This window comes from Fundulus heteroclitus, unplaced genomic scaffold (assembly GCF_011125445.2).
Source record: "Fundulus heteroclitus isolate FHET01 unplaced genomic scaffold, MU-UCD_Fhet_4.1 scaffold_523, whole genome shotgun sequence".
Lineage (NCBI taxonomy): Eukaryota > Metazoa > Chordata > Actinopteri > Cyprinodontiformes > Fundulidae > Fundulus > Fundulus heteroclitus.
Window position 1 is genome coordinate 802 of NW_023396949.1, and position 72,089 is coordinate 72,890.

Here is a 72,089-nt window from a genome sequence, read left to right on the forward strand (position 1 = left end):
ATGTAGCACACACACACTATAAAAATGTAGCAATCAATTCAAATTACTGTCTCCCCTCCTCCTTTTCTTTGTTCTCTGCTTTTGAGCACATCTGTGCTATATACAGACATTCTGGCTCTCTTAGCACAACAACAGATTTCACTAAATAATCCAACCAATACCTATTTGTACAGACTGTGTAAAGGCGTGCACTTCCTTTTTTTTATCTAGATGGTAAATTATATAAAACAATTCAAAACTAAGATTTTCACTAGTTTTTTTGTTTTCTTTCTCACTAACTTGATATGATATAAAAGATGTTGCTTCTCTTTTCTCTCTTTTAAAAACAGCAAAAAACAATGGTAGCAAGGCCCTCCTTTAATGATCCGATTCGACTGCTAACCTAGTTAAAACGAGGAACTGTAACGGCTCATGGTAACTAATGTTGAGCAAGGTGGTGGCACCAAAGAGGTGCATAATAAACTGAAAAACACATGATGTGTTAATAAAAAATATTTATTAGAAAAAAAGTAAATTCAAATTTTATTATTATTGTGCTGTTAGCCGGAGGGCTGCCAATGTGTAAACTCATGATAAAAAAAAACATGTTTTTGAAAAAAAAATTGTTTTTCTTTTTATAAGGAAATTCTTACTTAATTATAAACACTTTTTATGTTTATAAATTAAGCAGAAAAACAAACTAAATTGGAACTTTTTGTAAATAACATCCACGTTGCAACCTATCCATCTCACTCCAGTTAAAAGGTGGTAAATAGCTTTGAAGTTAGCATGCCTGACGACTGGGTTTGCTGGAGTGTGGCTGAGTGTCTCTAATATAACATTTGCTTAGTCCGAGCACTCCTCTGAGATACATATGTTGCATGATGCGTGTCATTGTGCCTGAAGGAGGAGAGCAGTTCTGTCAAGTGGCCCCATTTAGCCTTGCCTCGCTGTTGTTTGGTCAGCCCACTGTGCAACAATGATGCCTGCAGGTTATGTCACAGAGAAAGTGAAGACGGAAAGAAGGAGAGTGGACTGAAAATAAACTCTCAGGGTCACCTTAAAAGCTCAGACGAAGACAAGACGTGCCCTCTCAGGAGTGCTCTGTGCAGAGCGATTGGTGCGTTTCAAACAGAAGGGAAGGAAAAGAGTGTCCGCAAAGATGCAAATAAAGCTTGCAAAAACACAGACTGGTTCCTAAAATGACTCACAACTGCGTGTGTGAAAATATTTCACACCATATTAGATGAAAACGTTACATTGCCTTTAAAAAAAGTACCTTTCTGCATTTTGTCACATTACAACCACCAACTTTATTGTACTGTGTTTGTATTGGGGATTTTTAGCCGTACACTAAAATACAGTGCATAATTGGAAAGGAGAATAAGTAACTGTTTTTTTAACCTGTTTTTTTTTTTTATAAAAATCTTTACAGCCTCTCCAGACTTTGTGAAATTATCTTTCACTGTAGTTGGTTAAAGGTCTTTTGGGGATGTCTTTACCAACTTTATACACCTAGACATGGCAATTATTGCCCTTTTTTTTGATAATTGGTTCTCAATCCGATTTAGTGGAGAGTGTTTGTGAACAGGAATTTCCAAATGTTGCTATCTTTTTAGGGGAATTAGGTCTGTACTTGGGCATTCTGACACATTAAAACGTTTTAGCTTTCTGCAACACATCACATCACGCAAACCAAAACCTTAAATTCTGGCATAATTTGACAAAAACTCATTTGCTGTATCCGCCTACCTGGCTTGCAGAGAACTGCATGTTTCTTATGGTTTTCTTTTAACTGTGCCTTTCTTTTTCTAACAGTTGCCATTTTGACAGGTCTTCCTACCTGACCTGTGTCTCCCCGCAGCTCTTCAGTCGTTATTTCTTGGTTGGTTTCTTGATTAATGCTCTCCCTGCCCATCCTGTCAGTTTTGGTGGCTGGGCATATGTTTGCAGGTTCCATTTTCAGACTAAAGACTAACATGTGCCACGTTCAAAGCCTTATAACCAAAAACTACTTTAAACCTCTCTAAGCTTTCAACCTGACACTGCTGTGTTCATCTGTCTTCATGATGCTATTGTTCACTGCTCTTCTCTAACAAACCTCTGAGGCCTTCACAGAACAGTTTTTATTTATACTCGGATTGAATTACAGCCCGGTGGACTCTTCAGTAACGTCCAAAGTGATCTGAAGGCAACTGGTTCTAATGGATTTTATTAAGTGGATTTAGATAAAGAGGGATGAACACAAATCTGAAAAGAATTCTGACAACCATTTTACTTCCACATCACAATTACGTGGGAAAGTGAAAATAGGGTTTGAGTTGTTTTACAAGGCACTGTTACGTAAGCCACCTTTGCAATCAAATGTCCAGCACAGTATTGTGTTGATGTTTAGGGATGAGATTGGCTCTCCAAATTCTGAGAGCCTACACAGTACGAAGCGAGTAACAACAATTGATGGATAGCAGTTACTTTATTATACTATACAAATAGCTGCCCATTTGAAACTGAGCCCCATAGCAACACAGATTTACAGTTAAAGAGCAGTCATTTCTACACTTTGCTAAATTTTGTCCATGTGCATCATTGGTCTGTTGTTTTGACAAAAAAGCCAAAAAATTTCAGCAACATGAAGTTCTTTAATCCTTAACTTTGATACCATCAGTTAACATCAGTCTACACCCCATGATGCTGAAACACACCGGTTGAAAGTGTTGCTTTTTAAGACCTTTTGTGTCACACTGTAGAAGACCAACTTCCTCTTCAAAGGTGTGTCCATCAGGTGAGGGTCTATCTGGTCAACCATTGTGTATGACTTTGATTTTGTCTTTATGCTCTGCAAACAGCCCATACGTACTCATTCACAAGCTCACCGAGCTGCATGTCTCACAGAACTGTAGGCTTTTACCTTCAGAGGGCAAGAGGAAAATCAATGTTGCCTGCCCTTTAAAACAATTCTCGGCTGTGGAGTTTCTCAGGGGGCTGGAAGGAGCTTTCCCGCTCCCACTTCTTATGTCTTACAGCACAGAGTTCTGCAGTATCAATTAGCCCGCTGTCTCAAATTCATTGAGACCCCGATTTAGCAAAGACGTCTTCCTGCACCTGCATACGAATATATTTCACTTTAAAAAAAAAAAAAAGACATTTTCTGCACTGGATGTTTATGGCAGCTCATTATAAGGTAGCACACTCTAGTTAGGCTTCCACACTTCAGTCTATATATATATATACACTATGAGATGCATCAGATTGCTTGGTAGTTCACACCAAAGTTTAGACTAAAAATATGAACTAGGTCTTTTTCAGTTCCGAGTATACAGGCAGAGATGCAGCATCATTGCAGCCAATCAGCATTACAGTTTGACTCAGACTGACATTTACACAATCACACATTGCTCTTTGCTCAACACCGTTTCACCAACAGCCGTCTGTGGCCAGCTTCAAGTACGATCAGAGCTCCAACTTGGGTTTCATTGGAAAATTACAGCACTCTCTAATACTTGCAAGAGCATATCTTGGGAAAGGGAGCCGGAGGAAAAGAAGTAGGGGATTATGGAAGGATTACCTGTGTTCTGACTCGTGGATGGAGAATATGACTCCTGATGTGGAGGACTTCTGTTGGATGGTGGCCAAGAAGGTGAATTCGCTTTTACTCCTGAAAAGTTGCACCACTTTCTCTGTGATGTGTGGCGGGGCGTGAACTGCCCTCCCAACATCTAAAAGGAATAAAATAAAATGAAGGTTAAACTCTTTTCACAGCCAGTGCACTGTCTTGGCCCCACTATGTGCCCCTGTCACCACTATAAGAAACATATTACTAGTCTTACATGGCAAAATACAAAGTGGCATTTTTGCTCTTGCACAGTACTTCTGCAATATCACGCCAGGTTTGTCTGATGTACTGTAAAAAATATGTCTATTTGATTGTGTCATTCTTCAATCACCCATTTAGAAACATGTTTATAATTATTTATTAGAACTGAACAATTGTACACTAAATATACAATTTTGTATCCTATATGAGATGGAGGAATGTCACTCTTAGTGGAGAAAAGTGCTTTGGCTACGTATCTGATAAGCTAACTAACTAAAGATGAACCAAACTGCAAAAAAAAATCAGTAGGCAAGAAAATCAAAAGCAAGTGTATATATTAGACAGAAACAGAACCAAACTAAAAAGCACTTCTAAGCAGGGTACCAAGAGAACCAAAGTCAGTTTCTGTCCAGGGAGAAAAGTCTTTAACAAACCAGTAAGGAATATTAATTATTTCACAGCCCTGTACCTGGAACCAAAACAACAGCTTTGCAAGGCTTTGTAATAAAAAAGGCATGCTAAATGGGTCCAAATAGGAAGAAATGAAGGAGATTTTATGGAACAAGAATAGCACGTGTGAATTTCGATCAAGGGTGTGGGCTAAAAGCATTGTGAAGCATCAGTCTTGGAGGACTACTTTTGCCATGATGTTGTGTCTTTTGTTATCTCTTATCATATTAGAATCAGCTAACAGTCTGTGAATGAGGTTTGAACGCTCTGGTCTGGCCTCAGTGCTCTAGGCGGTTAGGGTTAGGCGTCTCATAACCTTTATTGAGCAATTTCTTTATGGACAACCCTTACATGTACAAGCACACTCTCACATACACCCACAGATGCTTACAGATACACTTCTATACAGATAAACCCTATAGCTCAGGGTAGACCTTGTATTAAATAATACTGTGCATTTTTCAGAGACGTTATCATAGGCGTTAGTTGTTAGTACCTGTGATACTTCTGTGTCTGTGTCTTGTTATTCTTTATATCTCTCTTTCTCTGCATGTGTAGAAGCAGACTGTGAAGATGTTATCTTGTGTTCTCTATTTTTATCACCTCTCCTTTTTTAACGTTCTGCCTCACCTTTCTCCCTTCCTTTCGTTCTCTCTTACCTTTCCATTTCCGTGTCCACTGAATTTGAAATAATCCCAAAATGATGTCCAATAAAGTTTTTGGCATGCGTATAAAGTGGGGGCACTATAGCGAAAGCGGTAATGCTCTATTTGTGAAAGTAAAACTGTTGGGCTCACTTTGGTACAATTTGGTACAATTTGGTACAAAGAAAACCATTCTGATGATAGTAGGTCATTCTGTCAGTTTTACTTTGAGCTTTAGACATACAGAAAGTCAACGTAAGTGAAGCGTTTTGATACCGTAGTGGGAGATTTTGTTGTATCGTTAATATAAATACAATATGATTACTGTGATAATTAAGGTGGATGTGCATCAACTGTGTAGCAGCAGCACTCATGCATAGCATACATGACATGAGATTTTTAAACAAGACCAAAAATATCATCGGCAGCCTTGCTTAGCCTTGATTAAGTTATTTTTGCTACAGTGCCAAACGCTCAGTTAGGCAATGCTAGAGTGCTGCTTTCCCCTAGCATTGTGTTCTTCTGCTCCATTTTAACAAAAGGCAGACCAACAATAGTGTTGGAGGGTATACAAAACTATAAGGCTCCATATGTTCTGAATTACTCATATGTCTGTTAATATATCTACTTTAAACTTTCTTTAAGGCATGGACTGATATCTGATACGTCTAATTTTATATGAATACCACATAGGAAGGTGTGGAATACATTAGCTGGTTTGCGCAGGAGAAGTGGTTCTGCATTAAAACCTATAAGCATGCTAGGTGAATCAGGCCAGGAGGATGAGCTGCTTGTGTGAAACAAGTCAGATCAAAAATGCCCCTAAAAATGATCATGGTCACATGTGATTCACAGGACCTGCTGCATAATCATTAGCGCCAGATAACAATTTCATTAGCCTGTTTCCAAACCATGCAGAAGCCCAACAACAATATTAGGGAGGACTTGTGTGCGCGCAGAGTCCCTGGTACAAGTGCCTGAGCCACCAGAGCTGCAACTCAGGAGCTTCCACAATGCAAGCTTTACATGACAGACAGTCCAGTAGAGAGAAGCCTGTAGTTGTCTCAAGCAAAGGGCTTTTAAATCTCCCCTGGGTGACAGCAGCCTGCCTGCCCTCACACTCAGCCTCCCCACTGTCACAGCCCAGTTGATGGAGAGTCACTTCCCTCAGCCCCCGACTTTTTCAACATGCAGGCTCTCTGACCAGAGTCAGACATTAGATCATCCACTTTAATCCACAGGGACACAGGCCCTGTTCTAACGGTGCAAGAATACAGTCAGACCTTAGATTTCTTAACCCTTACCCAACTGACAAAAAAAAAAGCACCGCAGTCAAACTTCAAGGGCAACAATTATTTATATTTATATTATTATTTCAGTTCAATGCCTCTTCACAGCCATAATCGATACCAGCAAATTGAGGAAATAAGTTATATCCAAAAAAATTTAGTGCATTAGGACAAGCTGCATTCTTTGCAAATTACTTCAGGAAATCAACTGTTTAACTTCAGTGATTACCATTAAGGATCGTGTGAAACAAACAACAGCTCAACATGCACTACAGCTTTTGTAACATTTTCTTTGTAACATCAATTGCAGATAATATAATGATATACCTAAGATTTTAAATACAACCATCAAAAATAGAGAACATTGAAGTTTCGGACAAAAAGTTTGAAAGCTTAATAAACTGACAATTCAATCTATTTTACATATAATTAAAAAAAAATTGTGATATTAGAAGCTAAAATAAATAAATACAGGCACCTCAATAATATTTGTTAGCTTGTGCTGTTAAACCCAAAAGTTATTTGAGTAACTATGACATTAGGGGCCTTGTTTACATGCAGCACAACTGACTGAAGCACAGCTCAGCTTATATCCAGAGTAATACCTCATACAGTATATCTGGTGATTTGAATAGATGTAAGACATGTAAGGTAACACAAAAGAGCAGAGAAAAAACTAATTTAAGCTTCCTGCAGTAATTAGCTTCTTTGGTTTCTTCAGTCACTTATTAAGACTGGTTCAAAAGGTTGCTGTCGCTCGCTGAAACATTCACAATGACCATGTCCCTATATATATATATATATATATATATATATATATATATATATATACACACACACACACACATACATACACACACACTTGTATTTCATCTTTTTGTTCCACAGTTACTGTACTTGTCTACAAGGCCAAGGTCTATTGATCACTGGTAATCAGTATATTGCATTTCAGGAGAAAGAGGAATTCATAATGTCAAAAACCATTAAAGTATTTCAGGGAAAGCTGTTTTAATTAAGGAATGATATATTTATATCAGCAAGTCCAGACGATTTAATGCAACATCATTTGAATTTTTATTTCTCAGCAGCCCCCAGTTCTGGGGGAGGAATTGAACCTTTTTTTCCCCTATGTTCATTACAGTAAGTTGCTTCTGGGTCTGACTCAGGGTCAAAGATATATGTACCATTGTGCATCGGCTGGCAGCCATTTTCACATGTATGAAGTGTGAATGATTTTGTGCAAAAAAAAAAAAAACAATGAACATGTTTGGTATAGCCCACTGACCTATCCTTAATGTTTAAAGAAGGCACAATAGCGCACCTTCAGTATTTCACTTAAAATATAGTTCTTTGCTGTGATACAATAAACTGAGATAGTTCTATTAAACTTCAGTTTTCTAGTGCAATAAAAGCCCAAATTTGGAGGGAAAAAAAGGCTAAAACCAGAGCATTTATTTTTCTTTGAATCTCCATCACTGCACTGATGATGAGGAAGGATAAAAATGGGGGAATTCTAACAGCTTGTGCTGCATACATTACTCCTGGGTTCTTGTCGACATCAACAAAACCATTTACAGTGACAGGAGGAACAGGTAGAGTGGGATGGTTTGTCAACCAGCAGTCAGGTTGAAGTTTAGCATAGCAGGCAGCAGGCAGCTGTCGCCCCCCCCCCCCCCTCCGTCTCGATTTTACAGCTCATCACTTTAATCAGAAGCCTGGCGGGTCCTCCCCCAGCCTGGCAAACTCTCACAAATGTCGCCTTTAAGTGGCAGCGAGGAAGAGGAGCTCAGCGGAAGTCCAGAGAGCCTTCACTCACCAAAGATGAAGCTAGTCAAGTCTACAGTGACTTCAGTCTGGTTTGATATAGAAAAGTTGTGTGACCATGTCTCTACCAGATAAGCACATCACCACATAATGCTCCAGTCTTTGCCACAGGCACCAAGCAGATAAAGGCTGAGTTTTCTACAGCAGTCCAAAGTTCACCATCCAGGTAGCTGGCAAGGAAATGTTTCATTCTGCAGCTCATCCCGGAGAAACAGATGCCTGGAGAAACTTACCTTGCCTAGTGGATGGGCATAATGAGCAGTGACATCAGCAGACCTGTGACATATCCTCCAGTCTCTGCTGTGGAGCCCAGCATCACCTTTAGGCAGTGGTGGGAAGTAACGAAGTACAAGTACTTTGTTACTGTACTTAAGTACAATTTCCGTGTATCTGTACTTTACTTAAGTAGATTTAATAATGGATACTTTCTACTTTTACTCCACTACATTTAACAGTAAGTATCTGTACTTTCTACTTCACTACATTTCTATACAGCGTTTCGTTACTCGTTACATCCAAGACGCATTTAGGTTTTTTGATTTGTTCGTTAGTTTGAAAGTATCCAATGGCGAGAGCAGAATCAGTCCGCTGAACCAATCCAAAGCGGGAAATAACCATTAGGCCCTCCCTCAAGAAGAGCAGCACAGTACGCAGGACCTGCAGAATCATTAACTCCCAGAATGGAGTCCAAGGTCATCCTCCAGAAGACCTGCCCCACCCATGGCCTTATTTAAAACGCTTCCTGGAGATTCCAATGCCGCCTTTGCCTTACCCGAAAGCATGAAATTCTATCTTTCAAAAATTCACCATCAAATTTGAAAAAACATATTGAGGTAAGTTAAGTTGCTAAACGCTATCGATGTTAAATTAATTTGTGTTAGTGAAGTTTTATGTAATCTTAGCAAGCTTTTTGTTGAACTCGACTGCAGTAAATAAATACGATTACTGTATATTGTTATAAGCTAGCATGAACTACCAAGTAACAGTGATTACTGCGGTCGTGATCACGTCTCCCGCCATGAATGTTACATATAAGTTGACGCTAAACTCCTTCACGTCCTGGTTATTAAATAAATGTTAGCGCCATTAAAATAATCTCCATGTAACAGTTACAGTCATATTCATTAAATTAGAATATGGCAGTGTTTCCCGCAGGAATTTGCTTAGGCGAAGCGGCGAGGAGTTGTCGCCCGTATGGCAAGCCGATTAGGCATATTATCGTCCGTACAATAACGCGCAGTTCCAACCCGTATTTTACGCGAGCGCGCGTTTTTTACGTCATCGCGCGTTCTGGTTGGAAACGCGCCGTGACGTAAAAAACGCGCGCTCTCTCATTTTGCATTTTTACATGTAACCCTGCAGGTCATCCCTGGAATTCTGATGCATAGAATAAAATATCTAAATCTAAACTGTCACAGGGGGTAAACACAACAAAAACATGCTTTATCTGCAGCATTGCTCATTAAAATGGTACATTACTGATTTATTAAAACTAAATACGATAGGTACACTTAATGACATTATATAAGCCGTTAGGTATTATGGTTGGCAAGTACTTTTACTTTTAATACTTAAGTAGTTTTAAAAGCTTGTACTTTCTTACTTTTACTTAAGTAAAATCATAATGTGGTACTTTGACTTTTACTTGAGTAAATTTTTGTCTGTGTATTTGTACTTTTACTTAAGTACATTGTATGAGTACTTTCTCCACCACTGCCTTTAGGGCTACCTTCGGTCTCTTTCTGCTGCCTCTCTGATTAATGTCCTACTGGCCCAGTCTGAGTTTTTGCCGGGTGGCCCACAATCTGTAGGTTTATTGTAGCACCATGTGCTTTCCATTTGAAGATGATGGATTTGATGGTGCTCCAGGGTAACATCGAAGTTTTGGATATTTATATATCCCCACCTTGACTTTTACTACTTAACAGCTTTGTCCCTGACTTGTTTGGCCAACTCCTTGGTCTTCATGGTCTGATGCATAATGTTGCTGCAGCCCCTGGGGTCTTTCACAAAAGGTGTGTTTATGTTGACAAACATATGGCACTTAAATTGCACACAGGTGGACTTCATTTCACTAATTTTGTTTTCTTTTGAAGGTAACTGGTTGCACCAGAAGTTTCCAGGGATTTCACAGCAAAGTAAGTGAATACATATTACTTGGTAGAATAAAAGGATACTAATGTGAAGCTTACAGAGAATTAATGTCCAGTCAAAGCAACATGTAAACCTTTCCAGAAGTGGAGTTTGGACATACTCATTGTCTTTTCAAGATCCTGCAAAGGTGCTTCTGTGTTTGATAGATAACACTCTTCCTTTGGGTGAAGCTGACCATTAGAGATAATTCTACTTAATGGTTTCTGGGAAACACATCTGGAAAGCGCAAGAAAAACAATTATTTGAGCGTAAGATTGCCGGGAATACGGACTGATCTATGATTTGTCAAAATGTTTTGCATACCCAACTATTGCTTGGAATATGCCCTTTCTTGCATTCCAATCTTTCAGATTGTAAACGCCGTTTGTGGTGTGCGGTCCTGTATGCCAATAAAGCTCTCTACCGCTACCTCAACAAGGTCTGGGGTTTTGCCTGAGTCGTCTTTGATAATAATTTTGTTTTGAAACGAGGTTTTTGTCTGCACTAATTCCTTTCCTCTAGGATGTGCATGCCAGTTTTCTGTTTTGAAGGATTTCAGATGTGATTATTTTGTGCAGATCCATCATGTAAAATAGAATTAAAAGACATTTACATTATAGGTTGGGATGTAACAAAACAAGTTAAAAGCCAAGGGGAGGGGGGTCACAGCACTGTAGCCACTGGCTGAGCTTTTACTGCAGGTGACTGTATGTGCTCTCCTTCAACCGATACACTTGAATACCGGCTGAGAGATTATCAGCGTTTCTTTCCTAGATAAAGCCACTAAAGGAGCTACTGTTGCCATTAATTATTACTTTTCTTGATCATAGAAATTACTGCTGGATCAGTGCCTTTGTGTTTATGTTGTCTGTATGCTCTGTCTTCTCAAACCCCCAGTTGGCTGTGACAGATGGCCGCTCACACTGAGCCTGGTTCTGCTGGAGGTTTATTTGTATACCAGAGGAGATTTTCTTTCTGCTTTCGCTATATGCATGTTTGGTATGAGGGATCGACGCAAGGGCAATGGCCTTGCAAACAACTGTCCACTGTGGCCCTGAGCGTAACATGGCACCCCCCCCCCCCCCCCCCACACACACTTTTTGAATGTGTGCCCTTTGTCCACCCCCCGCTTTTTCCATAATTTACATGTGGTAACATACATTTACGAGCCGTCTTTAAATGCACCGTGAGCGAACTCTCAATCCTGCTAAATCGGTGGATCACAGACGGGGACGTGCTGCTGAGCAGTGTGCGTGTCAGGATGTTCAGCAAACCAGCCAGAGCAAAAGGCAGAAAACTTTAAAAAAAAAAATTTCCCAAAGAAAACACAAGTTAAATGATGACTCGTTAATACATGCCAGTAAATCAGTTAGTTGAAAAGAATACCATTGTTACCTATGGGTTGCATCCCTTGCTGGTTTGTTCATGGTGAGAATAACCTGAAACCTCTTTGATTTCTGTGTAGGACCTGTGCTCGTTGTGGCTTTCCACATATTTAAAATAAAACCTTTATTGCCACAATAGAAAAAGCAAATGCAAGGAGAGCAGAAGCCACCAGCAGTGGCTGATGATGCTGGGTCTTCACAGGTAAGGAGAGGTTACAACTTACTGAGTAAAATTTATTTATCTGCAAGGAGAGACCAAGCAGTTATCAGGAGAGGGTTTTCACAGATGTTTCACAGTAACTCTCATTCACACTCTAAAATATGTTTTATCTGTATAGCCCAGGGAGAACGCCATGTGTCAGGCCAGAGGCCAGGCCGCAGCAGTGGCAGAGAGTGACAGAGCAGGAGACGGAGCTTTGTTTGATTTATTTGTATTTTCAGATATTATGTGACTTCGACATTATTTGCGTTCTTGAAGGAAGCAGAAATATGTCATGCCAGTCTTCTTTATTTTGATTAATTCTGCACATCTGTTACTATTGACTACAATGTGGATTTGTTTAGTGTTGGGTGACTTTATATGTTCATGCCAATAAATTAAATTATGTGGCTCATAACCCTGTTACCTTGTCACTCCTATTCCATATCATGTGATAAGTAATAATTTGCTTATGGGAAGGTTGTTTTTACTAAACATCTCATGTTCAGTTTTCATCTGGCACCTCATGATCTGGCTACTTGCCTTGTAGATGTCAGAGGGTCATAGTGTCAACTCAACCAGAGTTTGGCAGTTAAAAGTTTAGATTTTCTTAACTTAGGGAACTAAAGTCGATCCCCCGGTGCTGTGATGTGGTAGGGGTGTAAATCACCAGCTTTATCACAATATGATTTTACATTGATTTGTTTAGATGACGATACGATATTTGCCGATATCAAAAAGTGTTTTATGATTTCTTACCGATGCAATCGATTTGATGCGATATCATCTGCCCATCTAATTTTTTAATATTTACATTGATATTGACTCACCAAAAACCCAACAATGATGTTTTGAACATTTACGATGAACATTGTATTTCTAAGCAGGCATTTAAATCAAAAACAATATTATTTTAATTTTAAAATAATAATAATAATAATAATAATAATAATAATAATAATAATAATAGATCACTTGTTCACTGTCAGGTTCAAACACCTAAAACATTCATTAACAACACAAGAAGGAGAGACAACAATGAGATTGATTTTCAAATAAGCTTGCAAGGAGATCGAACGGAGATGCTTAATACAGATGTCCAAATCCGATCTGAAGCAAATCCGTCGCCCCCTCTCTATTTATTAGGAAAGGGAATCCCTGGTTCCATTTTGAATCTAAGGGGTAGGGATAAGCAAAATAACTGTGACCTTCCAGATAAAACCAAGCAGTTCACACAGTACAGCCCTCCAGATGGCTGAATAGAGTTCATAAAAACACTTATCATAGTCACAACATATTTCTCTGCTTTCTGCAGGCCTTCTGCAACTATAAGAGAGAGATCTAAACCTTAGAACTTCTTAGTAGTAAAGAGTAAATATATATGATAAATACAATGAAAATACTAAATAACATAAAATATATTGACATAGTAATAATAATTCTATCATTCACTTAAGTCTCATTCCTTGTACATTTCAAAATAAAGGTCCATCTTCAAAATGACTACATGGAGGAATAGTTTCCTTTTGCATCGATGTAATTGAATTGTTAATCATTGAATGGATGTATCAGTGTGAATCAATGTATTGTTAAACCACTATGCTGTGACTGTTGGTGATTATGTGGTTCCTTGGCCACTAAGGAGATGAGGATGAGGAAGAGGATGATAAATCGCCCTTTACTGTGGCTACACGCTCATCCAGACTGAGAGACTGCTGCGAGTCAACAACTCAATGCAATCTGCTTATTTTAACCAATGTAAATAATACATTGAACAAGATTCCAGGGTTTGATTACTGGAATTAATTTGAAATGTATGTGATTGAATTGGAATCAGTCTGATTCAATTGAATTTACTTTTTTTGTAACATGCTCGTGTGTTGTGAATTGGTGCTATACAAATAAAGTGAATTGAATTAAAGACCATCAACTTGTTTTTGCAGTATGATTTAATTAAATTACTGGAAATTATTTTGAAATGGAGTAAACTAAACTGCAATATGTGTAAATGTATTTTAATTGAAACTAATTGCTTTAATACAATATTATTATTAAATATGTAGATAAACTAATAGCTTCAGTTTATCCTGTTTTTACCTAATACCCACAAAATAACTGCCCATAAAGCTTAGAATCACATTGTTCTAAATTAGTTTACTAAATACTTTAAAGACGCTTAGGTCTAAAACGAAACTAAAACAAACATAAAATCTTAGGAAATGAAATACTGGAAAAAGAATTGCATCAAAAATTAATAATAATAACAATAAGAAGATCATTGCTTTATTTCAAAATTCTAACAGAAAAAAACAATGCTTCCAAAAATATATAAAGCCTTGAAGCAGAGTGATTCAAAGAATCCTAAAGCAACCACATTTTACTGGTCGATCCCATATTTCTCTGCCTGTGATTGAAGCCAGTAATTTTTTGCCACATTTTTAGGCCTCCAGTCATCTGCACATCCACAGCAGGCCACCCAGTCATCCATCCAGCACACAGCACACTGTCCCTCAGGAGCTAGCCTGTTTTTGGCCGCCCAAGGCAGGGCTGCTTTGGTGAGGAACGGAAAGAAGGTGTTGGACTAGAGTGGAAGATAAAGAACTGACATATGAAAAGGAAAAAGAAAAGAACCACACGACTCACACGGACCCAAGGTAATGATTGGGACAAAGCCTTGTACGTACACAACAGCCGCTGTGACTTCATTACTGCAGAAGCAGAGGAAAAAGCAAATGCGAGATGCATTTCCCCAATTATGACAAAGACAAAGCGATAACCGTTGAAAATGTAAGAGCAGAGAGACATATAGATGGTGTGTAATAAATAACTGAACAAGGTTATCGGTGCGAAAAAACGAAAGTTGCTTCCAAATACAAAGAAATGTTAAATACCGATACAAACTGGCAGTGCAACTGAGAGGGAACAGTGTCTGTACAAACGGCTAGGAAGAATACACTTTGATGCACGTGAAGGATGCTGTAAGTGCATGTCAAGCAACCCCCAAACACAGTCGTGCTCAGCAAGCATCTCCTAAGTTAACTTGGCTTGCATTTGAAGAGCTTCTCGGGTACTGAAAAATTCATAAAACTGAATCAATAAAACATTGATGATACTTTTCAACCTCTCCTTCCCCCTTTGCAAGAAGATAACCTGGCAGTAAACATTTAAAACCCAGTATTTTCCATCCTGTTGATTATTGGTGTAATGTCATGTGTCACGCATCTAATGAGCCTGGCCACAGATGGCAGTCTCAGAGTGGAGCTCCTGACAGAGGTAATAACCCTTTATCACAAACCATCGGACTGAGTGCACTTTGATTACTGTAAATAAGGATGAAGCTAGAGAAATGAAGACCGTCCATATGTGGGTGAGTCCTCGGCTGTCACTTAAAGGACAATAATGTAGAACGCTGCCACAGATTTCTGCTCAAGAAATATTCAATATTGGAAAGAATGATGAAGATTTCCTCCAGGGACCCCACACCAACATTTTGCATGCTATATATCTAATACACATCACATATATGCACAACAATAATGGGATCCCAATGGCAACATGCCTGCAGACAGCTGTTTGGCTGCATGGGCAAAGATGAATAAGAAGAGAGGATTCTTTTACTAAATTATTTTGAACCCTTTATACTCACACAAAGCTGTTGAAATAAATAGTTATAGTTCCGTAATCAAACTGAACAATTCATGAATGCATTCTTCCAGTCAGTTTTAAAAGGGTGCAATGACGGCTAAGAATGCATATAAAGACAAAGGGAATGGACATATTATACTCTTGATGTAATATATTTTGCTTTCTTTATGTCGGCGTAAAAAAACAACTTGTGGCTAAAAAAATGTAAACAGTGAATTATGAAATAGTCCATGATGATGATTTTGTTATGGTATGTGGATGTGCTGGTTATGCAAATTTAATACAGTCACATGCATTGGAAAATGATTTGTAATTTTTTTTCAAAGTTTAGTTGGTAGGGACAGACACACATCGACATAGACAAACTGAACAAAAGAGCAGTCCCATGTTTGCGTCATAGTGCAAATGCAACAGCTAATTCACAGCACTTGTCCCTAGATGGGCTTTTAAAAAGTACCTCTAACAATTAAAGTGATAGTCATTTAAAACAGCACCACATAATATTGACAACATCTACAAACAGTGAAACATAAAAACATCCAAAATGGGTACAGTTCTGTTTTTGACATAACCAGAGTTTGGTTTGTTTTTTGAACATACTTAAACTGGTTACAGACTTTAAATCAACAGGAAGTGAGTTCCAAACTGCAGATCCTCTCATGGACAGAGTTCTTTGAGCAAAAGTGGTTCTTCGAAAGGGGACCTTACGATTTCCATCGGAAGCCGCTCTAGTGGATTTGCTATTGCCCTGCAATCTCTGTATGCAGTTGCTTAATGGTGTAGGTGCATGCCCATTTAAACACTTAAAAATCAATTTTAAAAGATTGTAATTTATAAAATTAGGAAAGTCCAAAATGCCAAATTTAGCCAAAATGTGACAGTGGTGGAATCTGATTGGCAGCTTATGGCCAAATAAAGTTAAAGGGAGATATCATGCGTTCAGTGCCTTCCCTGTCACATTTAAATCATTCAGTTGTGGTCTAGATAAAGTGGAACGGCAATGCTTTGGTGGTGGTAAATTATGTGATGCTGCCTGTCAAAGAATCTTGGAGGCTCTTCAGAAACTGACCAATCAACAATCGCAATTTGTCCCGAAGTGAAACGTCCCTTACCTTCGGAAGCTGCTCCCTTTCCCTCCAACAACATCCCAGGATGTTACATTACTAACGCATTGCAGTCAAGAGTAATTTAGTTATAATAAACCTTGGTAAAACTGTTTAAATATCATTAGTAGGGGAAAGTATAATTCACGTGCTATCCTGGACATTTAAAGGGTGTTTATTCATTTCCTAAAGGGAATCTAGTGAAATGTAAAAGATGGATATGCAGCCGTCCGACCTCATGAACGGCTAAACACAACAGGGATCGATGTTGAACTATCACATGTTCGTCTGTACGAAGGTAACTCCACTTTTGCTCATACACATTGTATAGTTGATGGTCAAATTAAAGGGTAATCCTTAACGCTACTTTTGCTGTGTTTTAGATATCTGTAGGTTGCAACTTCTGGTTGTATGAGTGGTGGTGTTGTTGGTGGTGGTTGTTTTTGTTGTTGGTGGTTGTTGTTCTTGTTATTTGTTGTTGTCAGCTATGATCCATCACCTGGGGTCCGTTCTTCGTACGGTGCTTAAAACATCCAAGATCAAATGACACATCCAAGATGATTTCATCCGGCTAATCCTGATCCGGCTAATTGGGTTCTTCGAACACACCTGTTGTTTATGATTAGTATGGCTGGATTGAGTAATCTGAGATAACTGCGCGTTCATGCGTTTGTTTAAAAGGGGAAATGTATCGATAGTAGAAACAATGATCAGCAGCGCTGCTATTGGCTGTTCAGCAAAGAACGCCCACAGTTTTTCTCCCAAACAGAACAAGAGCTTTTAATGGAAGGTTATGCCGAATTTGAGTCATTAATTAAAACACCTCAAAGTCTGCTAAAGCCAGGAGAGAGGGCTGGCAAAAAGCAACAGACAAATTAATGCATAAATATGTCCTTGGTAGATGTTTCTATCACTTTCTACAGTATGAATTTTTGCATTTTAATAATAAGTACTATGTTCTTTTATGTCAGAGCCTCCACGGGACCCACTAGAACATGGGAACAAATAAAAATGAAATACAAGAATATTCTACAAAATGGTAGCCTTTAATTATTATACTTTATTTTAAAAAGGCACTTGTTATGTCAAGAGATCCAAATTTCAGTGTCATACCTTAGACACTGGAAGTAAAGGGCACGTGCAAACTGGGAATTTTAACAAAAAAAAAAACAATCTTTATCCATAAAAAATTAAAATCTTCCTTTTCCAAGTCATCCACAGTTTACACGGTAAAACTGTATTGCTCCGTGTCTAGATAATCCATCCATAGTTTTTTCTAATACAATATACGGCTCGACAGGAAGCAAGCCTTTCAAAGTAAAACTAAACTTCACAATAAAATGGCCTGAACAAATCTTCTCACTGAATAGGATAAAAATAAAAAGCAAACCACCATACAAATAACTTAAAATTTTAGATTTATGGCTCCAACACCACTTTTTCCTCTTTAAAAGCCACTGTTAAATGATGTGTTTGTCTGTTTATAACAGCCACCAAGAAATATCTCTCTACAATTACACTGTCGCGCTGCACTAAAGGATCCTGTCTATTGCGCAATACGCGATTAATTCGAAAAACTCTGCAAATTATTCTTGCACCTTCCGCAACAGGTTGCAGTCGTAAAAATGGACATAGCTACGGCAGACTTCCCATCTCCTCCGCTTATACAGCCGTGATCTAATCTTGTTTACATGAAATAAGCCTGCTCTGGAGCAGGCTCAAGCTGGCGCACTTGTTGCTATGACAACAAGTGCAGGAAGTCTTTCGAAGAACCAAACGATCCATGATCATGCCAAATCGTCAACAATGAAATCCTGCTAACTGAGTTAGCGACGTACGAAGAACGGACCCCAGGACTCCGGTTTTGCACAAAGCTTTAACTTGGTAAAGTAGACTTTGCACTCCTAATACAGAATTTCACTGTATTAACTGTTCGTTTGGATTTTTCCCCCTGTCTTTTATGCCCTAATATTGGTAGGTAAGGCAAAAATGCTTCTTTTAACACTTTCAGTGTCACCTCCATTTCAACGTCTTTGTTTGTCAGGGGTTAAAGCAGCCTGGAGAACATTTCCGTGTGGGCCGAACACTTTTACAGTTGGTGTCACGTCAATTTAACTCCACAGCTCTTCTTTTACACCTGTTCTACAGGCCATCTGACAGCATCTCTTTTTGGTAATGTCTTTTTAAATGCAAATGAAGCCTTTGATATCCCGCCCCACCATAGGTCACAGAGTTTTCCAGTCCACCCCATTCGGCCATTTTTGTAGTATGCTGGGGGGCGATGTAATGGATTGTTGGGGTTTATACACCCAACAACAAAATATTTTGACTTATCCACTTGTAGCTTCAGCATCCTTCAGCTAAGACTACAAAAATCTCTGCAAGAAATAAAAGTGGTGGATTTTAAAAATTGGTTATCCAGAAGTTCATTACCTTGTTTAGCAGTTTGCGGGAAATATGGTGACGCAATTGTAAAATAAAAAAGTCTGGTAGCACCTGGACAGACTACATTCAACTTTTCTGCATTCATAGAGACATAACAAAGAGTATTTAAGGGCTAAAAAAGTGGATTTTGCATGATATGTCCCTTTGAAATCTCGATGATTCCAGTCAACACCCCTATGCTGTTAATTTTTCTCTCAGTACCAGCACATCATGCTGCACAGAAATTAGGTGCACGTGAATGTTTTAGTTGAGCAGCACTGCTTTCTTTGCAGCTATTATAATCCCTGCTCCTATTTCTTTCGCTTCATGTCAGCTTCATAATAATTTCTGGTTGTTTTAATCAAACAGCTCTTGGATTAAAGAGCACTGCAAAGGAGAAATAATCGCAAATCCGTGTACAAAAGGGGAAGCTTGGCCATTCTTATTTTTCCAGCCTCTTAGCAAGCTGTTTAATGGCACCCATATGCAATATGTCAAGCATTATTGCAGGTATTAGCTATGTGCCTCCAGGCCGTGACAGATATTTTCTGGGTGAGAGGCAAGATGCCCTTGGGTGACCACTGCTTGTATTATCTCTTTGTGTGTGTGTGTGTGTGTGTGTGTGTGTGTGTGTGTGTGTGTGTGTGTGTGTGTGTGTGTGTGTGTGTGTGTGTGTTTGTCCCACCGCGATCGTATCTCTCAGCTCTGTTCAGCATGCTGCCCACATGCACCACTTGTTTGCTCCACTACTATTGTCTTTTCTTTTTTTTTTTTTTACACTCTCTCTTTGCTTTTAAAAGGATAATGAAACTGCAGCGGCACTTACGCAGAGGTTAAAACCAAACTGTTGGTTTGGCTGCTATTTACCAATTTATTTCAAAAGCAGTCACCATCAAAAAGCATTTCTGAAGTCATGAGGTTCCAAAAGAAATGCAAGAGAAGACACACACACACACACAGAGGAATATTGTTACTCTAGCTTTCTTTATAGCATGGCTAATTGAGATGAATAGCTGTGTAAGCAGTGCAGATGGCAAGATGAAGAGCCGGTTGGTGCGACTGTTGATTTAGTCCAACAATCAGATCCAGTGATTGGCTGTTTGTCAGGAGGAGCACTATGGGCGCAGTGAGGAGGTAATTAAGCTATGCTGGGTTGTGTTACGTGCAGCTTTGTGTTCAAGCTCCCCTGAATTTATGCAGGAGTCCCAGCAATACAGATGTGCACCCCTCCGGAGATACCGTCAGTCCCAGCAGAGGGGCAACCGGAGGCCTGGCAGATACTGATACAGCTGCTCTCAGCTCTTAGCACTCAACTAAATTACCCCACATCTCAATCCCACCTGTCTCTCCTGTGTGGGTTGGTGTTTAGTATGAATTTGAATGCGTGTCTGAATTCAGTCTGCATCTGTACAGTATGCTCCCTTTACAGCATAAATCACCAGCAGTGGTGTTAAAGCCTTCCCACGGCAGAGGAGGATTGTGTAGAGCTATAGCGGGGTGGAGCAGATTACGGATTGGATCTTAGCCTTGAGAGTCCTTAACAAAGCACACACACACACACACACACATATACAAATGCTTTGAAAGAGCGATGAGAGCCACAGGCGCTGCATATAAGCAGCACAAAAATGAAACTCTTATATTAAAAGGGAAATGGGTAACTTGAATAAAAACTCCTTCTGGTCATGTTTTCTGATATCCTCTCCCTGGCCCAGTCAGAGGGGGGAAATCGTTACCAGGAAGGGTCATGATTTTCTTATCCGTGCCAATCACAGCCTCTTAGACAACATAGTTGGATGTCACTTCCCGCTCTTTGTAACTGTGAACAGCATCATGGCTGGAACTTGTTGTGACACATTTTTTTTCTTTTTTTTTTTTTACATTTAATTAACGTTTTAATTAAATGAAGCTCTCGCTCTCAGCTTCAGTTTATGCTTGCAGGAACGTTTGCATTGTTTGCAAAAAAGATATATATTTTGTGGATTTTATGAATTTATTATTCAAATCTGAGCTTAAAACGTATTAAAATCAGGCAGTTTTGCCCTGTCTAAATCTAGATAAAATATATGGGTCTAAGTTATGTCTACAGATGTAGGTATCATTGACTCGTCTAAATAAGGTCTATGTGCTGCTTTAATGTTGAAATACTATTTATTAATCACTGGGATAAGACATTTGATGTTACCGTTTGGTTTGTGGACCATAGTTTTAAATGTCAGAGAGGTTAATAAAACTGGAGGTACAGAGAATAAAGGCAACAATGCATATTTAGTTGGTAGAATAATTTGCATTGTAACCTAATTTGACTGATTGATCTTAAATAAGTAAATACTAAATATGAAATAAGAAAAAAAACCAGAATGCAACAAGTTGGTTACCTAAGCTGATAATATGAGAAATGTAATTGTAATTGTATGAAGAACATTTTCACATACTGGATGTTAACAGCAACAGAGGAAATAAGAGAAATACTATCTTGAACAACATATTTACTTATTTACCTTTTTTTAAAATATATATTTTAGGTAAGTCCAGCATGAATTATAGTGGCGGTCCATTTTTCTTGGATTGTTTTCACAGTTGTACCAAGGTTCTATTTTAAACCAGCTTGAAGCACTCAAGATAATTGAACTAAAGACTAAAGTCTGTGTTTTTTGTTTTCCTGCCTGCCATTTTAGAGACAGAGTGAACAAAAAAAAAAAAAAAAACATCCACGCATTTTCTTCAGATCTTACAGCCATTCAAACAGTTAGGCTGCAATCTGAAAACATAACAGGCCTGCTGGTGAACAAACAGACTAATACTTCACTAAAGAAGAAGAGGCATGGCAATACAAGCAAAACACACTTTCCTGCTCTCTCTTATCTGAGCAAACGGGAGATCAATTCACACAGAGGCAAAGCAGAAAGGAGCTAACTCATCAATATGGACTGCAAGTGTAAACTAGCTGCTGTGTGTGGAACAATATCTCTATGTGTGCTCTCAAAACCTGTCAGCCACAGATTATTCACGCGGGACACCATTTGGAGGCAAAGCCGCAGAGTTCATTGTCTCTACCAGCGCCGGAGTTGATTATGAAGTGAGAAACAATGAATTATTACAACAAATGGCGCTCCAGATGTTTCCTCTGCCTTCATGACAAACGTCGTGCTCCGTCGGGCGTAGACAACCCATCTGAACTTAACACGAGCCTGAAAAATCTCTATGGCTTTCCTCTGTTTGTTGCTGCCGCCAAGGGGAGTCTGGTGCACTTTCTCTTCTCTGAAGAAATACTCATTAGGACACGTTAGCGTGGCTCACTCGTCAGGTATGCATCATGAGTTTTAACATGTAGCCATAAATTAACACTTTCATTTTATTCCAGCCGAACATGTGGGCACCGCCCTGAAAAAAATATTACTTGAACTTTTGCATATTTAGTCACATCAGAAGTAAAGTGGAACACAAAAGGGTCATGTTCACTTTTTCAGAATTCCTGTGCATTAGATTTGGAGCGTATTCACCTGTGTTATTGATCTAATTGAGTTAATTCTGCAATGCTTTTACCTTTGAGGACTTTCAGAAAATCTGTATTTATACAAATTAAATTACACACTAATGGACTCCATTTATCAGATATCAAGAATTCTGAGGACAGATAATTATAATTTAGGTGATATTCTAAAGTTTCAAAATAGACGGGGGCTGCGTATGACTCACTTTTAATTATCTTTTGTACTCTAATTTGACAACCATATAGTCCTTTCCTTCAGCTTCACGTATGCACGATTTTGGGTTGGTTTATCAAGTAAAACAGCAACAAACCATTTTAAATTTGTGTTGTACGGCTACACATTATATATTTTTGCACTACAAAAACACAAACAACACCAAGTGTTCCAAAAAGCGTTTAAGAGATAAAGAGGAGAACTGACAACCGACTAAAGTAAAAGTTCAGCAGTGTGATTCACGTGTGCATAACACTCAATCACATTCAAACCTGGGGTAACAGGGGCGCAAAATCTAGGAGCTTGCCCTATAACCGGTCAGTTGCCGGTTTGAACCCATGCCCCGACTGTTTCAGCTGTTGTGTCCTTGGGCAAGGCACTTCGCCTGCTTTGCCTGCTGTTGGTGGATAGAGACGGTGGCGCTGTCTGGCAGCCTCACTTCTGTTAGTCTGCCCAAGAGCAGCTGTGTTACCTCTGTCAGTGTATGAGTGAATGGGTAAATGTAAATATATACACAGTCATAGCCAATAAATTAGAATATTATTGAAAAGTTCATTTATTCCAGTAACTCAATTCACTAAGGGGAACACATTATATATATAAGCATACACCCATCCTGAATAATGCATCTTACTTTTACTAAATTAAATCAAACATTTTCCTCTGAGTCATTTAAAAATAAATATACTTGCATGGCAGATTTATTGCTGTGCTTCATGGTGAGGAACTAAATCGCAAGCTAAATGTACGTGGCAGCTGAATACACCTCTTCTGTTTCTTTCAAACCATCTCTCAATTTCAGCTCTCTCTTACCTCCCAGACATGAATGTAACCCATGAAAGGCCCAAAGACAAGAAGAGGAGTAGAATGTCTTACTGTTTTTAGGTATGTCTCTTCCTCCTTTGAACCAGGCAAAAGAAAATGACAGCTTGAAGCAAAAAGCAGTCACTGCACACATTTATTTCTGTTCCTTAATTTTTAATTTTACCCTCTTTGATCCTACACAGTCAGGATTTGTTGTGTGCTTTTTCTGGGCACTGGGGTTTGAGACAATGTGGCAGGTCCAATGTAAGCTTAAAGTCCTAAATAACAGAATCAGAAATACTTTTAATCAGCCCTCCAATCGTTATGCACTCAGAAACCTTGGTTAGATATAAAATAAAAATAAGTGTGCCTGTATAAGGCCTAACTGAAATTCAATTTGATTTAAAAGTAAATACTGGTCTATTTTTTTTAATTACAATTACACTATCCTGAGATTAAATAATTTTTCTGAGTAAATACATGAGACTAAAGCCCTGTTTACATGAGATAAACATTATCTCCCCCAAAGTCTGCTTTTTAGAACCAAAGCTTGAGATTTTGCTGAAATTTGTGTACCAGATACGATGTTAACTCGCTGCGTATTGCGTAACATGCGCTCACATAGTGTATGTTAGCGGCTGTATAACAGAAGCCTACAAACAGAAGAAAATTATTCTTAACCCACAGTGAAATGCAAGATGTGAGCTACCATTTGCACCTGATATTGCTCCTTCTCTTCAGCCTTTTCTTTTTGATGCTGTACATTACGTGCCGATAGAGTTTTCCTGGCCCGAGACCCAAAAGGTTTTCCGAACACTCCAATTCCTCCTCCATTCATCACTGAAAGCAAACAAAAATGCGCCTAGGACACAAAAAAAACGGCTAATCATGTATCGGATTCTGTCCATTTCTGTCCAAATCACAGAGATGCCTATTCGCATTAAATTAGTATCATCACAAGACCTCGAAGTTCAGCAAAATATAGTACCGTATTTTTCAGACCATAAAGCGCACCAGATTATAAAACGCACTGTGGTTTAACGTGTCTTTGTGTGTCTTTGTCCACATATAAGGTGCACTTATATTAAAGTTGGTGCGTGGACATGGAATAAATGGTGACAGATAAAAACTTTAAGATTCAGATACAACTTTTAGTGTCAGTTACAAGCAGTGATTATTTAAAGAGGGCAATCTATGTATCAAGCTGTGTGCTTAAAGGACTTTTACATCAGTATAATTTGAACAAAAGCACATTTCAATCTTTCAATTTTCCTCTGAAAAAAGTAATTTTGGTGCTTTGTTACGGGTTTAATCGATACAGTAAACAGTTGGATTTTTGTTAAACTTTCATGCTGATTAAAAGCAGGAATTTACCAAGGAAGCCACTGCCAATAAACACAGAACAGGGTAACTTAATCATGAGACAACCACACCACACAGAAACTTCTCACACTGGAGTGCTATGACATTTACTTCATGTATGACAAAATTAACTCATAAACATACATACTGCTACTTTTATCCCTATTGTATTTCCTTCAAAAGTAATATGTTTCTGCTTAATGGCTGTACACTGTGCACATTTGAAACCACAGCAAAATCCCTGCTTTTTGCACACAATTTCAGTGAGTCACTTTTTCATTCCAACCAGACGGCGGGAATTACCTTGTGACCACGGCGAACAACACAAAAGATGTCGAGTTAGTTTGAGAGCCAGTAAATATGACTCAAGAGTGCCATCTCACAGTTCAGACCTGACTCTCTAACTTTGCCTGAAGAGGCAGTTGCTTTCCTCCCAAAGGAGAAACGTTCGTCTGTACTTTAAACATGAAAATCAGCAAGACTTGTCTGCGTTTGCCCCAACAGGCATTACGCTTCGGCTGGAGTTGAAAGGTTGCCAGTGACATCTTCTGCCTTGAAGTTGCCATGGCTCCATCTGGCAGCGTGGTTAATTACTAGCAATGTTGGTGTCGGGGTAGCCTTGGCAACCAGGTTTTTGGACTTGACAGAAAATCCATGAAACGCTACAACCGGGCCCATAGAGGCGTACCTGGTTCTGTACAGCTCAACAGTCTCTGCATTGCTTTATGCCATCAGCTAGAGCATCATGCTATTTATTCAGCAATGGAGATTTATAGCTACTCCTCCTGAGTAGTGTATCTTTGTGCAATTATTATCATTATTTTAACTAGTCCACAAGGTCAGGAACACATATTCATAAGCGGACGCATCCAGTGCCATGTGAGGACATAAAAAAAAGTGTTTTGTCCTTGAGTGTCAGCAGCTACTGGGTAAAAAGTGTTTTCTAGGTATAAAAAAAAACAACTGTTTTATTCATTTATTAATTACACCTAATGTAAGGTCGTCTACATTTTAAAGAACATGATAATCATTTTCAAAAACTGGTTAACATTTCTCAACATTCCAGCCTTCAGTGAGAAAAAAGTAATAGATAATAATAAATAAAAAACTCAACCATGCTACAGTTAATATTCTAAAGGTCTAGCTGGATGCCATTGCAGAATAAAGCGTCATCGCCTTTTTTTAAAGTGACAAAGTTGGTCTGCTCACGTTCATTACATATGCCATAATGCCATGAAAGCGTCATAGGCTCTAATTAATTGTAACAGTAAAATTTCAGTGCAAATCAACAACAGGCTGCGAAGCCATCAAAGTGTGTGTGAATGCAATTACAGCATCCCTGTGATACCATCAAAACAAAGACAATGGCTGCAGGCAGGACAGAGCGCAGCTAATTATATCAAGCCTGTGATGGAGATTGGAAGCTGCTGAAGGACTGCATCCGTGCACCTTCCACCAATAGTCTGAGACAAGGATGAACAGCGTTCAGTTGCTCCACGCTGAGGGTTCTGCACCAGTCTGCAGTAATACAGTCATGGCTCTTAAAAGGAGGGGCTTATAGGATCATAGATGGCAGTTCTCTCTGTGTAATAATGAGCACTGTTTAACAAGGAGCTTGTGTTGCTTGATAATAAAGACAGAGCAACTGTTTTCCAGACAAGCTACAATTCAAGGAGCTTGTGGTTATATAGATCCTAAAAATACAAGAGATGAATCATTAAAGTAAAACTGAATCAGGCCTCCCTCTGTGCACTGAGGTTTCCTGGAGTATAAATGTTTGGCATTATTAAAACAGTAAATCATTTATCATGTACAGGATGGTGTGTGTCATTGCAGTGGCACCTACAGTATGTAAAGATAACCCAACTAAATCAGGCTTCCTATTTTACAACCACACATTGCAAAAAAGGGATTATTGTGAAGTAAAACTTAAATACATCCTTTAAAAACATATCCTTCATAACGGATGTTACATTTCCTGAATGCTACATCTTAAATTACCTCAGAAATTAAAATGAATGTTCAGACTTTTCTCAAACTACACCTGGAATTTAAAAAAGTATATGACACATGCCTGTTATTTTTATTTATCTATTTATTTTGCCTCACTGCATGATGATCTGGGGTATATTTTCTAGCCAGGCTGACCCTTGCTGTGCGTCACTTGCATGTCCTCATTTTGCATGCAATAGTTTTCTCAAGGTACTTTTTTTCCAAATATCAACAAATATTGAACTTATGCAAGCTGTCTTACATATGAGATTATATACTGATCTTAAGTGTGAGTCGGTTTTGTCCATTTGTGAGTGATGCATTAGTCCTGGTTGTACACAATAGTGTGTTGCTCCATTAGTTCAGTGTCCAACAACCAATTTCTAACCAAGTCTTGATAAATTTGAATTTCTATCAGAGTTGGAGCATGTTTGCCGTTAGCAAAGGTGTTTCTGTCAAAAAAAGGCACCAAATGTGTCTGTGCTTTGGTCTGAAAACCAATGAAGTATGCTGCATGCACTGTAACAGCCGTTTTTGTACTGTGCCATGGTCAAAGTTCAATAAAATATAATGTTGACCACGGTGCGCGGTGACGCACGCCCAGTGAAGAACATTATAACTTAAACTGCTCTAGTCAGAGCAGAAAGTCATCTATCAATGTGATACAGAACTGCCTCACCGGCCACACACGCCCGTCTAGACCATAGTGTCTCACCAATTATCCGTCCCTTGCTGTTTGGTCTCTGTCTCACTGCCAGAGGTACTATTGGTGTTTAACATGAGACAGATGCATCATCAGAGCCGATAGCCCTACAGGTTTGCCCATAAAACATAAGCCATTATCTCTTTGTTGTTTCGCACTGTACTCAATAAAATTCCTCTCCGGACTACAGGGTTCACTGATGACCCCTATTTTTGGTGAAAAATGAATGCAGGGCAAGCCTGAGATACTAGCACCTTTTAAAACTGCTTAAGTCATCCTGCTGGCCTGGGGGCACCTAGAGAAATTGAATTCTGCAAAGATATGCTGAGAAATCCAACACATAATTAGAAAAGACTGACACGGAGACCCCTTTTTAAACCAAGAGAGGTCAATGTACACTGTAGACAAAATTTGGGATACATTTAGTCTAAAGGTGAAAAGTATTTGGTGTGTAAATTCATTTTTAGACATTAATTAGCGGTCGCATATTCATATTACTCCTGGTGACATGAATTGGAATGAAGCTGGGACTTTTTGATTGTAATTTCTGTCCTGTTTTAACCAGATGAGTATAAATCTCATGTCAATCATTTTTTATTAGTTTTTTCTCCTAATTGAGGTCCATACATTATCTGCCTCTATGACATCTGGACAGCCTTGTCCAGGGTTAACTTCAAGGGTGCATAAGAGCTGCCACTATATGTGGGTGTCAAGTATGTCTTAATATTTAACACTATTCTCTATTTTCTATCATCTTCCACTAATATTATATTATCATCACAATACTAAACACCGGTCAGTTATTTCACACTCTATCAAATGCTGAAGCATTTTAGTTACAGTTTGTGCGTAACCCTATAAATCCACATGAATTATGTTGGATACAAATATTTCTGAGACATCTGCCTCTTCAATAAAGTCAGTATTTTTCTGAACATAGAATTTACAACATAAATATATTTTACACACCCTATATATATAAAAATGCAGAAAACGTGAGGCAATCTAATTTTTTGGTCTAACGTATCCAGTGGCGTAGCCAGAAAATGCTTTTTGGCCGGGCCTAATAAAAAAAAAAATGGGTGGGCCAAATCATTAAAGTTGAAAGCCAGTTTATTTGTAAGTTCACTATGGAGAAGATACGGCTCAGAGGAAGTGGAAAAGACCTTCTCTGTTCAACTGAACATCCTTGAATTGACAGCGGAAAAAAATAATCAGGACCCATCACCATGATTTAGAGCCACGAACACGGCGGAGCAGCTTCTGGATCATTTAAACTGCGGCAGCTTCTCGAAGTCATTATGTCCGTTTCTGAACGCATTGTCACTCAGAAACGGCTGCCGTCGCTTCGTCAATCCAGACGGACAGGACACACAAAACTTCTGATATCTTATTTTCTTTTATTAAACTCGATATTACTGTTAACAGTTAAAAAAGGTGAAAATACGGTTGGCCGCATGCAGTTGTTGCGCTGCGTCTTCACGCCTGATCCAGCTGATGATTTTCCCCATGATCTGCTCCTGCTCTTGTAGATTGTTACATTTCATTACATTTATCGTCACCTTTCACAGCGACAGGTTTGTCATCTCAACCTCCACCCTGACCAGAACTGTGTTCCTCTGTATTTGCGCAGGGCGCCTCTAAGTGCGTAAGGCTGAGTTTGAAGCTGTTCTCTGAGCAGATGTTTCATGTTTGTGCTTCAAGCGGACCCAGTGAGGCATGGACTCCTGCTTTTCCTTTAATCCACTAGCAATAGTCTTAAGCCTACAGGAAACATACTACTATAGGCAACAACACTTTTATTTATGGATCGTATCCCCAAATTCTGTAGAGGCACAGCCCTTTAGGCTCTGCGCTTCACTGCGTCTCACTTCTCTACACAGCCTAGATGGCTACAGCGAAGACAATAGGCTATTTGGGAACTGATTGTCTGGTCCCAGCATAATTTATTGTCAATGATACCCGGTTGAGGCGGTGAGGGGAGCAGAAACAGTTCTTTTCTGTTCTGCGCTGTACGCAGGGGATAAACATAGTGGGGAAAACGCATAAATACAGACTGTAAAGTGTTCTTTTTAAAGAGGAAGAGAAATGAGGGGCCTGGGCTGAAGCGCCCAATGTTACAAGACCTTAAAAATGCCCCTTAAAAGTACGCGCTGACATCACCGTGTGACTTTAGCACACGTGCCTGAATTCAAGCGCAAGGTGACGCAGCAGCCCCAAAGCTCCCATATCCCAAAAAAAGAATCCGGCGCTCTTCTGTTTCTCGGTGACCCCTAAGAGGAATGTCCCGTTCGGCACTCATCATGACAGCATCCAACACCACCTTCACATGCTGACGGTTTCTCAACAAATGTGATGTTTCCAGCATCACCTTAAATTGGGCTTATTTCAGTCCCGTGGCTCTTAGGCAAATGACTTTCTCTGTGCCGCCGGTTTACAACTAGAACATGCAGTTTGCTGTTTTCATGTTTGGGATAAGCATACATTCTATTTTATTCTGCTTCATTTCATTTTATGATGATTTTTATGATTTTTTTAATTTATTTTTTTTTCAAAGGAAAGCCAGTTCATTGGGTGGGCCCTGATACAATGTGGGTGGGCCAAGGCCCATCCAGGCCCACCCATAGCTACGCCCCTGAAGGCATCAATGACGATACAAAGAAAATATGAGAGAATGACGTTTGTTTTTTTAAAGCAACTAGAAAGATCCTTCTTTTTTTTTTAAATGTGAAGTTTCCTCACAATTACCTGTGTCTGGCTTTAAGGGGTTAAATATAGTTCTGCATAATTCATAGACTTTGTTTGAGGGGCAAAGAGAAGGACAAAACCTGGACAGGTTCTTCACAAAACCTTCACCAAGACATGATTAACAGGCTCTGCCTCACTCCTCCTGAGGTCACTTTATCTGTTAACCTTTGGACTGTAGGAGAAAGCCTGAGTACCACAAACACACCACTTAGAGATTTGTACCTGAAACCTTTAAGAAATTAGAAATAAGTGCTTTTCCCAACACTACTACTATGCTGCCACCCACCTACAATAATATAAACATCCAAAAGAAAAAAAAAGAAAAAAAAACATCCAGACTATGCCAAACTGCTGGATTTCCAACCAGGCTGATTTTTAAATCACCATACAGAGAATTTCCACTTCCTTTGGCAAGAGCTTGATAGTGTGGAGAACAAGATGTAGTGCTGTCTTACAGAGCAGGATGTGCAAAGTGTGACACTTGTAATGGTTTCTTGGAAAGGGGATTAGCTTCCTCCAAGTGTGCACACAGGCATTAGCAGGAGTTTTTCGATAAACATGTAACATAGCACACTGAATTTCCCTGCAAAGCACAACTCTAATTATACTGTGTTTACACAACACTGCTTATCATCTCTCCTCTGGTACCAGTCTCCCATTTTGCAGTTTTCTGTTCTTCAAAACAAATCGTTTTCAGTGGAAGGATTGTTTTGTATAAAAGGGATTAGAAACTCTTTCTGAGACACGATATTAAGATTCAGGGACAGTTTCGTGTTTGACTTTAGCGACTACAAAACTTTGGGTTTTGAAGTCGAACATAAGGGAAGACGGCGTCTCGTCAGTGTTGACTTAATGCAATTATTCTGATGTTTACAATGAAAGAGAAAACAGACACACATAGCTGCCCTATAACCAGGAGACGGTCATTTAAAACCAGATGTTTCTATACATTGTCCGACATAATTCAGACTAAAATTGTCAATAGATTAAATTGATCTATTTAAGTAAATGCAGGATTGATGATAGAGATGTGTTTTTTTTGTTGCTTTTTTTACAATTCTTATACATTTGAAGTTTACATGTACTCAGATTGCATTCCCTTTAAACAAGCTGGGAATGATTTTGATCATGGCTTTGTAAGCCTCAGACTTTAAGCACACCGGGAATCCTCTGTGGCTGTATTTTAAGGCACTCCTCAGCCACGCTGCCTCCCTGTGGAACATCGTGGTGAAATCGTTGTGGACGGTGACTTTGGTTCATCATCCAGTTCAATGTTCAGATGCCTGAAGGCGCCGTGTTCATTTGTACAGACAACTATATGCAAAACACTACAAGATTGTCTCCTTATCATAATGTATACCATCACACCATTAGAAAAAGCCAAATTGCGCTGTGCAGGCTTTATTATTTTGGAAACATAGCCTGTGGTCTGAGAATTACAGTGTTTGAGCATAACGCCCAGCACTTATAATTAAGGAATGAAAGACGTGGGCTTACAGGCCTGCGAACACCATCCTGACTGTGAAGTATAGTGGTAGCAACATTATATTTGGAGGGGGTGTATTGCTGCAATAGCTATTTTTAGGCTTTCTAATGGCATCATGAGAAATGAACGTTAATTGGAAGTACTGAAAGAACATCTCATGATATCAAATTAGATATGAAATGACTTAAGGACAACAAATGTTTTAAATGTTTCTAACAAAGCCCATATAGAGGTTTGCACCAGCAAGGCGGCCCACAAACCCGACTCAGTTACGGCAGTTGTATCAAGACTTTCATCTGTTTCACCTGTGTATAAACTTCTGATTCTGAGGAACTTAAATTCTCTCTTCCATCACCTAAAACAAGAAACAATAAGTCTCATTTAATTATAAGACTGTAAAGAAAAGGTCACATCATTTTATACAGTGTGTATAAATATCTAAGTTTAGCTGTATTTCCAGTACCATAAAGCAAGAAACTTGTATTAGTTAACTTTTCATATTTCAACTGTAAAGGGTTAAATATAAAGATTATTTGTATGTAGACGCTAATTTAAAAACAAAGAAGGCTTTTAATGATGTACTTATTAAACAAAATGGAAATGAACAAAACTGGAACCAGCAGATCGGACGCTGCAATAATTCAAATCGCTGACCTTTGGAGCGCAAGGCAGCTCCGCTCCAAAACTATTAGGCAAGCAACAGAATCTTACAGTAGATGTAAAGTCTCATTCCTGATGTTGACCCAAAAAGATGAAGATATTGTGTACAAATTATACAGGTTTTAGGTCAGGCTGTGACAAGAAAGACCGTGATTCTTACTTCCAACATAAACGGGATGTGGTGTGTGGCGTGTCTAGTCAATGTTTCCGTGCTCTGCTCTTAATTTAACATCAGGGGGCCAATAGAGACACGCCTGTCTCTTTAAAAGATATCACACTCATGTACAATGAATAATTCAGACGGAATAATTCCTCTGAGGTTCCTGTGAGGTGGGACCAGTGTCTCGCCTCCACTAGCAGTAGGACAGGCAGAAAGCTCATGCATAAAAGATGAAAGGTTTGATAGCCTTCGTTGGATTCAGCAACCAGGATTGTGCACCGCAGATTTTAGAGTCGTAGCCCGGCTTAGCCGCTCGCAGCCTGTGAACTACCCTCAGCCTCTCGGGCCCAGCTGCATGGGGCTCCCTCAGCAATATCTGTGCCACTTGCAACCCAGCTCCTCTCTGCAGTCAGATGGGAGTGGGGGGGGTGTGGGGGGGGGGAGTTATAAATAGCAACAACATGGATGCAGGAAAGACTGAGACCTCACAGAAATCTCTCGGTTTCAAGACAGCTCAGACGAATCGTGCAGGAATAAAGCAGAAGTAGGCTTCAATGAGAAAATTCTAATTTTATTCGGTCATGCTCCTGCTGTGTCTATGTTTATCAAGATTTCCAAAATATGTCATCACCTTTTTTTTCCCCCGCCTCCTTCTTAAACCACCTAGTGTGTAATTTCAGCGCATCATAAGTAATTAGGTGCTAAATCTATCTCATTAATGTGTCTTTTTTTTTTCCCCTGTCCTGTGTTGTTACCTGCAGCTTAGCTCCATCTGGGAGAGAACAGACAGATCGGTACAAGTGGAGCCAAGCATTCTGACGACCCGATCGCCTGACATGAGCGTGATAACATTTTACTTGAGAGCATCAAAGATTGGCATGTTTCGACTTTCTAAAAGTGGAACAGCAGGAACGGCGCTGATATCCTTGGGAAAAAAAGGGGACCTGCCGAGATTATTGGCTTGTCTCCTTAACCCTCTAACGTTCCAGGTTACACAGGAAACACCTGCATGTCTCATGATAATATAAGGGCAGAAATGTGTGGTTCAGGCATTTGTGCATTGACTCTGTGCCAGCAAACCACTAGAGAAAACATATCTGGCCATCAATACTATCATAAATTCCATCTCCTCAGCAGAGATGATGGATTAAATCACAGCTAATACAAAGATAGGCCTGTGAGTGTTCATATTGATCGAATTGCTAACTCCGTCTTGACAAGGACACCCATCAGTACAAGTCTTTAAGTGGGTAAAACACCACTTAGTCTATTAAGAGGGAAATTGCTGACAACGTAGATTCGAGTGGAATCCAAATGCGCAGCATCAAAAAGGGTTAATTTAAAGAAGGGTTAATTGGAAACACTTTCAAGACTTTAATTCTGCTGAAGTCAACAAATATAAAGATGGTTTTGTATTAAATCATCTTCCTGCAGAAAGCAACCAAACACCTTTCTGCTAACCATTGTGGGAACATTTTAAGGTAGATTTCTGGGGTAGTTGCATTTCTCCTGTAGTAAAGAGCAGCCCTGATGCGGAGGAAGAACATCTTGGGTGGACCCTGACCTAAAGATGCATTTTTTGTGCTGGGAAGGAGCTAAATATTTCTCATCGGCTAAATATTCCCAGCATAAGCTTGAGTCATCTCCCAGTTTATCCTTCTTTTCAGTTCATATTTTTGTTAATGTTCAGCCCAGTAATGGACTTGCACTTGCTTTCCAGGGTGTACCCCATTCCTTGTCCTATAAATGCTGGAGAGAAGCCCCATTCCCCCGCGGCTGTGCAAGGATAAGCAGGCTTAGACAATGGGAGGATGGATGTTAATGATGAATTATACAACAAGAGTTCAGTGTTTTGGTTTGGAAACACAACATTTAACCCCGGTCCATGCTGAATATCAGTGTTCTACAAATTTGCATTCAAAAAAAATCTGTGATGTGAATTTAAATATTTATTCCACGGATGAGCAGACTCTTGCTTTCAGCGTCTCCAGACAGGGAGAGTAACTCTCATATCAGCCTTTTTTTTAATTATTTTAACTGGTAAAGTTAGGATATTTATTTAGAATATGTTGCATTCTGAACAAATGAAAACAAAACAAAAACCTGGTCAGACAATAAAGCTTCTGTGAAGTTAAGTTTTGGAAATAAAATGTTCAGAAAACCATAGCGGAAACCTGACATTAGTAATTGTCACAAAATAAAAACTGAGTTTTACACGTTGTTTCACATTGCAAAAATTTTTACATTCTTTTACTAATACAGCTTATACTTGAATTTCTGTCTTATTCATCTCACAAAACCTTAACGCTAATTTTGACATGTTTTATTCTTCTACAATACATTTTAAGTTGCATGTTAAAGGGAATGAAATGGGGGGGGTAAATACTTAGATCTAAAAAAGAACTGTCCACATACAAACATCCATCTAAATGGCCACACTACTCTGCTAATTGTCAGTGGAAGCGGTAATATTTTGGTCAACACTGTTAGGTTCAGCTTTAGCTGCTGTTCTTATTTTTCTCCCACTTTTTAAAAATCCTGTTCCTTTCAGCATATCTGAACAGATCTTTGAGCCTGCAGACCTTAGCCCCAGGATACTGTTTCTCAAAGATTCCTTCACATTTATTTGTACAGAAGCACATTAATCTCTGAGAATTAAATGTTCTTCTGGTCAAACATTCTATCAACTACTGACCCCCTGACCGTGTCTCCACTCAGAGAGTCTCCCTGAAAAACGGTTAAACTCCCTTCTCTATTGCAAACCCTGGCAAAAAACATTCACACATTTTAGACTTTCACTTTTTATCACGTTAGAATCACACAGTTCAATGTGTTTTATATTACAGGCAAACCAGGAGTAATGCATAGTTGTGAAGTAGAAGGAAAGTTTACATGATTTTCTAACGTACAGGTGCGCTGTAAAGGCCTGAAAAGGTTTTTATAGAAGTCTTGTAAAGAAAAAAAAAATACTTTCAAAAAGACCAAAACACACCAGACAGGTCAGGGATGAGGTTGTGTGCAAGTTAAAAGCTTGGTTAGTTTTAAAAAATATATATATATCTTAAACTTTAAACATCTCACAAAGCAACATTTAATTCATGATCTGAAAATGTAATGGAAAGTCATTGTAGAACAGAAGGCTATAAGAAGCAATCAAATCTGGACCATAATCCAACTCAGAATCTGTGGCAAGACTTACTGTAAAAATTGTTCACAAAACTCACATCTGTCTCCCTGTGTTTCACGCCTTTAGCTGTAATTTCAGCAGAAGGATGAGGCTGACTATAAATGCACACAACACTTTTCAGATTTTTATTTGTGAAACATTTTCAAAGCCATGTATCATTTTCCGTGCGCTCCACTATTATTGTTTGTGTTGGCCTACCACGCCAAATCCCAATGAAATACATTAAAGTTTGTGGGTGTGATGTGACAAAATGGGACAAAGTAACTTTATTAAGGCACTGTCCATATATTTCATCTCCTTTCTCCAAACAGTAATTGTGGCCTATTTTGGGAAGAAACTTTTGTCCTGAATATAAAACGTGTAGGACATTCACTGAAGTGAATGCTGCTTGTCGTGACTTTGATGCAATCAACTGGTTTCCTTATATAGGACATTTTTGACCAATCTGTATAATCTGACCAAATCTGTATAATATGATTGAACTTGACTTTGTAAAGTGCCTTGAGATGACATGTTTCATGATTTGGCGCTATATAAATAAATTGAATTGAATTGAATTGAAATGATGAGCTGCAAGATGGAATATCTGAGTTACATTATACTGATTTTGTTAAGTCAATGATACAAATATAAACAATCGTCTTTTAGACACACATTTAGCACAAAAGTGTTTTTGGTTGTGCTTTACTGAAATTTGTACGCTTGAGTTTTTGCTGTGGTTGGACCAATTATGGAATATTACATAAAGGGACAATTAGGAGAAGGAAGAGATTTCTGTCCGTGTTTAATGTGGACAGCTCACTTTTAGGCAAAGGATAAAAATAAAACTGTGCTTATTTAAACCTGTCGCAAACAGGAATGGACAAGCTTTTTCAGGCATGCAGCATCTGGTTAAGTACCAAATCAATGCTTTGACTAAACAATCCCTGATGACAGTAAGGAAAACATACTGCACATAATTACGAAACTTGGTACAGCATGCAGTCTTCGCAGAGACAATAGTTGCTGTAATCTCTATATCCTTTTTTAGTTATAGAATAGGCAGCTATAGAAAATTATTAATACATTTTAAACCAGGCCTATCTATTTCTATGTTAAAAGTCCTTGTATGATTCATGTACCTTCAATAAATAAATAAACCCTCAGTTCCACCAGGATGTAGGGTCCTAGTTCATTGCTCAAGATTGCTGTTTATGTAGAGTGTGTTTGCCACTCCTTAATTGCTTTTTAACAACTGTAATTGAAAAGGATAAAAGGTATACTCTGCTCTATTTGCTCATCCACATGAGTAAATAATTTGATGTTTCTGTTTGCTCTTCTGTGGCTAACTTGTTTCCTGGATGACCGGAGCGCAACGATGGGCCGAGAGCACAACCCTGAAGCTTTAAAAATAACCGTTAGCACAAGCAACGTGGTCTTCCTCCAGACTTCACTGAAGATGTGTTTGAAATAGCCCAAAGGAGTAAACAGAGGATGAGTGGATGCTTTGTTTCATTAGTAATGAAATCAATTAAGTAATTTGCATCTAATCAATGATACAAGTGGAGAAATGCAAACTGATTTAAAAAAAAGGAGGTGCAAACATTATGACTTGGCTCTAATACTTTTAGACAAACGCATCTGATCACTTCCTGGTGTCTGATAATTTGCAGAACCATGTTGTACTCTATTTTTTGCCACAAACTGAAAGAATGGAAAAACCTACAGTAAAGCAATACCTTGAACTACTACGGATATACTTTACTTGACTGAAAAGAGCGCATAAAAGTCAGCCAATCCAAGTGAAATGAACCTGGTTGGCCCACATACAGAAGTCTATAAAAGAAGTAAAACCAAGGACAGATGCGTCGCCCAGCTGAGTTAATGGTGCCAGTTCTTCTTCCTAATGTTAACTCACTAATTAGACACCATTAAGCTGTTGAAATGAAACGTAAAGAGTCAGCCCCTTAAAGTGTTGTAACAGTGCTGTACTAACCATGGACCAGAAAAGACAGAGTAGAACACATTATGCAGTTTTATGTTACTCTGGGGGGAATCACAGAAGACTTAAAAGTTCACAAATATGACAATGTCCAGGCTCTTGATTGTCCCCTGATGATGGGACGATGATGAGCCTGGCCTGTAATGGATAAGCCCTGTATCTGATTATGCAAACCCATGCTGGCGGGCAAAACAAAAAATACTTAGTTTATCTTTTTATGTAACAATGAAGCTTCCTCATTGATCAGACAAAGCAGTAGTGAGTGGGGTGTACCTGGCTCAATTATAATATTTTTTTTTTTTATCTTTTTAAAAAATGATTACATTTCGCTTTTTTTCTCATGGAAATTATTTATTCACACCTGTGTTTCAAGGAAGCATTAAGCACATTTTACATTGTTTCCTATGTTGTTATGAAACATGCATGAGAGTCATGTTTGATGCACTGCCAGTTCGAATAGTGCATCCATATTGGGATCGAGCGTACAGATTTCCGTGCTTAACTGTATCAAGATGTTTATGACATCACTACTTTACATTTTTCATGACCATTTGGGAATTAAATTTCAACGACTACAAGTGGTTAAACAAGTATTGGTTGAATTAATTAGAAAATAGCTCTTGCAATCAGTTTTCAGAGATGTAAATACCGTAGATGTGGAACTTTACTTGTGGTAAAAAAAAATTGTTGCCTGACTTTGCTGGCAATTACATTCTGATTGATAAAGTTCTAAATGCATTGACATGGAATTAATAATCATTACCTTACGGCAGGATATCTTTCTACATCATTGGAGTTCAAGGCACATATGTAATACTGTGATATTATCATCAGTGTGGGTTAACCCATACCTGAAGGTTTTCTCATGGTTTAATCTCCTAAAAACCGCAGAACTCTGTATTAAAAGGCACCTTCACTTGATTAAGCAATAGGTAAAAGGCCTCTTTTGAGAAGGGAAGCTCAGCGGTGACATAGAGTTAATGAAATCTGTCAACAAGTATAACAAATAAAACCATGTGTCAATAAAACTTAAGGAATGACAAACGAAAGAAAATAATTTCATTAAAATTGTTGTTTGGCAGTTTAAAACAAATTACAGTGCTAAACTATGTTAATTTTTTGCTTTTCTCCAAGCATCTGAGTCCAACATGAATGTGTTCACTTGTTTAAAGCCATTGCTGATTTAAAAAAAACTCTTGTGTATATAATAAAGAGATCCTGTTCCTTTACCTGATAACGTTGTATTGCTATTAGTGCTAAAAAATTGGAGTTAAGTGAGTTTTCTTATCACTTTTACATCAGGTGCTGAGGAGAGAGAGGTAGGACAGCAGCTGGAACCGACAACGTGTTGGCTACACTGTGGGAGACACGTTCAATGATTTTTGCTGAAATTGGGTCATTTCAAAGCTGCCAATTTTGCTGTTCATAACACACCAATTTCAAGTTTCACAATGTATACTTTTTTCCTTAAAAAGAAGTGGTTTACTGCAGAAGCCCAACAGAGAAGGCAGATGCAGCTTTTCTTGACCGGTCATGTAATGTGCAGAATGGCAAACCTGTGATGAGCTCTGTATTACCACTTTTCTATGTGCAGTGAAGTGGAAAAACGGCAAGGCTTTAAAATTCCTAGTATTTTATCTTCGGACCAAATCAAAAACAAGATACACAAAATCCAAATAAGCAGGCTCTTCCTTTATTCGTTCAGTCGTTACAAAACCTCAAAGGTGTGCTTTTTGCTTAGACCAGCATGCATTTCAACACTTTGATTGATGCAAATTTAACCGACAAGATGTAGCTCATTGCTAATGAGCTACATCCTGATCTGACCGCATCTTTAAATTGAACAGAAAGAAATGAACCTGACACTACAGGAAAATAAATCAGGTTTTTGACATGCTCACTTGGATTTTCTAGTTTTTTTTTTTTTTCAGTTCATTCTCTCTAAATATGCTTCTGCAACATTTATTGAAGGAAATGAAAAAAGAAAACAGATGCAGCCTCAGGATTATGTAGTTATGTTTCAGCGGGGCATTTGGTAAAATAACAAAACAAAATGGTAGAACATATAGCAATTTGTAATTATTGAATTGAGCTTTTATAATTTTTGAAATGTATTCATTAATAATATTTTTCTGTAACAGAAAGAAGTCTTTACCTAAGTGTTACTGGTTAAATTAATTAATCCTGGGATCAATCAGACAATCATCCATCAAAAACATGTAATGTTCTCCAAACCTTTTAGGCAGTTTTTAGCCAATGATTACAAGTTACTTTGTGCTAATTACTATCATATGTTACATTACTAACTGTGCATTATCATTGATAATAATCCCTGATAATTATATGTACTGCCCCTACAAACAAAAGACATACTGTTTCATCAGTGGGTTCATGTTTTTTCAAACTCCTAAAAATAGAAGTTTTTGTTTTGGAACAACAAAATAATAATGTTTCTTATATAAAAGAGTATTTTCTTTAATGCAAGTTGGACTAAAAAATGTTTTCAAACAAGGTGACTATTTATGCACTATGAATAATTTATAGAAATACAGATTTTTATGACACTTTTGTAAAATAAAGTTAGCATTACCATGATTTGCTGTAAACGATTGGCTGACAAGTGTATGTAGTGACCAAGCAACAAAGTAACAACCGCCTGCCTCCCACACACGTCTTTGCAAGACATCCCATTGAACAAGTTGAGAAAACTAACACAATAAAACAATATATGATTTTGTTTCAAAAAAACAGTATGTTCAACGAAGTTTTAGAGTGCCTTGAGTTTTTAAAGTGGCTCAGGTTATCCCGAGCTATCTCTAGAGTTATGCTGCCTACTGGTCTCCATTTATGTATTATCTGCAATTAATGCTGATATTAATGTCATGATTTTTCTGTTTTTTTCCCCCTTTCAATTAAGTTACACAGCTTTTTTGTGTGTTTAGCTGCATCACCTAAGGCTTCCTCAGGAGGAGGGGTTGTTTACAATGAAATTAATACCATGCATAGAAAACCTTTTACCATTCCGCTTTGTAAACTGAATTTGACCCCATTTAATTGTAAGTATGACCCAAATGGAAAGTATATAACTGAATTTGGATTTGTCTACAGATTGAATTGATTTTAATATATATTTGTCTATGAGTTAGATGTGTTTGGCTTCTAAAGTGTCTTGAAGTATCACTTTTTTGTGAACTGTAGCTAAATAAACAAGTAGAATTGCGCCAAATTGAATTGATGCATGCACCAATATGCACAGAAATGCTCTGAATAGGAATTAATTAAAAAAATTAAAACACTAAACGCCCTTTATTTAGAGATGACAGATTAAATCTTACCATCAGCATTACAGGCTTGAAGATAATATATACTTTTGTGTTGTAAGAGACGAGTAAACCTGATTCATTTTTTAGGTCAAAATTTCACATTATAGTCAAGATTTTCTGTTTAGAGTTGTATTTTATTTAGTTTTATAATTGCTTTGTTGTAAATACACGACGTGTACACTGGCATGATGTGGCTTCTGTAACCGATGCTTCAGAAAGGAGAAACTTCTTTTTTTTTCTGTCTTTGATCTCGGTTGTAGGTAAATTGTCTTGTTTGATGTACGGTTTACATGCAACAGTTGGCTTATTATCAACAGGGACAATGAGCAAATATAACAATGTGGGGCTATAGTGTGGGTTTTTTGCTTTTAATTATGTATGAAGAAAATTGACTTGAATCAACAGGAGGGTATATTAGACGTTAATTACGGCCCCTTTTTGTCCTCACACTACTCTGCAGAGTTGTTATGTGTTAAGCATAATTGACCTAAAAGGCTGAGGAGGCGTACTAAAAGATTTCACAGAAATCAAGATCAAAGCTGCACTTGTTACCATTCAACCATTTAACATTGATGATTGCGAGCAACAGTCAGCGAGGAGCAGAGGGACGTACACCGTCCAGATACACTGAGCTCATTTCAGCTTTACCAATGTGACACACTACAGCGTTTAAAGCTCTAAAAATATAGGTGCTTTACATCTAACAGCTCATTTCACTTAATGTACAGGATGGTGCTGTGACCCTTCCACCCATCCTAACCCCCACCCCATGCGACCTACTTCCAAATTAGAGCTGACTTTTAAGTAGATTTGAAGACATACAGAAGGAAAATAAACCTACAGACCAACTGAGCCACTTCTGGTGAAGCTAGAAAGGCTGGAACTAAGGGGACTCTTAGGAAAAAAAGTGTTGATAAGAAAGATAGATAGATAGATAGATAGATAGATAGATAGATAGATAGATAGATAGATAGATAGATAGATAGATAGATAGATAGATAGATAGATAGATAGATAGATAGATAGATAGATAGATAGATAGATAGATAGATAGATAGATAGATAGATAGATAGATAGATAGATAGATAGATAGATAGATAGATAGATAGATAGATAGATAGATAGATAGATAGATAGATAGATAGATAGATAGATAGATGTCAACTGCTCTTGTTCACAGAGTTTTAACAAATAAGTTAATAAAATTCAATACAAAAAAATTTGAGTGTACTAGATCAGAGAGTTGTACCATCCGATGGGACAAAGGACTTCCTCAGTCAGTCTGTCTCTGTCTGTTTATTGCCGTATAGAGCCTGCAACAACCATTGTTTCAGTTAAACGAGAGTGAAGTTATATATGCTTGGCTAAAATAACACCGGCAGTCCCAAAATGCCCCCGCAGGAGTATGAGAAGAAACAAACTATAATCACAGCTACTTTAAATCTAAAGCAACACTAGGGCCAAGGCTGGCCTGAGTAATGAGGCTGACAATCTGGGCGACAAAGTGGAATAAGAAAATAGGTCAGTCTTCATCTGAGCAAACTAACTTTATTCAGTATATAGGATGTTTCATTAATAGCAGCAGTTCTGTTAAAGAAAAACACAAGAGCAGAAAAAATGCACGAGGATCTTAACAATTAACTGAGTTTTGTTCCACGCTTTCAGCACACAGAGGGACAGTTTAATGTCATTTTATTGTTTAGGTTGAATCCCAAGTTCAGAGTAGGTCCTATTTACCTGGACAATCACTGTTGGCAATTTGAGCATCACAAAGATTTGCTTGGACTCCAGTAAATATTAGCCAATCCTATACATACTCACGCTCTCTATGACAGCATGTATATATAATCCATGTCTGATAATGCTCGATAAATGCAACAGAAAAGATTTTTAGACAGCGTTAAGATGTTAGAATCAAAAAGCAATTAAGAAACCGAACAGCAGCTGTAGCCAGATGTCAATTTGTTAAGAAAACCATGTTGCTGGAATGAAAAGAATGAACTTTTATTCAGGGTAAAATAGTCAATATCTGGAATCTATAAGGAACCCAAAGGATAAAGGCATTTATCGCAAGTCATATTGTCATGGTGACATTCACAAACAGTGTCACAAACATCACATGCAGCTCAAAATGTGAAAATTTCCTATTTTCACATTTTTCATGTTACGAGCATAGAATTTCAATGCATTTAAGATTTTATACAACACCAAAAAACAAATTACGTTCTAAAAAGAGAATGCAGCTCCAACTTAAATGAGGTGCTTCTATTGGTAACACGTAATTAAATTAGGTTTACCCAACTTAATTTATTTACACTGGTTTAACTTGACTATGTAACTAATTAAATTAAGTTGGATCAACTTAATTTAATTACTTGTTACCAATTGAAGCAGTCAATTTAAGTTGGACCTACATTCTCCTTTTAGTGTGTAGAAGTAAAGTGGAAGGGAAGTGGCTAAAGATTATTGCATGTGTGGTTATTTATGTTTTTAATCTGATGCTCCTTAATATCATCCAGTGTAACAAATAGACTTCAGAAGTCCCCTAATTTGTAATAACTTTGTGTAATTTAATCTCAGTATAATTATAGCAGTGTTGTGAAGGCCTTTTTATTAAAGAACATTAGTGAACAAACAGGATCATGAAGATCAAGGAACATAGGACACAGAACTGTCAGAAAATGTAATGCAGAGTAAAGTTATTCAACAAGATAACCAAGTATTGAACATCTCACAGAGCACTGTTTAATCCGACATTTGAAAATGTCATTTGGCCTGCAGCCGCAAACCAACAAAGACACACCTGTCCACCTAACTGACAGGCAAACAAGGACAGCATTGATCAGAGAAGCTGGAAATTCTGGAGGATCCGCAAAGATCCAAAACTTAGGTGCACAAATCTGTTGACACGACAAAAAGTCATGCACTCCACAGATCTGACATTGATGGGAGAGTGACCTCGGTGAAGGCATAGTTCAACAAACGCCATAAAGACCCATGTCTGCACCTTGGCAAAGAGGAAAGAGCAAACATTAGGAATAAGGTGACCTGCTCCAATGACTCCAAAATGTTACTTGTACAGCCTTCATGTTGCAGGATGCTGTGTGAGGCAAAAACTGACGTTACACATCACCGCAGACTCTCCATTGTGAAACACGGTGGTGACGGCATCATGTTGTGAGAAGGCTTTTCTCCAGCAAATACATCTGAGCAGGCCAGAGTTGATGGACCAATGGATGGAGCCACACAGAAGGCAACACTGTTAGAAAACCCGTCAGAGGTTGCAATGAGGCTGGGGTACAGGTCATCTGTAGTGAGACTTAAAATACTGCTCTTCACAGATGTTATCCATCCAGTATGACTGAACTTCAGCTGTTTTGCTAAGAATGGTGAAAAGTTTTAGTCTCTAGACCAGGAGGGGTAAAAGCTTTTCATCGCTTGGGCTAAAATTGTCAAGTCAAAAGTAATCAATGGCCAGAAATTAGAATACAAAATACCCCAAAATTCATGCTCCACAAAATATGAGCATGGAGTAATTTAATTAAGCAAGTTATTCAGATTTTCTGTCAGAAACAGATGTGTAAAACATTGTGGATCCAAAACTTAAAAAAAGGTTTTGCACATTTGCTGCATTAAAAGATGGTCTTCCGGTTTGCTAATTGTTTTGGGTTTGATTGAAAGAAAAGTGAGACATTTTTGTCTATTATCAGCAATAAGAACAGGGTTTGGCTCAGTCTTTCTTCAAAAGCATCTTGCTGTATTTAGCTTATCTTAATAAATCAATTAAAAGCAGATTTTGGTGCGAAAAAGTCTGCATTTGAGAAAAGGTTACTGGATAGATGCGGTTGTATTTGCTAGAAAATTAAAGAGAATATTGTTGTTAAAGGGCAAACACTTTGTGTTATACCTAACATTTTCAATTGTAAGAAGAATTTTAACTTGTCTGAAATAATTTTGCAATAATTAAAAGTAAAAAGTCTCCATCTGCCTCTACCATCTGTGCTGGTGGGGCAAATCATTCGTGAATTACAGTTAGGGGCCCCACAAAAATCAGTCCAGGGGTCGTAAATGTCCCCCGGGCCGCACTTTGGACAACCCTTGTTCTAGATGCTTAACATACATACCCTAAAAGAACTGAAACACTAATTTTAGCAATAATATTTCTAAGAAAACTGTGACTCAGGGGGCTGAACACATTTAATCACCACATCTTTCAGATTTATATGACTAAAAATATTTTTGGTCTTTAACATGAAATCTTAATAAATTAAAACTAAGTTTGCATTTATAAGGTGGCAAAATGTAAACATTAGAGATGAATGCTTTTGCAAGGCATTTTATAAATATGAAAAGATATATATAGTAAAATATTTTTATCAAACTAATGCAGGATGAGACTATAAAATAGAGCTCCAGAACAGGTTGTGCTCCATATTTGATCATGTGATCATGCTGCTATAAATTCTCAACCTATCACCTTTTTTAAGTAATCAAAAAAATCTAATGAACTTTGGCTGGTGTTGCTTTGCAGAGCAATCTGGGTTAGAAAGCCATGACAGAAGCAGAGAGGACGTATAACTGATGTATTAACTAGGTCACAACACAAGTCCAGTATTCCCAGTTGGACTAGCCTGCTATTTCCCATGCTGTCTGGCTTCTGCACAAACTCTTGGATCCTGGAAACTGTCAGGAGAAAAGGTTAGCTGTGTGTGTGTGTGTGTGTGTGTGTGTGTGTGTGTGTGTGTGTGTGTGTGTGTGTGTGTGTGTGTGTGTGTGTGTGTGTGTGTGTGTGTGTGTGTGTGTGTGTGGCTGTGAGGGGGGATTGTGTGTTTCAACTAAGTGAGGATGGTTGTCTTTCCCTTACGGCCTCGAGTCCTGAATCTTAGACAGTTTTACATCAGTCGAGCTGGCCAAGCAGCCCAGTTTTCATTCATGTAGAGCCAGTGGCATATTGAGCCAAGCTCTCCAGAAAATAAAACCCCTGGCCGAAAGCACACACACACACACACACACACACACACACAAGTATCTCAAATACAAAGTGGGGATCTTGCCTTGACTTTAATTGACTTCCATTCATGTTGAACCCTTTCTACAGCCTAACCCTGACCATAACCCTTAACCTAACCTTTACCAGTATCTACCTAACCCTAACTCGAACCTAATCGACACCTTAATCCTAAACCTAACCTCTAGCCCAAAAAAGGTCCCCACTTTACTAGTGAAAAAAGTGCATTTTTTTTTCCCACTCAGCTGAAGGTACAGGTACACAGGCGCACGCACACAAACACACACACGTTTATATATATATATATATATATATATATATATATATATATATATATATATATATATATATATATATATATATATATATATATATATATATACACAGTTGTTTTGAATAATTACTAAAGACTTTACCTTGACTTCAATTCATTTTCAACCGTATCTAAAGCTTTACTTTGACCCTAAACCTAACCATTACCAACACATCCTAACCCTAAACATCATTGACACCTCAGTCCTAAACCAAACCCCTGGCCTGCAGTAGACAGATGACATATCACATTGAGTTTGTAGATAAGCAAAAAAATCCTCAAAAGTTGTACAGAACTAAGAAGAACAGGCCTGACCAACTATTTAAGCACTTCAAAACAATTCTACCAGTGGGGGTTCATATCTGTGAGATACCATGACATATTAGCAGATGATAAACAACTAGACGTTCACAAGAGATCGCTGTTATGTTTGTGGAATTTTTTTTTCTCAGAAAACCAATCCGTTTTATTACACAAAGCTGCACTGGTAGAGGCTGCGGGCTTTGTCAATCAGTCGAGACTCCTCAGTCTGACTTTGCCAACAGTGGAGTAAAGTCTTACATTTTGTGCCAGGCTGTCAGTTTTGCAACGGCATAAGAGATAACATGGACCTTTGATTCTTACAGCTCATGGCTGCAAGAAAATTATACTGGACTGGATTTAAGAACAGCCGATGTGCTAGATCAGCTGATCAGGCGATTGATACAGTGGCAACTTCAGGCAACAAAACTTTGTATTGTAACATCAAAGCACTAAGGAGCATCATCACAGGTCCTTCCTCACGGCAAGTTAGACTTTATAACCATCACTGCTCCCACCACATTAAAAACTTTTCTACAGCCCTTCCTTTAACTGATTTTTTTGTTATTATTGTCTGTAGCTGTTTTTATGCACATACTTTCAAATCACACCACTCAGTTGTAAATTTCACTTAATCTGAGAATGCAATTTCTAATAAACGTACAGTATTTCTTCCTGTATCGTAAACTTTCCTTTACTTGCTGCTGATACACCTGAACTTCCCTATTGTGGGATAATAAAGGATATTTCTATATCAGCAACATGGTTTGGCTGCAAAAAAAAAGGAAAGGTATAATCTCTTGTGAAAGCGTGGACGGTCAATATTCACCCATGTAGTGTTGTTTCACTCATATAATTATGAATACTTTCTGCTTGAGTTGCTATACATTGAAAATCTGCTAACATGGGAAGAGGGGTTGACATAATTCACTGTCGAGATGATTAACTATAGGTACGGGATTGTTTTACCAACAATAATCTTAAAGAAGCTAATTTCAAAATATTCCTTTAAATATGTTATTATTCTGAGGGTTTGGATATAAAATAAAACTGATATTTTTTTGTTTGATTTTGATTGTTTGTTACAGTAAGAGTAAGAAAATGTAGATTACTTTAAATAATACCTTGTGATATGTTAAAATCAACACAACTGAACACACATGGAACAACTTCTCTTTGGAGAATCCATTCCTGCTGCCCAAAGATTCTCCCTCTCTGTTTTCGCTCACTGCTGATTGAAATACCCATATGTGATTCCACTATGCATCAACCCTGCCTCTACTTTGCAACCTTTCAGGCTAGGAAATACCAGCACAGCAAACTAAAACGCAAGAACAGAAGAGAAATGTTGTTTCATCCGTGCTGTTTCCCCCCTTTTTTTCCCAGAGCTTTAAACAGTCTGACCACATGCTGTGCACCCTTCATTATGCTCACAATAACACCCAGCTGATAAGCAGCTCCATGCAGCCAGTTGCTGGGATTACACAGAAGACAGAAACAATCACACTGTGGTAGGAATCCAACACAGACAGCGCGCTCAAGTGTGTCCGGAATGACTCCGAGCATCTGCCGACTCGGACAAATTAAACGGGGAGCAATTATGAGAGGAGGCTCCCCGGAGTTTTCTGTCTCAGAACGCCTGGACACCAAAAGGTGTGGCGCTGCGTGGCTTTGCGCGCACTAATTAAAGAAGCCAAGGGGAGAGGACATTTCTTAACTTAAGTTGCGCGTCTATGAAGAATTGTTGGCGATTACCTCGAAACAGGAAGGCTTTACTGCCGTTGTGAAGTCCTGCCACTTGGGTAATTCCATAAGTGGCGTTCGCCAGGTCAAGTTCGCTGATGATATCAAGCTGGTAATCTTGATCTGATCCGAAACCAAACGCTGAACAGAAAGAGGGATATTAGGAGGTTAGGGGGTGGCAAACCATAACATATAAAATGTTTCATTAAAAGAAAAAAATAATAATAATTTTTAAATCCAAGTTCGTGATTTTGTCATTTTAAAAACCTATTTTGGGGCAAGTTGCGCAGTGGTTATGTAGATATAGTTTATTGCTATTACTGCCCAATGACAAAGCCGCATCTGCTGGCTGCAGTCATCACCTGTGCTCTCCGCGGGCTGTAGGTGCACGGCACGTTAAAGGTGCAGGTAGAAGGTTTCATCTTTTACTCTTAGCAGTCCCGTTGCAATTAACGCAGGCTGCGCAACACGCAATGGCCACTAAATGCAAAAGGCGACACCAAGGCATTTCTCAACTTGCAAACATAACATACGAGCGCAGTGGACAAGGGGAGGGAAATGGAAAGAAGCTCAAGTTCAAACAAAATCCACCTCTGCGGTCAAGCGTGGGCGTGGGCTCACCTGGTTCGGTGAAAAGCGAGCAGAGTAACAAGGCGATGTAAATATCCATCTGTGCTGGAGTTGCGTAGCTCAGAGACGGCGAGTTGTGCGCTCCGCTGTGTGTCCACGCCAGCCAACAACTCTGGTCCGTCTGGCGCTGCGCGTTGTTCGCACCTCGTCTGGATGTAGATGAACGGAGGAATGGTCCACGACGCGAGCGCAGGGGTTCCCTCCCGGCCAAGGCGCACGGGGCTCTGACGTTTAAACGCGTCTGGTCAACCCTTTGCGTGGCATTCGGAGCCAGAACCCCCCCCTTTCTCTGCGGGTGGAAAACGATCCGGACTGCGGACAGAAATGCTGACTGTAATCGCAACTATCAACCAGTGCTGTCCCCCCGTTCGGACCGCAGAAAGTTCCAGTTTTTGAAGGTGAGAAAGGGGGTTTGAAGGGAAAAAAAACTCGGTGAGTGTGTGGAGAGTGTGGGAATTCTCCGTCACTGATATGTGCATTGCTCTTTCTCCTTATAGAAAAAAAGAAGAGCCAATCAGAGTTTCAGATTACACGGAGCAGATATCCAAACTCACTTCACTTGGAGATTGTCTTTCAGAAGGTGATGCTGTGTGTTCTGAATGGGCAAATTATTTTTGATTGCACGTTTCCTCGCTCCACGTTCCCCCATCAGTTCCCTCGGCTCCTAAATCAGCCACATTTCCTTTCTCCTCACCCTTGACTCAGAGCAGCTCTGGGATTTTTAAGCACTGCTCCTCCATTCCTCTTCCTCCTGTGGCCTGTCCTTTATGTGAACCATTAATCATACTCTTCTCCTCCCTGCCTCTAATTTGTGTACATTGTCAGGTTGTCTGGGTTACCTGTTTCCTCACAACAGCAAAGGCAGGAGCAGTGGCGTCTGCTCAGTGATCAGGGCAGTTACACAATGAGCACCACCCGCTCCACCTGGGAAACTGTGTTCTACACAAGGAACGGTGTAGTGTCTGCTTTGGAATGCAAGTCGCCATTCTAGCCTCTCAAATTAGATCGTAAACAACAGCCAGATTCAAATGGAGGCCAGATTACTGATCCAGAACCAAGAAGAAGAAGAAGAAAAAAACACACGGTATTATTCAGAAATAGAGGCTTCTGGGATGCTCAAAGGGGGAGGAAGGGGAGATAAAATTGTTTGTAGGCAGGCTGTAAGATTTGTTGGCTGCATATGTTCTGCCTTTCAAACATTTAGTAAGTACAAAACACAAATCAGTTATGCTGCTCAGAGCGGCTTGATTTTCTATCATCTCGTTGTATCTCCTTAAAGTAATAACAGCTGAATCATAAAAAAAGATTGTATTCTTATTGTTCTGAGTTCAGTGCTGATTCATTTCTCAGTTGTGCTGTCTTTTCAAACAATACCCGACTGTCACTTTTCTGCAGATGAGGCAGTAACTTGCTCCCCGTTTCTTACAGGGAACACGTTAGGTAGCGCCTTCCGTATGTATTCATGAGCGCCGATCAGATTTTGTCACTCTACAGACCTTTCTATGTTATATTGGGATTTTATTTTATAGACCAACACCAAATTGTACATAATTGTGATTTTGATCATACAAATAATTTGTTGTTTTGAAAGTTTTTACCAAGGAAAACCCTGAAAAGTGTCCAAATTGTATCTGGAAAACTGTTTGGAAATGGCTAACCTGGTGATCCACCTAACATCACAAGGTATGCATGAACAGCATGCACCGGCCATACAGCCAAAAGGCCCATGGTAAGCGTGGAGGCTTTTCTTCAGCAGGGACAAGTTAAACAGGTCAGAGTGAATGGAAATATGGATGAAAATGCATAATAGCATCGTAAGAAAAAAAAACTGTCATTCTGCTGAATACCTGGGACAGCTGAAAAAAAATCTAGTTCCAGCATGAGTACATGCAGCTAGAGGTGCAGTGAAAAGGAGAGCAGCACAATTTAAAATGTTGCCAAATCCAGACCTTAATCCAAATAAGAATGTGTGGCCAGACTTTATAGTTTTTGTTTACTGGTGCTCTCTCTATCCAGTGTGACTGAGCCTGAGCTCGTTCCCAAAGACTGCTGAATAAAAATGCAGGCCTCACGTTTCAGATTTTCTTCTAAAAAGGGTTGAACACCATTTGTCTTCTTTGAGGTTTATGGCCGTAATGTGGCTAAACGTGTGAAAGTTGATGGAGAAGATTTTTAAAGGCACTGCACATGTAGGAAATACCTTCCAAGCATCCATACAGCAAGAATGCCCCCATAAACTACTAAACCTATTTGAAGGAGACAGAACAAGTGGTGTTAAAAGTGCTGTACCAGTTAAAAGTGTCAGACTCCTTGAGGTGTTAGAGGGAGATGTGCTGTTGGATGTTTAAGAGTCTTCAAGAGATTTTTGAGATGGAGAGGCTGGCTCATGATCTAAAATCCTTTGCTAGGTTTTTTCCTTCAATACGAAATAAAGCCTTCAGGTCAGAGACTCCACCTGTGAGATGTCCTTTTTAAGAATGATCCTCGCTGATGTCAGTCAAATAGCTAGAAATAGACTGAGGCTTGACATAAATATGAACACCCATGGGTGGGTGATGTTCAATCAGACCTCTTTTGCCGGATGCATAAAACGTGTATTCACACGGAGGTTGCTCATGTATCCTGAACAGTGGCGTGTCTGGCATGATAAGTTAAGTGAGGCACAAAAACTCAACACCTATTAGCAGCAACTCATTTTTTGTGATGCACACAGCCTAACTTTGATCAATTTTAAATTAAACAAAATTAGCTTAAACCAACATACTAAAAAATACATGTTATATAATCTACATGTAATTAAATTTTTATACACAAAACTATAAATAAAGGCTCACTCAAAGTGTTCATTTATTGAACAGGAAAGATTCACATCAATCCTTCAATGATAGCAAGGACAACCAACACGATTAATGTTTACTTTTAGTTTACATTTTCCTATTTTACTTACATTTTTCTACAATTTATTCCAACTTTTTTTACTTGCTTTTATTCTGTTTTTACTTTCCAATGTTTTAGTCATGTAAATATCCATTAGATAGGAAATTCTTTGACCAATCTGTATAATCTGATTGAATTTGACTTTGGAAAGTGCCTTGAGATGACATGTTTCATGAATTGGCGCTATTTAAATAAAATGTAATTGAATTAAAGCACTTGGCATTAACTTGAACTAAAATGTGCTATACAAATAAATTTGCCTTGCCTCGATGGCCGCACACTTTCCGGCAAAATGTAAACGTAACGTGTAAAATTCCAGTATTTGTATTGGACGATCCGAGCTTGGCGCCACAGGATTTGTGCCCCACAGCTGTCTACTGGGAGCATGTTGGGCATGCACACTGAGATTTCAGTTCGTTATTTAAACAAACGTTTAAACGGCTCCAATATCAAGGCACCTCAAGAGGATTTAGCTACTGAGTGTGTCAGTTTTCTGGCAGACTTAGATATATAGACACAAATGTTTCTAACATAACTTTATTGGTAAGGGAATATGTCTTTTTTTTCTCACAGCATTGCTCTAAGAACTGATAATTGCCAACATAGAGCTCCACAGCGACATCGAGTGGGGCCTGGCCCCACTGGCCCCAAATGCAGACGCCACAAGTCCTGAAAATGCATATATAGGATTTTGACGAAGTATATTTAGTTTTATTCACCCATCCCCTAAACGTGCTGTTGATGTTTAAATCACCTGCTAGACAGTACATCGTCACAGGATATGTTATTTCACCATCCCTTAAATGATTTCAAAATCACTTTTTTGATACAGGGGACCTGGGTTCAAAACCCCAGTTATATCAGGAAGGTCATTCATTGTAGAAACTCTGCCAAGTCTGTGTACAGGTTGTATTGACTTATTGGAGCAGCTGATTGGTCTTACATCAGCAGAGAAACAGTGGTTGTTGAATATTTATGTTGTAACTGAAGTGAGCTACAAACACACTGAGAAGCAATTTTATCACACAAGTAAATGAGTAAAACAAGATTAGCATCAATCTGCAGTTGTCAAATAAGTATAAAGGAAACAGGTTAAGCATGCATAGATCCAAGGAAATTCATTTTGTCACTAGTTACCTGTTATTTAGTTCCATTCATTGGACTAAATGTTGAAAAATGGCCACACTGGCATGTCACTCTGTGGTACAATCTGCTGCCTTCATCTAATCAAGAAACAGAAAAGTTGGATACAAGTTGACCCAGACAGAAGTGACCTCAGCAGATTTTCTGTTTAGTTGGGTGAAGACGGAGACCAAAGTTAGGACTTTCCGATCTGCTTTAATGGTGACTTTTAAACTCAAAGAAGCTGAAATGTTTTAGTAGCTGATGAGCTTAAATTTCATTCAGCCACACCATTATATTGTAAATCTCATCTAGCATGGTTCATATCAAACCATGGACAGGCTGAACCCTGAAAAACCTGCCTACGTAATTTAACAGTCACACGTACTGAGTTTTACTCAACATGTACATGGAGTTCTCAGCAGAAAATAACCCGATAATCCTTTGACATCCAGTGGAAGCTGTTAGTATTTTCTGCTTTGGGCAATCTTTTAATAGCTCAAGCTCAAGAGTAACTTAAATGAATGAAGCATATAAAAAAATCTACTTTTTTCCAATTTAATTTTATTTACAGAATTTATGCTTTTTTTTGGAAATAAATGATAAGTTTGAAAATGAAAGCATGCCCATCCTACATACGGTTAAAATAGGCAATCAAAACTTTTAAAATTCCTTGAACCTAATATTATGGGCCATTACAACCACAAAATGTGTCTTATTGAGATTTTGCATTATGGGTCGGGGATATGGAACTCAATTCAATTACATTTTTAACTCAGTTTATTTTTAAAGCTCCAACTCACAACACATGTACTGCCAGTTGAGAGGGAAACTTACCAGGAAGAAAATTCCAGCAGAATCAGAACCAGGCTCAGTGTTAATGGCAATTTGTGTCGACTGACTGGGGGTTTGAGAATCCAGAGCATATAGACGAAAGGAACACAGAAGCACTGATCCAGGAGTACGTTCTATGTGAGAGAAAAGTAAAAGGGTAATGGCAGTTCTAGCTCCTTTAGTGGCCCCATCAAGGAGAGAAACAGCTAATTTAGACAGAAAAGCTCTGAGCCAGGATGAAAGAAAGCACATTGTAGTAAAAGCTTAGCCAAAATAAAAAAAATAATAAAAAGCTCAGCCAATAGCCATGACTAGGAGAGAGACTGGGTTAAACACCAAGGAGCTCAGCCATCCGGGAGGAGCTCAGAGTAGAGCAGCTCTACCACATTTGAGCTTTTTCCATCGGTCACTTTCCTTTCTAAATCCTTCTAAAAAAAAAAAGAGGCTTTAAAATTTCTAAAACAAGTCACCATTTTTTTAATACATATTTTTGGTTTTATAGCCCATTAAACCCATTAGATGCCATTTAAATGTCTATTAAAAATTGCTGACTCTCTGCAAAAAAGCTTCACTCCGGGGACATGCTCCTCCCCATCCCCCCATGGCTGGTATCGTTGGAAACTAGACACACTGGCCTTTCCAACAAGGTATGGAACACCTTTGTCTGGTGTGGCTTGGTGACACAATTGCCGTAAAAAGCCTTATATAAAGACAGTCTTCCTGTGGCTGGACGGTGCCTAAACGTTAAGACACCCCCTCCGCACCTGTGCACAGCCTCACAGCAAGGCTAAGGAAACACTTCTGCTGCACAGAGGTCCACGCTCTACATCACCATGTCACCAGGTGTCTATGAACACATTCAAGCACTGAGTAAATGCTTAGAAGAAATCAATGCATGGATGTGCCAAAATTTTCTTCAATTGAATAAAAACAAAACTGAAGTAATATTCTTTGGACCAATAGAGGAGAGATCAAAAGTTGGCACACAGCTTCAGCCGGTTCAGCTAAAAACCACTGATCAGGCCTAAAATCTGGGAGTAGTGATGGACTCAGACCTGAACCTTCAAAAGCATCTAAAGACAGTTACAAGGTCAGCTTTCTATCACCTGAAGAACATTTCCAGTATTAAAGGACTAATGTCTCAGCAGGATCTGGAAAAACTAATCCATGCGTTTATTTTAGTCAAATTGATCACTGCAACAGTGTTTTCACAGGTCTGCCTAAAAAGTGGATCAGACAGCTAAAGCTGATCCAGAACGCTGCTGCCTGCGTCCTCACTAAGACTAAGAAAGTAGAGCACATAACCCCAGTTCTAAAGTCCTTACACTGGCTCCCTGTATCTCAGAGGATAGACTTTAAAATCCTTCTGTTAGTCTATAAATCCCTGAATTAGCACCTAAATACATCACAGACTTGTTATCAGTGCATCAACCCTCCAGACCACTCAGGTCTTCTGGCTCCAGTCTGCTCTGCAGAACCAGAACCAGAACCAGACATGGAGAAGCAGCATTTAGTTCCTATGCTCCACTTATCTGGAACAAAACTGTAAAAGTGCTGAAAGCCTGAGTTCTTTTAAATCAAGGTTAAAAACACATTTGTTTAGGATTGCCTTTAACTGTTCTAGTTAAACTGTTTTACTGAAACATCATTAGTTTAAGTTTGTAGTCCAACTGTTTTTAATGTTTGCTTTTAGTTTCCATTTCCCCATGTTTTATTTTCCGTCTTGCTTGTATTCTGTCTTTATTTTCCTATGTTTTAGTCATGTAAAACACTTTGCGTTTACCTTGTACTGAAATGTGCTCTACAAATACATTTGCCTTGCCTGATAGCGATAGAGTGCACAAAACTGACATCTGGAGGTGGGGCTAAAGCCACCCTCAGGATGCGTTCACCACCTTTTGGCTATACGGGGTTCTGTTCAAAACCAACATGAGTAGAAGAGGGTAGAGCTCTGCCGAGTGGAGCTGAGCAGGCGGAAGAGAATAGAGCTGGTTTAAAAGGGGCTTATATATCTCGGCTGGCCTGGGATTCCCCCAGAGCAGCTGGATGAGATGTCTGGCGAGAAGGAGGTCTGGGCGTCTGCCCCTGCGACCCAGTCCTGAATAAGACGAGTGTGAGTAGTAAAAATAGTAACAATAAATAATGGTATTAAATAAAAATGCACAGCACATTTTTCAGGTTTTATTTAAAAGAACAACATAATTTTCCTTCGTACTCCATTTTTAGAATTGTCTGCTGTTTTACATGTACATTTGATATTCCGCATGTCCAAGACACTCTTGATCTAAAAAAGACAAACGTTTATTTTTATTTTTTTAAACTGGTGTTGTCCAAAGTCAGTGCTCAAAGGATGGTTTTTGATCTTAAACCAGTTGAACACACCTGAGTCGAATTAGGCTAATAAAAGCCTGATTGCATGCTGATGAGGTAATTCAAGCTTCTTAATTCAAACCAGTACGTTGGAGCAGAAATAGATCTACATCTTGCAGTATGCCAGCCTTTGAGAGTTTGAGCTGGATGCCACTTTTTTAAATGTTTTTTTTCTGCAGTGGAGATTGATTCATAAGGACAACTTATGTCACAGATTAACATATTCATATGAGCACAACAGAGATGTCTAATTAAATTGATTATCATTGCATCAGCCACCTTTGCACTATTGAATCTCAAGGTGAGCCCAAAGCTTTGTTGATTCAAATTACGAATGCCTTTCCTCAAGAACAGATGAACTGTTCTTACAACAGGTAACAAAGACAGACATGAAGAAAAAAAAATTGTATATTGAGTGTAATCAAGTAGTGAGCTTCCAATGAGCACCATTTGCAGGATGAGTGCCTTAATATTGCATCACAGAGAGTAGAGCCATGTAGTGGTGTCCTGCTGTGCGTGCTGAAAGCCCATCATTACCCATTAATCACAGTGTTAAAGCACTCCCCATGTAGTGCCCAAATTTGTAGTCCTTTGGTAGCACCGTGGATGTGGCCTCATGTGGGCCATAGCACAGTGTGCCGGGCACTTCTTTCTCTCAAACCACAAAGGAATAGAGTACATTAAAGCAAAGGCTCTCTTTGACCACCTTATGTAAAAACAAGATATATGCTTCTGCTGTTTAATTGCAAAAATGTTAAAAAGAGAAATATGTCTGTGCTCTATCCGTTACCATGACAAAATTAGTTCATTACAAATAGCAGAAGGTTAATGAGTACTGGCTACAAGAGAGAGAAGGGTGGGAAGAGAATTATACTCTTTTCTTTTGGACACCTAATAAGGAGAAAAAAGCCCAAGTAATGCCAGATGCTTGGAAGGTATTGTGTGCTATAGTATCACAATAATAGTCTCAAAGGAATGTGGCAATGTGCAGAGCCGATAAAACTTTGGAGGCATACTGGTGTTTAATAAACCTTAACAAAGGCAGCAGCGAGGGATTCAGATGAATCTAATACATCTGAACAGAAGTTCCCCTGAAGCTTGGCAACACAAGAGTGACATGGGCGACGATCGAGGAGAAAGGAGGAGTTTTTATGAGAACAGTAAACAGTGCAATGGAAAGTAAAACAGTTTTTTTTTTTTTAAATCAAGGTTTAACTTAAAAAAATAGACAAATGTAATAACATATGTATTATGAAAATCAAAAGCAACATAAAATAGAATAGAAATACCTTTATTGACCCACAATGGGGTAAATTTGGGTGTGACAGTGACAAAGTACATAGAGAGGACACACTAGAGTTACACACTAGATTAAGTAACATAGATAAAAAAAGCTAATTTAATGTAAGGTTTTAAAGCAGAAGAGAATAAACTTATTAGAAGAGGGGGAAAGAAAATATTGTGCAGTTATTAAATGATAACTCGGAATATTTAGGTGGAAAACGTACATTATGTTAAAAAATGAGGAGACAGCAACTGATTTACAGAACGATGTGAGAAAATTGTGCAATATACATGACTGTACAAGTAAGCACAGACTATGAAGTATCAGCCTGCACAAATGTCTAAAGAAACTGGTGTAACAGTTTTAACTTCCTTTGTTAGATGCCCTGCATTATATTAGCTTTATTCTAAACATAATTAAATAAACACATGCAGGAGGACTGCTATTGGCCCAATTGAGACCAAGTGATACTCATCATACAAAAGCAAAATAAAAGAGGGACCAGCTACTGATCTTTCACAAAGAATATGTATTCAAATCTAATTTTACAATTTAGTCATAAACACTTAAAACCTAGAATTTTGGCACAAAAATCAAACCATACAGGGGAGGTGGATTTTCTTAAGTCGCACAATAATGAATGACCAAAAGAGTACAATCTAGGTTAAGTGCGTATCAAAACAATTAAGGTAAACAATGACTTACTCCTCCTGTTATCTAAGACACCTGCAGAGAACTTAGTTGTTTAGGAGTTGCCAGTAGGGGCCAGTGATAGCACTGAGCGAGATGCACAAGAATTAGGCATGAATGTCGTGTTTATTTTTCTCCCTTGTGTTTCCAAGTGTAATAGTGTAATATTCATGCTGTAGTCTCAATGCTTTAATTTGAAGCTTCCATACTTTTCAGTTTTTGCAGTTCATTTAGGAGCGAGGTCCCTGACAGGCCTTCAGACATCCTGTCTTCTGCCGGCCCTTTTTATACTTGAGATGCTGTGGAGCAATTCTTTAAAAAGAGAGGGGCACATGGTGAAACTGAGCTCAAGCCGGGTTGGGCTTCAACGTTACTGAAGGATAAAATTGATTAAAAATGTTTTTGATCGAAATAGTGTTTTTGAGAACATTAATAAATGAAAACCTTGCCTTTGAGATCCATTTTCCATCTTCATTAATGCAGGCTCCCTGGAGTGTCCCCCCTCCTCCACTCCAGAAATCACAGCACTGTCCTCCCCAGGAATGCACTGCACCACCTCAGGAACTGCACTCATTGCTCAGGAATCCTTTGCCTGGGTGTGATTAGAAGTTATAATGTACAGAGTAGCCAAAATATGGAAGGGAAAACAGATTTAGGCGTGCAATAGAAAATAGATAAGGGAAAAAATGAGTATACATACCAGTCTGTGTGATGTTGGACTTAAAGGCAGAAATATATGCGGCTTTTGAAGAGAAGGTTATACAATTTTTCTTCAGTCAGATGGTGAGCGAATGCCAGCTATATGAGATTCACACTTTTCCTGCTCACATTGGTTAAGGTGGGACTGAGATTTCTTTTAAAAATTTTTCTTCTTTCAAATACTTTAATGAATGTTTGTGATTTCTCCTCCCTCCAGTTGGGGTTCTTTCTATAATCCACGGTTGCAGTGGTCACATCATCAAATTTAGGGTTTATATACACAAGACAGTTAATCACCCCCAGTTTTCAAATGGTCACCAATAAATGATCTGAACAACTATTGTCTTTCATTTACTATGTGAATATACTGCATTATTTCAGACGTTCACAAAACATAAAGACTAGTTGAATGTGAACTTATCTTCAGATTTTTACAATTTTATCTTTACATGTCTCTTATCTCCTAAATCAGAAATTCAATTCAGTGAATGGCCCCAGCTATGGAACACCATTGTGTTTAAAATGAAAGAAACAAAATATTATGAAATAATTATCTACTTGAATAAATAAGATAAATATTCAGTGACAAAACTGTGAAATAACTGAATACTTTCATTTAAATTATTCAGAAATATTTTCCATTCTTCTTTTAAAAAAAAGTATGATGATAACATTTATTTCACATGGATATTTTTCCACAGTTATTATTGAGGCATTATTATTCAATTCCAGCAGTTTTTATATAAAAAAAAAAAAAAATATTTCTTACTGGTGTTTTCCCCAATGGCCTATTTATTTCATAATGACACTTTTCAGCAGAATCACTTCGCCAGCCAATCAGCGGCAGTGGGCTGGACCTGGACCCCCATGGGCTCATCCTTAAATAGTGATTAGTTTTTCCTAGCTGCTCCATAACAGCTTTCTATAGAGTGTGTTCTAGGCTGCATCCCTCGAAGGTCGTATTTGTAGACCAATGATGTTTCAGCGGCCGATGAATGCAGATTGAAGAGAATTTTTTAACCGGAAACAGGAATGGTGAAGAAGAGTGAAAAGTTGTGAATAAAGTTGGATATTTCTGTGGCATAAAGTTACTTTAATAAAGGCTTTAGGCGAGATGTTTGCTATGTTAACCTGAAATATCTACTCGGTGTGTTAATATATCGCTTTAAAGATAAAAAAAAAAAATGCTCAGACGTGCTGGGACCACAGCGCCCGGTTCACCTTGTCTGTGTCCAGCTGACCTGGCGGCAATATGGAGCTAACCAAAATATGGAGCTAAAACAGTGACAGCTTGCAGCGACACTGAAAAGAGATTGGGCATTGTAAAAATCAAACACTGAAAAATTTAATATTAAAAAAAAATCACTTGCAATGACATCGAAAAACAGATTTGGCATTGAAAAATTTGACATTGAAAAGTCGAACATTGTTAGAAAGTAAAAGCTTATGATAATATTCTCATTTTATGCTGCAGCTTTTTTCCATGAGTACTCCGGTACTCCTCATCATCTACCTACTGTCACTGGTTTAGCTCCATGTCACTATAATCATGAGAGAGAGAGAGAGAGAGAGAGAGAGAGAGAGAGAGAGAGAGAGAGAGAGAGAGAGAGAGAGAGAGAGAGAGAGAGAGAGAGAGAGAGAGAGAGAGAGAGAGAGAGAGAGAGAGAGAGAGAGAGAGAGAGAGAGAGAGAGAGAGAGAGACTGGCCGCAATGAAGCTTCATATTGAAAAATAGCTGCAGTATAGCTGCAAGACCTGGCCCACGAAAACCGGGTCCTTCAAAGGGTTTAGCCCTGAACCAACAGGTCAGACTTAAAACTCTGTGTTGGATTGCTTTGGTCTGGGTAAAGAAGACCAATCATATTGCTTGCCCTGCCCTGTTTCTCTTGATTGGCAGGCAAAGTGATTCTTCTGAAAAGTGTCATTATGAAATAAAAATGCCATTGTGAAAAACACCATAATAAAAGAAGATATTAAAAAAAATATTTTTGAAATAAAAACTGATGGAATTATTAAAAAAAAAAAAATTTGGTTATTGTAAAAAATATTAACATGACATATTTTTTTACTTAATTTTTCTCATTTAAGAAAAGATGCACATTTTTAAAGAATAATGCAAAATGTCATCATAATGAACTGATAATTTTATAGGTATTCAGTTATTTAACAATTTCAGTGTCACTTTAAATGTCTATATCTTATTTATTCATGTTGATCCTTTTTTCATAATGTTTTATTTATTTTATTTTGAACACTTTGGTGATACATACTTACCTGGAGTTTTCTATACACAACATCTAGGTTCAGCTTTGCTGCACAAATATAATATCCACCCTGAGCCTGACACTTAAGATTTAGTCCTAACTTTTAAGCACAGCTTTGAATCAAGAACTTTTTGAACATAAGTCTGTTATTAACAGCATTATTAAGAGTATTTCTGAGGACTTTGATAAATACAGGCCCTGATCTTTATGTCCGCCATGGAAGTTAGCTGACAAACAATTGCAAACATAAAGAGGTGAAACATAAAGAGGTGAAAGGATTTTACACAACCAGCTTTATGTATGGAAAATAATTTGGGTTTCTATACAACCAGAAATATAAATCTAAGGAATGCAGTTATAAATGCAAAGTGTTCATAATGCTTTGTTAGTCAGCATACTTTGAACATATATGTTCAGTTACCAGGGACAGGAAGAAAGTGACAAACTTCTAGTTTCAGACAGCGATGAAATCTCCAGTATCACAGCAGGCAGGTTGTAATAGCACTTGGGGCAATCAATGCTTTTACTCTTTTTTTTGTCAACCTAAGTGGGAGTCTTATTGAGTGTCACTTTTCAGTGAACATGATTGATGTGTTACCCAGAGGCTACGGCAAAGGATAAAGAGGGAAAGAAGAAGCTTTGTCAAAATTTTAAAACACAAAATATGATGAACTGTGTTCAACATAACTTAGCTGCAACTTTTGGACTAAAGATAAAACATTTTTTACCTGAGTGAGGTCATGAGACCTCAATTCTGAAACTGGTTCACCACATTCAATAGCCTAGAAAATGGAAAAATACTTTTCTTTCTCTGCAACATGCTGTGAGCACAGAATAAGTTTAGATTAAATGGCCGCCCCGACTGTAGATTGTGTATTGTCCACAAAATCTGTTGCTCAGAGGCAATTATCAGGTCACAGTGAATCTCTCAGCTGTGGCCATGATGGGCAATCGTCACTGGAAGTCTGGCAGTTTTTATTCCTTTTGACAAATATAGCAACACTTATGCTGAGCATGACCCACTTTTGCTCTCAACTTTCTTCAAGCTGAGGTAAACACACTTGCCAGACTCAAAGGAGGAGTGTGCCTCTTGCAAGCAACAGTGTGATTGGAATGACAACTTGCCACTTATCAGATCAGACCTTTTAGACTGCTGACAAAAGATCACAGAGTAAAAGGTAAATTCAAAGACCCACAATGAACTCACAGGAAGATTAAGCAATTCACATACATATTACCTTCTTGGTAAACAGATGCTGTCCAAAAAGGTCACAAATGTACTTTTCAGAAATTATTCCAGAGTTTAAGCAGTAATAACGAGAAACGTGCATGTCCAAAAGCAACCCATCCTGTTCTGATTCAGTTTTCTGAACCAGGGGGAAGGCTGTTTGCTAGATGTTGTGCTCCGATTGGAGAATATGAATTACTGAAAAAATAACCAACCTAGAAAATTAAACTGTTTTCTGATCTGACCGTTTTTGAGGAAAGTGACAAAGCCGGCCATAAGCATGTCCTTTGGTATTCACTTTTGATACCGACACGGCATCGGCGGTGCATAACAGATCATGTTATACCCCCAAAACCTCAGAAAAATTAAATGTGTTGTCATGACCCCTTTAAGAAGTTTCATTGCAACTGAAACAGGTGGGTTCGGGTTGCTCGGGTATTTGGGAAAGGAAGGGCAGGGGGTAGAACTGGAATGTAATTGGTGACAACAATGCTTGGATATGTATATAGTTGATCTATGTAGCTGTCTTTGTAAATTCATCATTCTCTGAAGGGAAGATGTTTCAGGCCGGAGTGGGGATTAGGCGCTGGGCAGGTATCCAGAGGGTCAGGGTTCCAGAAAGTGCAAGGAGGTCAGTTGGAGAGTGGGCTGGCTGAGGCTTGAGACGGATAGAGCCGTGTATAATGACTGTGGAGACAGGTGTCTGTTCTGGAGGAGCTTATGTTAAGGTGAGAGATGAGCTTAAAAGGCCTGGGAGCATTAGGGGAGGACATCCCCTCGAGAATCTTGGTTGGGTAAGCAATTTTACAGGTATAATGCAAAAGAGTGGAAAAGATAAAATAATCAATTCTCGAGAATGGAAGGATTTTCAAGAACATCTCCAGAAAGATCTAACTGTTGACCAGACTTGCTACCTGTTGCGGTTGACCCTCAGGCGTTGAATGAATGTCAGAGAGCTACATAAGTATTCTGAAGCAGATGAATACATGGCAGTCAGGTGTGACTGCTGCACTCAGCCAAGGCCACACATCCACATACTAGTCCTGCAGCTTCTGGAGAGAGAGAGCACAAGCACACCCAGCACAAACAGTCTTCATAAACCTACAGGTGCTTTCATTTTTATTATGAAACTAAACAGGGACTCCAAGAAAATAAAATCAGATTGTAAAAATCTGTTTAGACAAATGGCTAAAATCCAAACCAATCCCTTTAAAACTTAATTCTTAAAAAATATGGTTTTATTTAACAGCTTTGTTGTAGCCAGTAAAGTGTGGTTCAACTTTATAAGGGAAAACTTTAATATTAGAGACAATACAGAGTAAATCAACTGGATATATACATTGGAAAACTTTTTTTTTTTCAGCATTCAGGTGAGTTTTGTGGGAACTTGCACTTTTGTCCATCTTGAAAAATAAACTTTGACACAACCAAATTAAATGGTAAATGGCTTGTACTTGTACAGCGATTTTAACCAGTTTGACTACCCCGAAGCGCTTCTCACTACAATTAAGTCATTTACCCATTCACACACACTTCTGCACCACTGTCGCCCCAACATTAACAACAAAATGATCTGTTTGGACAGAATATTAGAACATAATCACATTGTCTTTGGGTTTAAATCATTAAAACGCATGACGCTGAACATATGTGATGTTCTTCAGAATCTCAGCAAAATTTAACCCTTGTGTGGTGTTCATATTATTGTTACTCAGCCAGTGTTTGTGGGTCTGGTGGACCCGTTGCATTTTGTGCTTTTTAATGCCTCACAATCAAACACTTTTATGTAAAAATACTCAACAAATGTTACTTCATCCCAATTTCAAGTGTATAAACAAAATATTTGGTTATTTAAAACATAATAAAGCAAATTAATTATAATAAAATGATATGAATGGAAACAAATTCACACGTGAAGCACGGTTTTTCCAAAACTAGTGACTTTTAGTTTTTTGAACTCAGAAATTTAACCCATTCAGGTGCACAATACAAGCTATATGAACACAGAGTAAATCTATCAGTCAAGAACACACATCAGCCCCATGACCTTTAGCCAATGGCCTGTACAACACACCAGGGGCTGAGTTTTACTTTGTGTGTTGCAGATATACATTTTGCACTTGATGCATCTATATTGTTTTTTTCTGTCCATCTTCCACACTTCGCACTGCTTCTTCTTGTTGCCAAACATGTACTGGAACAGCATCACACACTTACTTCAGGCTCTGCAGATTCTGGTTCTATAGGTTCTGTAGGATAGGGCAGCATTCTCCTCCGGAATCCTCCTCATTTGGCACATAGGATGCCAGGGTTGTGTCACCCATGTATGCAAACTTGTAAGGCTTGACTTACAAGTTTGAAACTCCAGCAAGGATAAGAACCCTGAAGTAGGCATGTAAATGGTTTTGGCCCATTTCCTTCCACCTCTCTCCAAAAACAAGAATAATTTTCTGAATGGAATCTGGGATGAAAAGCTGAAAAGAAGACTTCATGTCCCGTGTGTAAGTAACTGCCACTTGCGTTGGTCCTGGTTGCATCCTTATCACATTGGTAGCCTGCGGGGTGACTCTTTTCTTGGGTGAGACCATTCAATTTCAACATTTTTGACTTCCATATTTCCTCACTTGCTCCATGCTGACTGTCTTGTTCTTGTTCTTTCTTGTTCTTGGCCCTGTGGCTGGCTGCTGACGGCCTGGTCTGGAGACTTGTCTTCGTTTTGGAACTGGCTGATGCTCAATCTTGTCCTGCTTCAGAGTCACTGTCAGACTCTGAATTTTCAGAAATGGGATCCTCAAATTCTGAAACCTCTTTTTTTGAATACTATCCCTCAACATTATCATCAAAAACTTCTCTCTCTTCCAAAATCAATTACAGGGCCCTCTGCGCATAGTATCGTTTGGCCACCTTGGTTGGTTGTTATAAGAAACCACACTGGCAAAGCTATATTTATACTCTATCTACTCCATTTGTAGCAGAAAGAGTGTGATAAACTAAAGATTACAACAAAACAGAGAGTCAAATGTGCCCAGACAGGAGGAGGAAAGAGTGTTGTGTACACAGAACATTGGTTTCCACACTTCAATTAGCCCCGGGTCCAGTGGACCCGGACACCTTATATGTAATACAAATGTGTAGGGGGGGTGTACAATGTGTAGTCATTAAAATCGTTTTCTGATATATGTTCTTCACACAAAATGAGCCAAGGCCAGTGAATCTGAGTTTGAAAAATTAATTGATTGTATCATTTTTCGTTCAATAAAAAATGAAAACGGGTCCCACAGACCCGAACACCACATAAGGGTTAAAGGAACAATACGTAATAATGACACCTAGTGGTTAAAATCGAAATGCCTTTTATGGATACCAGCTGTTAATTCAGTGGTCCGTTGTTGCACTGAAGTTTTACCTCCACAGGACAGGTAGATGATGTATTTTGTTCCGTTTCTGGTTCGCTTCATTCTTCTATGTTTGCAGGCTGCTGCTCTTTTGCCAAGATAAGATACCAAATGCTGTGCGCTGTTTTGGGAATCCTTGGGAACTCTCTTGTGATTGGCTCAGGAACCAGGAAGTAAACACGGGCTGCATGCTGATCTGAAGTAGTTCCTGACCATACCTCTAGGTTTGAAAGGAGAAAAACTTCACTGGGACATTGTTGATGGAGAGGACTGATTATTTATAGGGAATGTTACTTCCATCATAGGTGCCAAATTAAAATGATTTAGTTAATTTTACAGTAGCTATCTTACTTATACATCATTTAAGACAGGTAGATTTCAGAAAGTTCAAAAAGCTTTGATTACAACTTACTACACTGGTATTGTTCATTTCAATACCTCAATTTTTTCAGAAAATCCTTTTACTGATCACTTATGGTAATCTCTCAAATCTCTGACCATAGGTGTAATGTACATAATATCTAAAATTTCCTAAAAATTAACAGTATTTGGCACCAAAGCATGCTTATAATCTCTAGTTAATACACCTCTTTGCTCAGACATACACTATATTGACAAACGTATTCACTCACCTGCCTTGACTCTCATATGAGCTTAAGAGACATCCCATTTTTAATCTATATGGGCTCAGTATGACATTGGTCCACCCTTTGCAGCTAGAACAGCTTCAACTCTTCTGGGAAGGCTGTCCAGAAGGTTTAGCAGTATGTTTATGGGAATTTTTGTGACCGCATTTGTGAGGTCACATACTGATGTTGGAGGAGTAGGCCTGGCTCTCAGTCTCCGATCTAATTCATCCCAAAGGTGTTCTATCGGACTGAGGTCAGGACTCTTTTCAGGCCAGTCAAGTTCATCCACACCTGTATAATCTGCCATCCATGTCTTTAAGAGCGACCCGTTCTTTCACAAATGTCTGTTAAAAGAGTCTGCATGCTTAGGTGCTTGATTTTTTACACATGTGGCCATGGTAGTGATTGGAACACCTGATTCCAATAATGTGGATGGGTGAGCAAATACTTTTGGCAATATAGTGTATCTCAGAGGTTAAGCATGAGTCATAAATGTTTGTTTTATAATGCTCAAAAGGCCTCGGCAGTGGGAGAATGCTAACTCATAGTATACTATTTATAGATAAGATTAAGACAATAAGACAGCTACAAGTTTATCTTATAGCTTTGAAAAAGTATTTGAAATGACTGTCCATCTTAATTTGATGTGTATTTGATGGAGGGTTTGAAGGAATTCACCTAATGCTTCTAAACCATAGTATTACAATATGTCTGACCACAGATGCTGCCACCAAAGAGGCATAGAGCATTTAATGTCAATCCTAAAAACATTTTGAAGGGCCCTTAAAAAAAACAAAAAAAAAACTTTTTGCTCTTCTATTTAGGTCATTTCTTGAAACAGCCCAAGTGCTTAAAAAAAAAAAAGATCATTCAGCTGTTTTGGCAATAAGAAAATCTTTTGTTGGTGTCTGGAAAACAAGTAAGTTCAAAATCATTCCCAAATTGCCACAATCAGTGGGCTAACAACCCCAGCCCCTCACCCAGCAGCCCAATCGGTCTAGATTGACTCCAACCAATCAGACCCAGAGTTCCTTGTGGTTAAAAGTTTAAAGTAAAAACAAAGCAAAAATGCACTTTGATGGAAAAAAAAACGTTTTTTTCCCCCTTTTAGTTCCTTGTAACACAAACGGCTGCCATGATTTAACAACCCAAGTTGTAAGTGAGCTGAACAAACTGTGACTGAACCGGTTCCCCAGATTATTTATCAGAGTTCTGATTCTAGACAATCTCATTGAAGGTCCGCTTTGAATCCCACATAAAAAAAAGCCATCTTGAATCAGAAAACTGAAAAGAAGTCACACTCAGCTCCTAACAGGATCAGCCGTGTCGGCAAGAGGTCAGCATTGTTGTAATTAAATTATTCCTTTATTCTGATGGTCGAAACATTTCAGCAGAAAAAAAAAGACCAAAAAGATAAAAGGTGACGCTTTTCTCTGCAGCTTGAATCTATCACGCTGTGTGTGCGTGCATCCAGCCTCAGGGGGTTGGTGATGACATCATCGGCCATCTGATGAGCCCTGCCTGAATCTGTGTCTTTTTCATATATATATATATATATATATATATATATATATATATATATATATATATATATATATATATATATATATATATATATATATATATATATATATATATATATATATATTTTTTTTTTTTTTTTTTTTTTTTTGTTCATTGTTTTTTATTTTTATTTCCCTGTGGCTCTACGCTTCTTCAGAAGGCGTAAATGCTGCTTATCTTAATTTTATGCAATCAACTGGAAATGTTTGGACCAATCTGTATAATCTAACCCCATCCGTATAATCTGATTGAATTTGGCTTTGGAAAGTGCCTTGAGATGACATGTTTCATGAATTGGCGCCATATAAATAAAATTGAATTGAAATTGAAAATTGTTATAAACACTAGGGCCCCATTTCAAAAATAATTAGCAATCTACCCTGAGTAGAAAGCAGCTACTCAGAGTAGTTCTACCCCACACAGTCATACTCAGCGTTTTCAGTTTCAGAACAGGTGATGTCAATCAGGTAACCAAACTCAGTGTCATATAGGGCATTCCTCAAATGAAGTGTAATTATTAAATTTAGGCACATGCGTTGTGGCCATCTTGTGGTCATACAAGCAGAGCGGTAACACTTGAATAGTTTACTTGTATGAATTAAATAGTGAGCAAATCTGTCCTGAATATCGCCTCAAACAATATGGAAAACAACAAAATACAGCTGATGTGTTGGTATCTGCTGGAGTGAATGGCGATATGGTGATATATAAACTTTTTCCCATTGATTTTACAAAATCTCGAAGGATTGCAGAGAAATATCTGTGTTGGATATGAGCTTGTAACTGAGAGGATCTTACTGTGGAATCTGACCAAAGACACCTAAATGTGGTCTCTACATTTCCTCGGTGGCAAGGAGCCAACATTTGAGCGTCCAGAACTGAAAACAGCGATTGCAGCATCTGTGCAGGTAGGATACGTTTATTTGGCTTTTTCTCAGCGGCTTTAAAACATCATACAGCCCATGAGGGCTGTTCATGTGAGCTTCAGCGTTGCATATAGTCTGCTCATTATAAGCAACTTTGGGTTTGGTTTTTACTAAAGTCACTTGTAACTTTCGTGAGTGGGCAGTTGCGGTTTCTTGGGGTTGTTTCTAAACGTGCAGTTGCTTTTTTGAGCTTCGTTTTTTTTTTTTTTTTAAATAGACAGAACCACTTTTTCTGGTTAACACGCCACGCCGCAAGAGAGCAGGGCTCAACCCCCACAACAACTATTTTATGAGCAGCAAAAGTCCCGGTGTGTATAAATACCAGCTAAATACATGCATTTGTGATGGTTTTTCACTTCTTTTCATGGATCAAGTCAATGTTTCTCTCACATTTCGCTCTCTTTTTTTGTGTGTGTCTGTGGAGTGGTGTGTGTGTGTGTGTGTGTGTGTGTGTGTGTGTGTGTGTGTGTGTGTGTGTGTGGAGGAGATGGGTTGTGTGTCTGATTACCGTGGGATGATTGACTGTGTTAAAGTCTATTTTCTGCAATGAGCTCTATAATACATTAAAACAGGCCTGTAATAATACATATATTTTTTTAGTATTAGCTGCAATTCTATGCGGATTCAGCTTGTTTCAGTTTGATCCATTGTGAGAGAGGAGAGGTTCTTTTAAATTCTTTCTACTAACACTGCTTTCTGGGCGCTCATTTTGAGGCCTGTACAAATGAAGTTGAACAGCTGAAACGTTGGTTGAAATTTTCAACTAAAGTGGAAACTAAAATATATCTGAATGGAAGATTAGAGCTGTCTCAAAATGTGATACAGAATAAATAATTTCTTTCATTCCGTGTAGTAATTTTATTAAGCTTGTGGGTCTCTGACTATGGAACACCATTAACTACTAACTGAGTGCAACAGTAACATTCCTGACAGCTGACATACAGCTGTCTCTGAAATATTTTCTGTGTCACCTACGTGATTAAAAAGCTGCCGTTGGCATAAAAACGAAAAGCAGCACAAAGAAATTTCTTAGAACTGAGAGTGTCCGATCTCAGCAATGTGCTGGCTCAAAACGGTAATGCTTGAAAATATATGAATCCAGAAATAAGACATTCAAACATGGTCTGATCAGTCTCTGCAGACAGAGATTTCTGTGACGCATTTGTGCTCCAACATACAGTGTACTCCAGAAAGGACACGCCTTTTCTGACATGTCCTTGTGAAGATAGCAGCTAAAAAAGGAGGAAAAAAACTCAAGAGTTTGCCCAAACAACCCAGCTACTAGGCAAGGTGGTTTCACAAAGCAATTTGTTGTCATAATTGGACTCAGGTTAAAGGCTTCTGGGCTTTATGAATTTGAAAAGCCAGGTTATGCATGGATTTACCCCAGAAGTTACTCTCAATATCCACTAACCCAGCTTTCTGAAACGGGGCTCAGAATGTAGTAAGTTCAAAGACTCAACAGTTCAGACATAAATGTGGTTAATATTTAATGACACATAAGGAAAGGAGGGGTTTCCCCTTAACTGTATACACACGCTGTTATCTCAGTGTCATCAATGAAAAACTGCAAAATGTGGACCTCCCAACACAATTGAGTTTAAAGTGTTTAATGATCAATGACGATGGACTAGAAAGAAGAAAAAAATCCAAAAGGACAGCAGGTAGCAGTGATAAAAACTGTAAAATCACAAAATTACAGCAAGCTTTCAATAAACCTACTTTAATCTTTAAAAACAATGAAAACACTGCATACCTGCAACATTAAATAACCTAGCACTCAGTTATGACAAATCCCAATCTGTAGTCAACAAGTGTGGCCCTGCCTGACAAAATAAGATGCAATCACTGCCACATGTGATCCACTTGTTTAAAATATAAAACCCCATATTCCTACCTGTAGTGTTGAATTACCCCACGGCCAGGTGTTACGCTCACTTCTGTCAAGTCCTCACAAAAGTCCTGTGGTCCTATTACCAACACACCATATGTCAAAATATGACCACATTGTTTCACCAATCCTTTCCTCAAAAAAACCCAGTTCACCTAAAATCCTGGCACAGCTGCACCAACAATGGGCTGCATAGGCCCAGCAACCTGGTCACCAAACAGGAAACTGGCACTTACCAACAAAGCAGCCAGCTTCTCTTTTATAGAGAATCTGAGTGTGGGGAAAGTGTGCCCCCTTGTGGTACCACCCGTTACAAACGGGTGGACAATTAAGCACAGGTGAACTGAGTTACACAAGTAGGCTGGAAAGACAGAGGGACGATGAACTGGCAGGTGCAGGAGATAACAGAACGTAGCAGGGAAGATAATGGGCCAGGCATGGAAAGAATCTGACTAAACTCAGAAAGAACAGATATAACAGAACTACAAAAATAGAGGACCATAACCTAACTAAGTCCAACTATACACTAATAGAATACCAAATAGAAAGTGAGCTAAAGAAAGGCTAGTATGAATAACGACCCAACAGAATACTAAAATAATAAGAACATAAGTTAACCGAAAACCAAACAGGTAATAAATGAGAATGTCTAACTAGACTAATACTAAAGAAAGGACAGATTTAACCAATAACCAAATTTATAATTAACATAAATACTGAACAGAAACTAAAAAGAGGGAATCCGGATCCCAGACGTCATTCATGGCCTGGAAAAGAAAACATGGAAAGCAATCCAACCAGGGCATGCGCAGTGGGCCTCGGAAGGAGGGCCAGACCCAAAATAAGGAAAGCAAAACAAAACCAACCCAGTCAAGGTAAAAACAAAGAAAAACAGAGTTCAGGAGGGCGACCGTGAGGTCTACTGACGAGGCAGAGAGTTCTGAACAAGGACAGGACACTTGGAGACAGAAACCGGCGATGTAGAACCACCAACGTTTTTTAGCACTGCTGGACTGTGACATTGCTACTCAATGTGCTTTTTCTTCTGGTTGGTTGTTGCATATTTGCCTTACTATATTTATTTTTGAAAATCCACTCCTGTATGACTGAAGACAAAATTTTAAGTTTTGGACAGTGACAAAACAGAGATATTTTCTTTTAAATCCCCCCTAAAAATCTTTTATAGTGTAGTAGTAGTAGTACTTTTGAGAAAGATTACATTTAAATGAATAGATGGATATATTTTGCAGCTATGTTTGT

General features: G+C 38.6%; 1 protein-coding gene across 1 annotated transcript; it reads right to left on the reverse strand.

The window, feature by feature from the left end:
- Positions 1-3,023: 3,023 nt before the first annotated feature.
- Positions 3,024-49,286, reverse strand: LOC118560997 (protein kinase C-binding protein NELL1-like; the record flags this gene model as incomplete). The annotated part of the gene is made up of 4 exons (XM_036132548.1): positions 3,024-3,081; positions 3,545-3,695; positions 48,380-48,508; positions 48,989-49,286. Coding segments are annotated over 4 exons (636 nt in total), but the record flags the coding sequence as incomplete, so codon positions are not given.
- Positions 49,287-72,089: the final 22,803 nt, after the last annotated feature.